Source organism: Fundulus heteroclitus, chromosome 8 (assembly GCF_011125445.2).
Source record: "Fundulus heteroclitus isolate FHET01 chromosome 8, MU-UCD_Fhet_4.1, whole genome shotgun sequence".
NCBI lineage: Eukaryota > Metazoa > Chordata > Actinopteri > Cyprinodontiformes > Fundulidae > Fundulus > Fundulus heteroclitus.
This window is the reverse complement of record NC_046368.1, coordinates 28022206-28094294: the sequence shown is the minus strand read 5'-3', so window position 1 is coordinate 28094294 and position 72089 is coordinate 28022206. Positions and strand designations below refer to the sequence as shown.

General features: G+C 39.5%; 1 protein-coding gene across 1 annotated transcript; it reads left to right on the top strand.

Moving 5' to 3' along the window:
- The first annotated feature begins 24707 nt into the window (after positions 1-24707).
- Positions 24708-46019, top strand: lhx5 (LIM homeobox 5). Its single transcript, XM_012869595.3, has 5 exons — positions 24708-25328; positions 27798-28021; positions 28824-29101; positions 32667-32832; positions 44824-46019. The coding sequence occupies exons 1-5, from the start codon at positions 25156-25158 to the stop codon at positions 45171-45173; spliced, it is 1191 nt and encodes a 396-aa protein (XP_012725049.1). The 5' UTR covers positions 24708-25155; the 3' UTR covers positions 45174-46019.
- Positions 46020-72089: the final 26070 nt, after the last annotated feature.

The window sequence follows — 72089 nt, the reverse complement described above, 5'->3', positions numbered from 1 at the left end:
TGAAAAACTATTTTCAAGTAGTGGAACCAATTAAATGACATGAAACAAAAAAAATTTTGCTGCAAAGTGCCTTCAAAAAATGCATCTTGAATGGGAGTCTATGCCACAGAAATCTGTATTTAGTTTAAAATGCACATTAAAAGATGTGAAGAAATAAATCATGAATACAATATAAAGAACACTTTTGGTAATCTTTTAATGTCTACATTAATTTTCTTCTGGCTTTGAGTTTTTTTTTTTTTTTTAGAGAGAGCTTTACTTCAAGTCATTGACATTCCAATTCATCTTATTTCCATAGCGACTCTTGTTAGACGATAGATATTTTCAGGCTGTTGTTTACAAAACCACTTAAGTCAGACCTATGACACACTTAGGGATACTAAACTCAGGGAATGAATGTCTTTCTCCTGCAGGAAGTGGCTCTTGTCTACTGCAAATAACTCACATTAAACTGGATCTTTAGGCACTTTACTACAAAAAATTCAAAACGACCATTTGTTCAAATTCAACAACTAAAGTGTCATTGTAGCACCTACAAGGTTGTCAGTGACCATACATTTGGCTTATGAAATATGACTATACAAGATACCAGGGACTTCACTAGGGCTGAAAGACCAGAGGGGCAGAGAGCATTCATATGGATCTGTTATCTGCTTCTAGTTTATGGTGCAGTCAAGACAGGTTTATAAGGTGGTGTCTATATATACTGTAAGAAACAGAGATGAAGTGTTGTGTTGAAGTGCAGTGTTTAATACATTGTGAATTAGTAAAACTAATTTGGGTCTCTAACAGTCAAAACAGGGCGCTCGAGAATCGCCCTTATCAAATTTGCAGATAAAATTGTTGACACAGTAAACATAGTGAAATAAAGAGTAATTATCACATCTCTTCTCTCATAAAATGTGTCTGGCTTTAGATTTTTCTAGCATTCCCATTCCATGTTGGGTTAATTGGGTGTTGTTTTTCTGTTCAGGCCTCCAAATCTCAATATTTCAAGGCAAGGGGCACCGGACAAAAGAGTGTCCATGTGTCTGTGTCACCTTCTGGCTTCCATGTGACTTCATGCTGGTTTCTGATAGGTTAATTAAAGATTTGCCACAGGGCGCAGCTTTCTCCACCCTTGGCCAATCAGCTGGCAGGGGTTGGTCTGTGGATTGTGGACCAAAATGCAGGAGAAAAGTAGGAACAACAGGTGGTAATTACCACAGGTGAGGAGAGTGAAGTCAATTAGGCTATAAGAGAGGGAGGGCAATGAACTGGCTGGGGCAGGAGGAGTCCAGGAAAAAATGATGAATGACAAAGGCATTAGGGGAATAACCTAAGTGAACTAACGACAGGCAGGCTGAAACTGAACATGAATAAACTACTAACATCTAGAAGAACAGAAAGCTAACAAGCGACTGAAAGAAAATCTATGGATGAACAATGCTAAAACGTGCAAAACATAAACAGAACTGCAGGGTCCCAAAGAGCCTAACACTAAATTATCAAAGTACTGGGGATGCTAACATCAGTTCTTTTTGTGTCATTCTTCATCCAATCAGATTAATTCATCATACACGTCAATCAACCCCTGCCAGTTTAGATGTCCAGGGGCAAATGTCACCCAAACGATGCAATTGGAATAGTCCGACTACAACAACGACACAGCAGACAAAGGTTGAGCAAAAGCACATTCAGTCGTTTATTTACAAAACAATAATTTCACAAGGCTTTCACAGGAGGTAACAAAGCAGATTTAGTGCAGCAGATTGAGTCAGTATTCCATAAGAATATTTCACTGATGGTACTAGCACCAAATGTGGTACAAATGAAGTATAGTACCTATTTTTAAAGAAAAGCATGTTATCCAACTGAACATCCAAGATGGCCACCAGTTTTCAAGATGAGTGTCTAGGAAAAAAATGTTTCCAGCGAAAACATGTATAAATAGAAATATGCTATTGATTCAAACAGTAAATAGAATGTATTTTGACTGGAACCTTTTATTTTTGACAATTATATTCCAAAGTAGGCACCAGTTTTCAAGATGGTGGTTATTGCATGACTTAAAATCAGTACTTTCAGAGCTGTCTTGCAAAATTATCACAGATTTGGTGCTTGTACCATCAAGTCAAAAATTCTTAAGTGAATATTGACTTCTGCAGAAGGAAGTGTGCAAAAATGCAAACTAAAAGTGCTGTCAACTAGGGATGGCAGAAAGATGGTGAGGTCTGGCAAATGCTTTTGGGCAACCCTTCCACCAATTGCAACAGTAATTGACAAAATAAGGCTGCAAGACCAAATTCTGAGGGCAATGCAAATGCTCCCACTTCAGCCTCAGGTGTACACAAATGTGTGCATGCAAATGTGAGGACTGAATGATTGACTAATCGACCAGGTAAATCAAAAGAAAAGCATTTCCTGCTCCAAATGCAATATCCTTCAGATTTTTAGCAAGATAGGAAGGTACCATCTTCCTACCTTCCAGGAATAGTCTAATTATATGTATATTGCACCAGCCTACCCTAGATCAGTAGTACCACATCTTCTTATACTGTTGAAATGCAATATGCACAGTACTACAGTAACTGTACATGTCTATATGAGACTATATGTATCATCTGCTCAAATTAAAAGCATTGTTAAGAGTGTATTGTCATGTAATTCCTATAATATCATCCTAGTTTTCTTTAATTGTGTTTTTTTTTAAATCACAATTTTCAAAAAATATATTTTGATGTGTAAAACATAGAAATGGCATCATTCCATCAAAATCTAATATAATATATTATATATAATGTATAACAAACACGATTTAAAACCACTTCAAATGGCAGCCATCTTGGAAAATCAGACCCATTTTGTTGTTCTATGTGAGCAACATATTTTTCAGGGAGAATGGGTCCCAGAGCACATATGTTCCAAATTTGGTGCTTGTACTACCAAGTGAAAGATTGTTTTGGAAATCTGCTGCGCTAAAGGAATTTGGCCAGAACCAATCAGACTCAAAAATCCCACAGCAGCCAAGTGGACAGATTTATGTTTAAGTAGAGTTTATTGTTGTGCTTATCTATTACCTCTAGTGTCCAGTGTCTAAGACGACAAAAGTACAGAATAGATTCCACACTGTCAACATCTTCTACCCCTTAATGGAGCCAACATGAAAAAAAATGGTCACAAAACTAAGCACATGTGACGTTGTATTTGTAGACGTAATAAAAAAGGGTTTAAAAACGAGTTGACATGATTAGCACAACCGCCATTTACAGTGTTCACGGTAAAATTTATAAATGCTATGGATGCAAAAGTTTTATTTTAAGTGAGAAGAAAGTAGCATGGAGGAACTGGTATGTCGGTGTGACTGTTGACACAGATGTGAGTAGTTTTGTTTAGCAGAAAGTGTAAATATAGTTATGAAACTGAAACCTGCGATATGGAGGACCAGCTCTACAATATTTTAAAATAAATACAGAAATAAAAAATGCTCAATAAATAAATAAACATACAATTAATTGCCCCCAAAAATACAATAAACAAATTAGAAATTCAATTATACAGTGAGTATATATATCACTTTTAATTAGCTTCTTTATTTATTCGCCTTTGTAATATTGACTTTATTTATTGTCCGTTATAATCTTCAACTTTATTTATTAATTACTTTTTTTAAGTATTTGTTTATGTGCATGTTAATTATTTTTGTCTGTTTTATTCTTCCTTTGTATTTTTTTACCCTATTTATTTATTCGATGCTATTTATTTCTGCCTGTCATTTTTACATTTCTGTATGCATTTCTGCCTCATTATGCAAATGAGGAGGGGCTGTGTCTTAAGGGCTCAACTTCTTCCCATTGGTTGGTTAGCATTTAACTGCATCGGTTGAATCTACATGGCTTTTCCCCGCCTTAAAGCATTGTTTAGTAATGTCAGACTCAGCAGGTAGACGTTCAGTGTCCGACCTCTTATTAGTCCGTGGGCCAGAATCTGTAGGACGTCTCCTTAAGAAGTTTCATATGAACTATCAGGGGGCAACTTTCTTGCACTTGGATCTGTTGCTACACATAGCAGTGATCTCAAAACACCAATGTTCCCACGTTTTCACTTGCACATTAATAAGTTATAGGCGATAAAAAATCTAAACTGTGGCGCTCCGGTCCAAGAGGTCACGTGATTCGTTTTTTGCTGCTCAGCCAATCAGATCGGGATCGGGGTGCCGGTGCCGATCTCCAGCTGTCAATGGGCGAGAACCAGGTTACAACCTGGAGGTCGGCAGTCCATCGCAGGGCAGAAATAGCCCAGACTTTTGCCCAATTTACTGTGGTATCACCACAGACAGACAGACAGACAGACAGACAGACAGATAGATAGATAGATAGATAGATAGATAGATAGATAGATAGATAGATAGATAGATAGATAGATAGATAGATAGATAGATAGATAGATAGATAGATAGATAGATAGATAGATAGATAGATAGATAGATAGATAGATAGATAGATAGATAGATAGATAGATAGATAGATAGATAGATAGATAGATATGGGGTAGATAAGGGACACATTTGGGCATAAAAGTATAAAAGTCAGATTCAGGCCACTTTTGCCTGCAGTGTGAAAGCAGAGAAAGCTCTTTTCTTTTCTTAACATTTATTCAGCGAATCTTACACCTGGAGGAAACTGGATACAATAAAACATGACAAAAATAACAAAGTCTGATCATGCAGAAAAAAAACATCACCAAATCTAAAATTCTTCTGAACAGTCCTGTATTGTGAGTACTTCAGACTTTTTACTGATTTATAAGAAACTGAAAAAAACTTTTAATTTAGTATTCATAGGAAGCTTCAAAACAGATGTCAAATTCAGAATTGTTAGAGTTAGAAAAAGCTCACATGTTGTTTCTCATTTTGCCTGTCACGTTTTTTTAACTAAATTCTCAAAACAATGCCACACGATTTATTTAAGACGTCCAACAAGAAGTCTTTCTCAGTCAAACTCTTAAAAATAAGAGGCTGAAACAAAAGGGGTGTTTCAACAACGGCTTTGAGAACAAATTTTATCCGGATTTCAGGCTGTTTCTGTGTGTGTTTTCACTTTGGGATCCAAAAGTGTTTGCTTAATTGAATAGCAGCCCCTGACATCAAGCGAGTGCTCTCAACGCAGGAGGGCTGCAGCGATCAGCGGACGCAGATCCACCCACTGCTACAGCAGAGTTCAGACTGTTATTAATAATAAGGCCAATACAGTACGATTCTCATATTGTTTCACAGTGGTTCTGGTTTGAATGTTATGTGGCATTGTTTAACTGCAATGGATTTTGAACTAGCTGATGATTTGAAGTGTGTGCGGGAGAAGAAAATGGGAGAGTTCTAGTTACTCCCTCAGCCTCCAGCAACAGTCTGCACTGCCATTGTTGCATTTAATTAATTTTTCTACAAAGATTAGCTGGTTTTAGTTATTTTATCTGAAAGGTAACTGTAAAAAACAGTGAAACTCATATTAGCTCCTTCACTACACATAGTCATGCTGACAGCAACTGGATTGGGAGCACTTCAAGAGACACTTCGCTTTTGAAGAAATATCATGAGGTTTTTATGTTGCAGCTCGACTATTGTTGTTCTAGTTCTAGGATATTTAGATTGCATTCATTGGCTGTAACTTTCTAGACCGTACACTCATTATTTTGTACTCTGCATGTTCACCCTCCTCCTCTTTTTTTAGTTTGATACTACATGACAGTTATACTGAAAATTAACCTTTTGTCTCAATTAAATTGACCTGTTTGAATAAAATTGAAATAAAAAAATAAGGAATTCAGTGGATAACAGATCCTGGTGCTGATCTTTGTTTTGTTAGGACCTCTGCGATCCTTTGCTGACATTAAGAACAAAGATCTTTAAGACCCTCTTCTTACCTAGTTGTAAGATGCTGTCTCAGTCAGCAGCGTCCAACCTGCATTTTCTCACAATTGTTCTTTTTTCCTGTCCATTTACTGGAAAACCACCCTCAAGCCATTGCTCAGTTCAGTATTTCTGCAAGATGGGGGAAGGGTTGGTCCTGATGGCTATGTGTGACCCCATACTCTGATTAATAGAGTAGGTGAGGGCAAAGGTGCAATGCACACCCCCATTCATTACCTTATTAGGATGGCTCACAGCTAAAGGTGATTTCTCTTATTATGTCCCAACGAAGAAGGCTGAACTCCACACACTGAGCCATCGAGTCAGGCTTTTACCCTCCACAAAATGTGGAGTCCTTTTAAAATGTTCTACATAATGTCACACCACTTTATACAGTGACTGGCAGTCAGAGAGAAATTCAACCTGATGATGAGTTACAAACAGCAACTTGTGACTCCAGCTTACCTGCTGCTGAAGAATGCTCCAATTATTTATTCACACATGCTACAACGGAGGCAGTTATGTGTATTTGTGCACATTACTGCATCCTGTTCGTATGGATGTGTTTGTTTCAACCCTGAGACACATTTAATTCTTGCAGCTTCCAAGGTGAGGCTATATGTTTAAATTAGAGCTTTATTCGAGGTAATTGAGACTGTAATATTTGTGAGTTGAGATCCCAGGTAGATTTGTGTCCCTAGGTGATATTCCAGCCTGTCTCGACTGATAATTTGAACTCTCGTTTGAGAGGTTACAAAGGTGCTTTACACGGCAGTATTCTCATTCATAACATTGGTTTAATTTCTGGGGGAAAAAAGGGCCGTGTCAATGGAAAAAGTCCAAATAGCACAATGCACTTGTAGACCAAAGAGAATTCACATATAGAATATGTAGAATACTGAATAAAAAAGGGATTAAGTAACAAACAATGAAAAACATTATTAAAAATTTAACTTGATAATTTTACATTAAATGCAAACTTATTGTGAGTTTTTATTATTTTAAGATACTGGCTCGGCTGTTTGCCTGCTCTGTCACCACCATGGCAACCAACACATTTCATGCACCTGTGGGTTCTGCCGCTGCAACGCAATCAAGTAAACAGCATGCATCTGTTTTTCGGCCTTCAAATACATCATTATAAGCCTGAGTGCTAGTAAACGTCCAGTATTCCTCACCTGCCTTGTCAAGTTCCTTCAACCCATGGATTTCCTCGTCTTGCCTCGCCTCGCCATTGCCAGACGGGGCTTTCTTTTTTTTTCTGGACATCAAGCTGGATTGTGTTCCCGACCACAATCTTAGCCAAGACTAAGAGCTCTGTTGGAGCTCAGCCAGGAAGAAGGTGAAAATGAGCATCAGACTGTATCTGATAGCCATAATATGAGACTGTAGGAGACCCTCCCTTAGTTGACCCGCACCCCCGGCAGATTTTTAGCTGGACAGGTAAGTTAAGTCCATATAACAGGGAAGTTTATTTTAGTGTTATGTTAGAAACAGGGTAGCGTAGTTCAGCAACTACTCTGTCCTCCCGACAGAGACGGCTGGTTTGTTCGTCTCCTTCTCCCCTCATCAGATGATTTCAGTTATTTTTTCTTTTGTGTGTACATAGTTCTTTAATTTCTTTAATCTTGATTTAGTTCAGTTGTTTTAGTTAAGTTTCACACACCTAGTATAGAAGAGTTGTTGATTGAAATGTATTGTAATTCAGGTAAGCAACATCCAATAACGGTGTTCTCTGGATGTTCATTTAATTCTGTTAATAAATTCTTATACTCGAAGAGGTGTTGCCACTTACTTATTCCATATAGTGCAGAGTTTGCTGTTAGAAGAATGCCAGTGCTCGACTCACTCTTTCAACTATTGTCCTAATATCAAAGTCAATTGGCTTCATATTCACTGGACAATACCTAACAGGCTGAGAGTTATTTAATAAACTTTAATTAACTTAAAAACATGCGTACTTGCACAACAGATCTGTCAGCAAGCTCTCCTCGGACCCTGGCCAGAGCCGGCAGTCATTGACTGCACCAGGGCTTGATTTATTTGTTTTAAATAAACCTTTTAAAATGCAACGCCATGTCTAGCTTGAAAATTGAATTGTTTATTCTTTCTGGATAACATATTAAGGATTTAAAAAGATCTCCTTGCATGAGATCTTATGTTAAACAGTATAATATCTGTCCATGCAAAGTGCTTTGTTGATGATGTTTTAGTGCACATTATTATCATACTAAGGTGAGTGCTATGAAATTGACACTGTATCTATATTTGAGACTTTAATTTTGAAGTAGTTCCTGAGTTATGTGGTTATGTTGTCATCAAATAATAAAAACTTAATGTTCTACTCTACTGACAACAATTGGGTATGTTGAAAAAGACTTCTCTACTTTAATAATGAGACAGACTGAAATAAGATAGAAGCAAAATGTAAGCACTGTAATAATAACATAGCAGGTTCACTTTTAGTCCATAATAATGCTAAAGTTGGTATCTGCTGTTCTGATTCTTATAAAGGCTGATCAGTTTTTATAAAACTACAAGTCTTCACCTGATGTTCAAAATCTAAATAGCTTAGGCTGATCTGATTCAACTTTATAATTATACATTAAACTATTTTATTTTCTCAATCTAAAAAAGTTATTTTAATGCTCCAGCTCTTAAAGCCAGCACCGGCTAGACGCATATAACATGCATAAGACACCCCTCAAAGCTGGCCACCTCAAACCTTAAAAACCTTTGGAATATGAAAGTTACATTGCTGTGAAAAAAAAACATGTTACCTTTATCCCGCACATTTTTTCTGTTTTTACCCTGGACAGGTCAACAAACTATCAAAGGGCCTCACAAATAAACATGACCACAAACACAATTTAGAGAGACTATTTAAGTTAACATGCATATTTTTGGACTATGGGAGGGAACCAGAATACATGGAGCAAAACCAAGAATGCAACGGGAAAAAAGCAAACTCCTGGGTGCAGAAAGACCCCAGGATGGGATATGACCGGAAGACCTTCTTGCTGCAAGGCAAGAAGGCATCCAATGGGGCAGCTGGAACCAGCTGCCCCATTGGATGACAAGGTCAGAGAAATTTTTGTTCTAAAAATTTGTCAACAAACAAAAGGTAAGGTACACTGTACATGGGCAGGTGCATCACAGGAAACATTTCACATGCAATTCAGTTCCAAAAAGGATTACATCAAGATGCTATGTCTTCTAATGCTTTGTGAAATCACTATTAAGAAGGGAATAACATCTTCCGAAAAATAGCAGTGATGCATAACTATTAGAAACTTTTTAATATACATTACATCTCCTATTTTTATACTTCAGTTGCAATTTGTTCATTCTAGACTACTGAGCTTTGAAACATTGTGGTTCACTTTAAAACAGAGATTGTCAGAAGCAGTGCCTTACCTATTATAGTGACACAAATGTATAGATTTATAAAGAAATTTCCCATTGAAAATATGTATATAACATTTTCTGAACAGGCTCAATGAAACACGTTCAAATGACCTACTTCTCAGTAAACAACCCAGTCCCATCATCAATAGTTATGTATGCCTTGGACAGATTAGAAAGAATGAGCAATAGCAGCAAACTTTTTTTAAATTACAATTTCAAATCAAGATATCTGTTGGTTGACTAGTGAAAATAGCCAAGAAGATATTGCAAGTGTTGAAAATACTATTTATTCACTCTTTAAGGGTGTGTGTGTGTGTGTGTGTGTGTGTGTGTGTGTGTGTGTGTGTGTGTGTGTGTGTGTGTGTGTGTGTGTGTGTGTGTGTGTGTGTGCGCGTGTGTGCATGCGAGGCTTCGCACTAGATACTATTGACTGAAGCTTTTGAAGGGTGTTAACACTAGCTAAGGGTGTGACAGTTACTACTGAAAGAAAGAAAGAAAGCGCTACAAATCGAAAGAGTTGACAGCTTGTACCATTCATTGGCTGCATTGTTAAAAACTTGTCAATTCAAAATTTACTTTAAGGCATATTGATGTGGCAATAAGCTATGATAGGCAAGAGTGTCTCACAGGAGTTCAACTAAAGTGTATGTTTAAAAGCAAAATATGAAAAGGGCAGATTTCTTGCAAATTTTATAGTATATAAACACACTTTGGTAAGATTTTCAGCCTTTATACTTGTTTTCATATAACACTGAGCAAAACATGATGGCTAAATTAGTATGAAAGGGAAAAGGCAGGGAAAGAGATAAAGGTTATTTTATTTCAGTCAATTTTATTTTTTTCCCCAGATAATTTTAATAAAATTTAGTGCAATTCCATTCATTTCCTCTTGGCTAATATAAGTTCAGTTGAATTATTTTTTGTTCACTTTAGTTTATTTCAATTCATTACAGTTTACCTATGTACAGGTCTACTCCGTTTAGTCAATCCAGTTTAATTCAATTCAGTTCATATCTGTTTAGTTCAGCTCAGTTCAGTTTGGTTAATTTTACTTCAGTTGAGTTTAAATAATTTCAGTTTAGTTCAGTAAGGTTTAATTGAGTTAATTTCATTTCAATTCAGTTGGTCAGTTCAGTTTGGTTCAGTTTATTTTGATTTAGTTGAGTTAAACTCAATCCAGTTAAATTTATTTTCGTTCAGCTAAATTCAGTTTGGGTTATTTCAGTTCAGTAGTTTAGTTTAATCAACTCACTTCAATTCTGTTGATATCGGTTCTGTTCAGAATTAAATCAATTCAGTTCAGTTCAAATCACTTCTATTTATTGCAGTTGAAGTTAGTTGATTTTAGTTTGTTGAGTTTGTTGAGTCCAGTTCAGTTGAGCTCCATCCAATTTAGTGCATGACAGATAAATATGTTTCAAATTTGAATTATTTTATTTCAGTTCATTTTTTAACTATTTCAGTTCAGCTGATCTGATTTTAGTGTAATTCAGTTTATTAATGTTAAATTTGTTGCATTTACATTAATTCCAAATCACAACAAGACCGACAGATAAAATTTCTTTCAGATTTTTAAAGTCTACATAATTTACCTAGATAAAAAGCCTGTTCTGCAGAGTACATTCTGAGGTACAACTTTCTATGAAACCTCCAGAAAAACCTAGTTCAGACTAAGCACACATCTGTCATGACCAGAGATGTCAAAAGTATTCACATCTATTACTCAAGTAGAAGTGTAAATTCTAGGGTTTAAAAATACTTCTGTACAAGTAGAAGTATCAACTCAAACCTTTTACTCAAGTAAAAGTATGAAAGGATCAGATATAAAACTACTTAAAGATATATAGCCACATTATATGCTTAAAAAAAGATCAAAAACCGTTTGATCATGATAAAATAAAGCTATATATACCAAGCCTCCATCTTGATAGTGTTTTGATAGTCACTTTTACTTCTAGACTTTGCACACTACATTTGCCTACGTTTTATCCAACAATATGCCTCATTTGATCCAAGTAACAATTCTTTTCTTGTTACAGGCAACCACCATGCTTCTTATTCAGGAGTAGCTATGCAGGGCCTGGAGCAAAATGCTAACTGCTAATTAGCAAAATAATCAATAAATATTCAATAAATAAGTAAAACTTCTGTCCAAATGTTTTATGTGCAAATCTATGCTTGAAGTGCAGTGCTAAATAAGGTGCTTGTTAAAGTGCTTTAATTAAGTGCCAAGGTGCTCATAAAGTGCTGTAGAAATTACCACAGTAAAAATAATACCAGTAACGAAGATCCCTTTGTTTCAATGCCTACAACTTTGAAGATGTAATTTCTTATTGTGAAGCAAGCAGCAAATAAGACCAAATAAAACTTCAGCATCTATAACAGTTCACTCCCCACAACTCAGAAATTTCCATTAGCACTGCCTTTTGTGGCAATTCCAGCTGCAAGTGGCTCTGGGTCAGTCTCTTTGACCTTGCCACATCTATACACTGGGACTTTTGCCCATTCATCAAGGCTAAACTGCTCCAGCTACTTAATATTGGATGTTTATTTTTATTGAGAACAGAGATTTTCAAGTCTAACCATAAATCGTAATTCGATTGAGGTTTGGACTTTTGACTACACCCTTCCAACACATTTAAATGTTTCCCCACTTTAGTGTTACTTTAGCAGCATGCCTTTGAGTCATTGTCCTGCTGGAATGAGAACCTCCATTCCAGCCTCAAATCACAGGAAGACTGACTCAGGTTCTGCTCCAGAATATCCCTCTAATTAGCACCATCCATCTTTCCCTCGATTCAGGCCAGTTTCCCAGTCCCTACTGTGGAAAAAACATTCTCACACCATGATGCTGTCAGCACCATGTTTCACTGGGGGGATGGTGCTCTTTGGGTGATGGAAGGGTTGGGTTTGCACCATAGTGTCTTCCTTATTGGCCAAAACGTTAAATTTTAGACACTGGCTCATCTATCTGGACAGATGGAGCATCATCCATAGGACAGATGCTCCAGTCTCTGGTGTGGAACTCTATAGCTCCTTCAGGGTTACTGTCATGATTTGTCCTAGATGAACCCGGACGGAGCACACACACACAGAACTGTCTTTGAGAATTTATTGCAAAGGGTGGATGGTGGATGACAAGAACCAGAGTCTGTTACCGGACGGAGATGTAGGATGCAGGAGCTGGCTGACAGGAACGGAGCGGAGAGAAATCCAGAGGAGCTGGGCTGCTGAAGAACCAGGACGGAACCAGAGGACAACGGAGACGAAGGAGCAGAAGCAGCGCAGCAAACAGGTACCTAAACAGACGAATCCTGACTAATTAGTATCCAATGGGTGACACTAATTAGCCCCCCAAGACTGGACTTCAGACGGCCTAAAACAAACTCAAAGTAACCTAACCTAACCAGGGTGGGTGGAAGGAGGCTCAGGATTGAGGGAAGAATCAAAACAGGGCAAACCAAAAATAGAGAACACTGGTGAACCGAAGAGCCTAGAGAACACTGGGGAATCAAAGAGCCTAGAGAACACTGGGGAACCAAAGAGCCTAGAGAAGGAAGGAGGGCGTAAGCAAACGCTAGGGGAACAGGAGAGCATATGGAAACGCTGGGGGAACAGGAGAGCGTATGGAAACGCTGGGGGACAACAAGCATACGAAAATGCTGGGGGACAACAAGCGTACAGAAACGCTAGGGGACAACAAGCATACAGAAACACTAGGGGACAACAAGCGTACAGAAACGCTAGGGGGACAACAAGCATACAGAAACGCTGGGGGACTAGAAAGCATAAGGAAATGCTGGGGACTAAAAGGACGTTAGGAAACGCCAGGGAACAAAGGAGGACGTAAGGAAACGCCGGGGTACAGGAGGGTGTGAGGAAACGCTGGTTAGCTAGAGGGCGTTAAAGAACTCAGGATGGTGGGCTAGGGTCAAAACCAAAACTAGAGAGCACTAGAACAACACCAAAACTAGAGAACGCTAGGATAACACAGAAACTACGGGAAGCTAGAACCACACAGAAACTAGGTGAAGCTAGGACCACGGAGAAACTAAGGAGCACTGAAACCACTCAAAACCAAGGAGTGATGAAACAAATTAAAACTAGGGACCACTGGGACCTAGAGAGCACCAGAATCTTATGAGTGCTGGGACTTTATGAGCGCCGGGAGAGCACATGAACCCATTGAGAGTGCAGGAATCCCTGAGAGTGCAGAAACCCTTGAGAGCACAGGAACCATAGGGCGCAGGAACCTTTAGGGCGCAGGAACCTTGTGAGTGCAGGACCTTTTGAAAGCGCAGGAACCCTTAAAGGCGGCGGAACCTTGAGAGCGCAGGAACCCATTGAGAGCACAGGAATCCCTGACAGCGCAGGAACCCTTGAGAGCACAGGAACTATAGAGCGCACGAACCTTTAGGGCGCAGGAACCTTGTGAGCGCAGGGCCTTTTGAAAGCGCAGGAACCCTTAAAGGTGGCGGAACCTTGAGAGCGCAGGACCCCTTGAGAGCACGAGAACCCTTGAGAGCACAGGAACCATAGGGCGCAGGAACCTTGTGAGCGCAGGACCTTTTGAAAGCGCAGGAATCCTTGAAGGCGCCGGAACCCTTGAGAGCACAGGAACCCTTGAGAGCGCGGGAACCCTTGAGAGCACAGGAACCCCATTGAGAGCGTAGGGACCTTTGTGAGCACGGGAACCTTTGTGAATGCGCTGGGCAGTGATGACTTTAAAAGGGCTGGGCAACGGCGACTTGATGCGCTGGGCAGCGTCTGGGGCGGGTGTCGCGGATGGCGACCCCAGCAGACAAACCAGAGGCGGGCGTCGCCAACAGAGACCTCGGGCTGAGGTGGAGCGGAACCCTCTGTGTCCTCGGACTGAGGCAGAGCAGAAGCTTCGATGGCCTCGGACTGAGGTGGAGCGGACAATCCAGCCTGCACCAAAGCATGTATGTGCTCAGGTTCATCTTTTGGCCAGCTCGTACTGTCATAATTTGTCTTACATGAACCCAGACAGGGCATGCACACACAGAGCTGTCTTTGAGAGTTTATTGCAAAGGGTGGATGGTGGATGACAAGAACCAGTCTGGTACCGGACGGAGATGTAGGATGCAGGAGCTGGCTGACAGGAACGGAGCAGAGAGAAATCCAGAGGAGCTGGGCTGTGCAGAACCAGGACGGAACCAGAGGACAACGGAGACAAAGGAGCAGAATCAGCAGCGCAGCAAACAGGTACTTCAACAGACGAGGAGCAGGATGTGACAGATGAGGACTGGAACTGACTGGCTTGATGGTAATGATGGCTGAGGACAGGAGCGAACAGACTTGACAGGCATGGTGTTGGTTTGACTGAAGACGAGCCGGCGATGAGGAACAGACTAAGGTGAGCTGTGACGTGAATCCTGACTAATTATTGTCCCACAGGTGTAACTAGTTGCTGAAGGAGCAGAGGGTGAGCTGAGAGACAGGAGAAGGAACCAAAAAACAACAGAGAAAAAGCTAGACAAAGACCAAGTCATGACAGTTATCATTAGTCTGTGTACTGCCTTTCTGATTAATGCCCTCCAGGCCTGCTTTGTAAGTTCTGGTGAGCCAGCATCTCTTGGCAGGTTGGTTGCGGTACCATGTGCTTTCCATTTGGAGAAGATAGCTTTGATGGTGCTCCAGGGGAACATTAAACATTTTTATATTTTCTATTACCCCACCCTGACATGTACTTCTCAATAACCCCCCCCCCCCCCCCCCCCCCCCCCCGACTTGTTTGAGGAGATACCTGGTCATCACAAGGTGATACCTCTTTGCTTTGTGGTGCTCCAGCCTGTAGGGCCATTCAGAAAAGCTGCATTTGACACTTAAATTGCTCATAGGTGTACACAATTTCGCTAATTATGTGACATTTGATGATAATTCTATTATTCCATTCAATTTTATTTATATAGCGGCAATTCACAACACATCTCAAGGCACTTTACAAAGTCAAATTCAATCAAATCATACGGACAGATTGGTCAAAAGGTTTCCTATCGAAGGAAACCCAGTAGTTTGCATCAAGTCTTGAGAAGCAGCATTCACTCCTCCTGAAAGAGCGCAGTGCCACAGTGCACAGTCTGCATTGTCAATGGCTTTGCAGCAATCCCTCATTCTGAGCATGCATGTGCAGCAGTGGAGAGGAAAACTCCCCTTTAACAGGGAGGAAAAACCTCCAGCAGATCCAGGCTCAGTGTGAATGGTCATCTGCTACGATCTACTGGGAGTTAGAGTCGAGACACAAAAAAGCACAGAAGCACACATTGATCCAGGAATCCTTTCTATGTTAAAGGGTAATGGTAGAGGTGGTGTCACAGCTACCCCAGACCAGGTGTACCTACTATGAAGAAAACAAAATGACAGAACATAAAAAGTTGAAATAACAAATAATGCAAATTGGAGAACAGTAAGAGAACTCAACTGAGTGAGGAAAAATATACTCTGGTGTCCTCCAACAGCCTAAACCTATAGCAGCAAAACTACAGAGATAATTCAGGATAACCTAAGCCACTCCAACTATAAGCTTTGTCAAAAAGGAAAGTTTTAAGCCTAGTCTAAAAAGTAGACATGGTGTCCACCTCATGGACCAAAACTGGGAGTTGGTTCCACAGGAGAGGAGCCTGATAACACAAAGATCTGCCTCTCATTCTACTTTTAGAGACTCTAGGAACCACCAGTAGACCTGCAGTCTGAGAGTGTGTAATGCCCAGAAATCAGAGGACCCAGAATTCAGCCAGACACAAGCATTTAGCGTTAAGAAAAGAGTTTATTACAGAAAAACACTGCTGCAGGTAGAATGTGGATGAAGACGCAATGCGTCTAGCAAATGTTCGGTGGTCGAGAAACAGGCACAGGGTCAGAACCGTGATGGCAGAATCGAGCAGGGGGATCAGAGGGGATTACCAGAGTCAGAAATCCGAGAGCCGGTTGAGAGTCAAAGCCTGGTGATCAGAAATGTAGGAACAGTCTAAATCAGAATCCAGGGCAGAGTCAGGGCAGAGATACAGGTCAGGAATCCAAGTGGCACAGATAACAAGATCCGACAGGGAAACGGCAGGCTCTGAGAATCAGGAGGCAGAAACTGGACGGGCAGGCAGGCAGGCAGGCAGGCAGGCAGGCAGGCAGGATCCAGGACGCTGGATTGGATTCACCTGTGGCTCGTAATAATCTGGCACTGGTGACTGGTCTGAGGGCTGGTTATATAGTGAGAGATGCAGGTGGATCTGATGAGAGTTGATGAGAGATGGGGAGGAGCTGAACAGGTGTGTCAGATGATAATCAGACCAGCACTAGTGCCGAGATCATGACAGAGTGAAGTGCTCTGTTAGAAACATAATCAACACAATCAGAGCTCTGATATATGATGGAGCTTGATTATTAAGGGCTTTATACATGAAAAGGATAATTCTATTCTTGATTTCACAGGAAACCAATAAGAGGAAATTAAAATAGGAGAAATGTGATCCCTCTTGTTAATTTTCATCAGAACCCTTTCTGCATCGTTTAGATCAGCTGAAGGCTTCTAACTGCATTTTGTGGATTTCCTGATAGTAAAGAATTACAATAATCCAGCCTTAACGTAACAAATACATGGACTAGTTTTTCTTATAAAAAGCTGCCCCTCGAACTCCTTAGTGGGGTGGGTGGCTTTCCATCTATCAAGCTCGACATCCCTATACCAGAGGCCGGGGAGCTTGAGGTTTCTTCATAGTATCTTAGCTGTCCCTAAGATTGCTCTCTTTTGGACTAAGATGTCTGATGTTTCTCCAGGTATCTGTTGGAGCCACTTCTAAAGTGTGCTCTGAGGACCACTGGCACTGGTGTTGTCTTCACCTTCCAGGATCTTTCTAGTTCTTTCCTGAGCCCTTCGTATTTCTCAATTGTCTCGATCACAACAGCTGTCCTCTGCTGCTTATAAATGATCACAATGTCCTGCTGGTTGGCCATTATCATTTTTTCTGTTTGTATCTGGAAGTCCCACTGGATCTTAGCTTCGTCATTCTCCACTACCTTAGGGGGTGCCTCCCATGTTTCTGTACACTATACCAGCCACTTGGTTGTGGCATTTATGTATTTCTTACCTGCTAGTATCTTACACTCTGCTGTGAGATGCTGGATGGTTTCTGGGGCTTCTTTGCATGGCCCTGATGTTCACTAGGCCTCTGCCTCCATTGCGCTTGGTGTGTGTGTGCGTATATGTATAAATGCATGCATGCATGCATGTATGTATGTATGTATGTATGTATGTATGTATGTATGTATGTATGTATGTATGTATGTATGTATGTATGTATGTATGTATGTATGTATGTATCTATCTATCTATCTATCTATCTATCTATCTATCTATCTATCTATCTATCTATCTATCTATCTATCTATCTATCTATCTATCTATCTATCTATCTATCTATCTATCTATCTATCTATCTATCTATCTATCTATCTATCTATCTATCTTCCTCTTAGGTTTTGTTATATTTTTATTCTCTTTGCACGTTTGTTGGAATGTAACAATAGGTGAAAAAAGCCAAGGGACTGTAAAGCACTGTTGCAATCAATCCCTATTCCCTTCATTTGTCTCAAACAGAGTCACTTCTGCAGCTGATGTTTGTGGTTAACATGGAGGGGGACCGTTTTGGGAAAGTTATGATTGATCACATTTAATGATACAGTCCATAGACATTAGCAGAAGGTCTGTAGTGGCAAACCAACCTTAAAAAAGGGAAAAAAGCTCTTCCACAAAGAGCCTAGTTTTGCCAGATGAATAAGATACATCCTTTTCACCAACTTGCTTCCTTTCCTAAACCAGAAAATGTACTTTTGCACTACATGCATGTATTTGTTAAGACTTATTTTCTCAAGAAAACATTCTGTTGTTGTTATTTCCAACAATAGTTAGAGGATGTATCATCATCCATATTTGATGATGCCTTTCTGTTTTAAAGAGGTGTAGCTCCGAATGTTCTTTTTGTGTCATAAAATTAATCTTAAAGTAAAAGTATGTATCTGCTTTGAATAACATCGGCCTACTGCAATTAACTTATGTTGCAGATGATCATTTATGGGATTTCTACCTCTAAAATGGGATTTTGCTCTTCATGAGCAGCCTACGGTTTTATTTCTACCTAATATTGTTGTGAGTCCCCAACAATTGCTCATTTAGAATTTCACAGATTCTGATGTTTTATCTTTCTTTGGATATTCACCGGTGTAGTGCATTCTAAGGGAAGTGTTTGTATTTTCGTGCATATACGTTTTCTATGTAGCTTTTGTTTCTACGTGTTACTGTAATCCCAGACAAGGTGGTGCTGATGCTCCTGAACTTGGGACTGCCCACTGCTCTGTGTTCTTGGATCAGAGAATTTCCCACCAACATCATCCTCTCTGGTCCCGAACATGGGACACCCAATGGATGTGTGCTCAGTTCACTCCTCTTCACTCTATTCACACCTCAAACGTGCTTGTGAAGTTCGTGCGTGACTCTGTCATGGTGGAGCTATTCACAAACAATGATGAGACTCACTACAGACAGGATATCCATTATTTGATCCAGTAGTTTTTAGACAATTGTCCTGAACACCAGAAAAACCGAGTAGGTTGTTGTAGATTTTCAGAGAGGTCTGGAAATTTGTACATAGTTCCAGGAAGACAAAACACGCCTCACTCCTGATAGACTGAGAGGCAGTGAAGCGTGTTGACAATGTCCAGTGGGCCTTCATTTCTCCTCTGATCTCTCCTGGACCAGGAACCCCTCAGTCCTGGTGAAGAAGTCTCAGAAGAGGCTCTACTTCCTCATATGGATGAAAACAGTTGGGATGTCCATCAGAGTGCTTGATAACCTTTACAGAGCCACAATAGAGAGCATCCTGTGTCTAAGGGCAAGAGTGTGTTACAGGAGCTGCACCACACAGGAAAGAAAGGATTTGGTCCGGGTGGTTAAAGCTGCTCAGGGGATTGTGAGATCTCCTCTCCCTGATCTGGGCTTCATATACAACAGACAAGTTCATATTGCACATATTATTTATATTGTTTGTCTGTGTGTATCCTAAGCCGGTGTCTGTCTCGAAAAGATTTCACCACGGTAACACGTGGTGACAATAAAAGATTCTTTATACTTGACTTCAGGAGAGAGCCAGGACCATTGTCGCTAACCCTCCCACCCTGCCCACAGCCTGTTCGTATCGCTGCCCTCAGGAAAATGGTACAGAACCATCAGAACATGGACTAAACGACTCAAAGACAGCTTTTTGCGCCAAAGTTGTCAAAGCCACCACTCCCCTTTTGACTCTCACTTTCACTGCTACATTTTGTTGCCCCAATTCCAGTCCTAAATAAATCTTTTTTTTTCTGTCTTTTATGTTGTCAGTCATGGTGCCCCAAACTATTTTGTTATGTATAGGTTGTTGTGTATGGATAATGACAATAAAGGCAATTCTGATTCTGATGAGGTACATGGTTGTGTAGCTATTATCAATTATCTTTTTTACTTATATAAAAACAAATATAAAATGATCTAAAAAGGGATATGGAAACAGCCATGTCTAAACATATTAAACCAAATATATATTGTCAGCAACAAATCTTTAGTGTGTTCTCAGTTACTTTAAGGTCATTTTCAGTGCTCTAAAACTATTTCCTGAAGGAAACTTGTTTTTTATATATTTTTACGCATTTTACAACATAGAATTGGGTGTGTTAATTTATTTAAGCACCAACAAAAAGGGGATTTCAATAAAAAGCCCTGGCTGGTGTGTGAGATTCTTGCGCACACATAGGCTCATGCTTATCTGCGTAACAGTCCACGGATGCTTGAATATTTCTCTGTTTGTGAGTTTGGGGTTGGCTGGCTGCAGAGCGATAGAAGTGTTGCTGGTGCTGAGCAGGAGACGGGAGCTGGGGAAGATAGAGGGGAAAGAGAGAGTCCCTCAGGCGTGTCCGGGCTCTGATGGCTCCCCTGACAACCTCCTCTGTAATGGTCTCCCTCTCTCTCTCTGAGTGCTGTGAAATTGCAGGCCGGCGCGCTACAGCTGAGGACTCGGAGGAGACAAACGGCCTTTTAATTCAGAGCGCAGAGAGGTGACGGAGAGGGAGGCCCTCAGGGAGGGCTACCAATCAGACATCCATCATGCTAACCTCTCCCTTGGGATGGACCCTGCCAAAGAGGGGCCCTGGAGGTGGTCTAACATGTGTGTGAGCGCATATGCGTGCGTATGTGCATGCCTTTGGGGTTGGGGGGTTGGGGGGGGGGGGCTACCGTAGTGACTGCAGGGGAAGGAGGGGGCAGAACCGGTGTGCTCAGGTGTCCAGGCTGTCACGGTGCTGAGTGGAAAAGACCCAGGCAGAGAAACTGGGGGGTGGGGAATTTGGATGTGTTAACTGATTTCTTATTTCATCCAAAGCTTTTTGCTTTCCTGGCTACCAAATATTTTCTTCACACTCATAATTACAGGAGTGAGTATTAAGTTGTTTAATTATCAAAAACATTTTCCTTTACTGTAGCAGTTTCTCTAGATTTAAAGCAAGTATTCAGAAACAATGTTGTTGATATTTTCCCTTTTCTTTGACAAGCATTACTGGGGATAAGAGCCACAGATGCTCCAACCGTTTATGAAGAACTCTTGATAAAAGAAAATAAATTCTTCTTAAACCACTTCAGATGTCGTTCCTTGGGTAAAATACACATACCAACAGGCGCACAGCACTATCAGAGTTTCTCTTCTTTGTAAACAAACTCATAAACAAGTAAATGAAAATGTTATGAAATGCTGCATCAAAATTCTTTAGTAAGTGGATTCTTTCATGGATAATCTTTTGTGAGTTTTGCTCGGCTTGAAGGATTTCAGATCTATAATTTTTTGAATGAATACAAGCCATCCTGCAGCATCCCATCCTGGCTGAAGCTTTCTTCAGAGGGGGTGTTTTTATGCAGTAAGAAAAGGCAAGATCTCATCATTGAGCTTTGAATGTGATGAAACTCAATGCGGACCCCACTGAAATGTAGTTTCACTTCAGAATTTTAAGAATTATTTTAAATTTTACTGTGACATTGTAAAAGAGTACTGATTGAAGGCTTGTTCAGCACATCATTACAAAAGATATATATGTATTTTACTATCAGCTTACTGACTGTCTTTTGTGTGTTTGAAAATAGATCACTTACAGTCGGTTTTGGTGGATTTATGGTTAGAATTCAACACAAATTCCCTTGAATACTGTATGTACAGTTTTTTACAGAATAGAACTGGAGTTCACAGAATGGAAAGAGAGTAGACGTCGCATGTGAGCATGTGAGAGGTTTGCGATGAAAAGAAGAATGCCTGTTGCTGTCCTTGGAGCTCCCTGCCTTCAGCACCATGGAGAGCTCCCTCATTCTTCTCTGCAGGTGAGGCTGCAGCGTTCGTCGTGAACAGGGGAGCACAACAAAAGCAAAAGCAAACCGGGCTTTTTATTCATTTGCAACCATGCTATGTAGTTGCATTTGTGCATGCGGCTACATACATGTGGGTCTTCTTGCTAAACTAGTCTTGGGTTGATTTAAGATAGTATAGAGGAGTTATGGGTTTGACTCAAAGTTTGAACCAAAGAAAATGTTTCAAGGTTTCAAATTTCACAACAGAGCTTCCAAGAGAGGGTTTAAAAGGACCAAATAATTTTTGGGTTAATTGCTTACTGCTTTAATTTATTTGCAATTATATAAAAATGGAATTGTGTATTTGTTGTTGAGCAGAAGCTAAATTAGGTAGAGATTGTTAATTTGAATATAACAAAAACAAAGTTTTTTGCATACAGGATTAACCACATCAAGCGCAATTAGACATAATGTTAAATTTTCCAGTCTCAGGTATTTAAACTGCTTTATTGATGCTGCTTTTGCTACTGGGGCTTTGAAACTGAATTACAGCGTAAACTTCTGTATGTTATTTCATAAGCGTGTGGTAAAAAAAAAGTAAAATCACATGTGGATGTCAGTCACACTCTGACCGCTAGATGGCGGCAAAGGACATCTAATACAGCCTTGATATAAATAAACTATGCAACAACAGGCTTTTAGACAATAAGCAATTGGAGGACTGAAAATTGATCGTTTTTTGGTTTTAGTCTAATTCTTGATTAAAAATTACCTAATGAATAAAATTATAGTAAAAAACAAACCAGCAAAAAATCAAAAACCTCATGGTCCTTTCAGAATTTGTGGAACATATTGTACAATGTATTTATAAATCTCAGATATGACTCTATAAAGAAGTATGAGGTGATTTCTAGGTCTCTTATACAAACAAGGTTGCCATTCCTCACCCATTGTTTGGTTAAAGCTAATTTCCTTGACCAACACGATAGACCCTGCAATGCAGTCAAACAAATAACCCAGAATCTTTTACAATGTATTATAATTCTTAGTACTATTGTGTGTGGAATGCTTTAATGATGCAACCACAAAGACAATGCAGAAAGGATTCCACATGCCATTAATATTTTAAAGCATGTGCACAATAAAACAGAATATAAAGTATTAATCATTTAAACGATTCACGTTTTAATCAAGCATGTCTGTTTGTATTGTTCAGTAATGTTGAAGTTGTATTAACATGACCTACTTTAAGCCTACCAAACATTTTGATACAAAGTTAACTGGACATATTTGCTCAGATAGGCGTTCTTTTCATTTGTTATGTCAAAACTGAGAACAGTAAGGTGATTGGATAATATTGATGTTTTTTAGGGACTTTAGTTCACATTAGAGAGCGTAGAGAAGCATTTAGCATAAGCTAGTGCTTGCTATGTTAAACATCTCCAACTTCAACTGCATGATCACAAAGCTAGTAGAGACTTAAAAGCTACATTTATTTATATATTTTTTTCTTTTTTTTTGGAGTTGTGTTAAATTATTATTATTATTATTATTATTATTATTATTATTATTATTATTATTATTATTATTATTATTTAGCTGTATTAATTTGTTGATTCATTTAACCTTGGAGTTTTTGTTTGTTTGTTTGTTTGTTTGTTTGTTTGTTTGTTTGTTTGTTTGTTTGTTTGTTTGTTTTACCAAAGAGGCAACGAGGTGGATACAAATTATAATTTTCTACAGTGGTATATAAAGATTGTGAACTTTGAATACACTAGATGGTCAATGAAAGACCTCACAACGGTGTTGTCTTTAAAACTAAATAAAAACATTTATTTAGGCTTAAACAATTATTATTTCGTAATTCAAATTAGAAGTAATCATTTTCAGTCCCTTCTTGTTTGCCTTATCATTAGATATCAGTCACGAAATCTCACTTTTTAATGATTTATTTACACATATAATGAGCATGAAATGTAACTTTCTGTAACTCAAGCAGCAAAAATAATTAAACTAGTGACATTTGAATATGGCTGTTGATGTGTCCATCAAAGTTTAAAGAGTTGTCTATGCTGGATCATTTCGAGTTTGTAAATCTATTCATTTATTTATGTTATCGTTCTGTTGTCAGTTTTTTTTTTCTTTTGCTCACTTATTGCCCATTTTTTAATGCCAAAATCAAATGAATATGGCTAAAAATTAGGAGACAATTATTTAGTATTGGAACAATACATCAAATCAGCTAATTTTACTTGTGAAGGCAAACTTTCAGGCAGTTTTGGACTGGAGTTTGGACTCTTTTACAACCTTTAATGTATTTAAACTAACATCTCCGTTGTATATCTCTCCCTTTTGTCTTGAATGGCCCAAATCGCGTAAAATGAGTGAAAATTCACACCTGCAGTCATGCAAATGAAGCTCCCATTAAGGCGGAGGGGTCCAGTCTCTCCTACGTCCACTAACACGAATTAGCGCTTCTGGTGTTTGCTTAACTGCAACTAACAAAACGAGCCTGTTGGTAAATATTGAAATTCCCTTCGGCTGGGGGCCACCCTGTTAAAGCACCAGGTGACCGGGCTCTCCCTATTGATAAGCTCAAGTTAATCCATCGCATTTCCCTGTAAATAGCTGCGTGCATGAGAAAAGGCCCCCGGGGCCCCTCCTCCTCCCCCTCTTGTCACAAGGCCGCTGAGGTTGCGCATCAGCGTCCATTGTTGGATTATCTCTAATGTGTTTTTTTTTTATTTTTTTTATTTTAACTGATCTTAGTGTGTTTATAGGAATTTCCAGGTCCAGTGAAATGCTCCAGAGTGCAATGAATTCAGTGGAGTCTTCATGAACCAGCGTTACACCGCGTCACCAGAAACACCCCGCGTCCACGGCCCAGGTATTTCTGGGCTGCGGGGTCCTGCTTGGAGGCTATACAGCTATGAGTGTGTAACCATGACAACCGCTCTCTGATTGGTTCTTCTGATGCGGGAATTAACAGGGGCCTCGTCCAATCTGAGCTCTGGATGCGCTGGCAAAAGAAAAAAAAAAACCTCCTGATAACCCAGGCTCAGTGATGTGAAAGTGGCAACGTGAGGTGAGCCCGGAGGAAATTACTGGACCAGAAACAAGGCAGGAGCGATGAGGGGATTATTTTAGAAAATAATAACAATAATAATAAAGAAAACGTCTGAAAGATGATGTTTTAGGTATATGCGTTTGAAAGGAGAAAAAGAGAAAATATGGTTGGTTTTTGCATAACCCAACCCTGAAATCTTTTCCCCTCTTCTTTTGGATTGTGGATTGTGACAGCATCCCGACCGGGACTCAGGACCATAACAGTTTTCCAGGGATTCACGGGAGAATCTTTCAGTTTTCGGCCGGCAGTGCCCACCAACCCGGAGCCAAGACGTTGTTCCGCGTAGAGCCGGCTTGCCCCAGTCTGAGCAGCGCAGTCCGTGCAGCGGGGAGGTCGGCACTCGGCGTCTCACGGGCCGGCAACATGATGGTCCAATGCGCCGGCTGCGAGCGGCCCATCCTGGACCGGTTCCTCCTCAACGTGCTGGACAGAGCCTGGCACGCCAAGTGCGTCCAGTGCTGCGAATGCAACTGCAACCTCACCGAGAAATGCTTCTCCCGGGACGGAAAGCTCTATTGTAAAATGGACTTTTTCAGGTAACACGAAGAGACTGGAAGCAATTAGCGAATTATGACCAGATTTTAGAGCAAAAAAACAAAACAAAACAAAACAACAACAAAAAAAAAAAAAAACTGCGAAGCTTTACGCACAAGAAGATAAATTCCTGACCTAAAAGTTTATCTTCTCGGTCAAGACACTGATTGGACAAAAGCAGACCAATTTAACTAAAAAAGTTAATTGTCTTATATAAAATAATTAACATTTAAAATACATCAGCGCAAAGCCAATTTTATTAAGTCAAATGTAACATTTTGTAAAAATGTCGGTAAAATATAAAAGGCTCTCTGGCCTTTTAATTAAGTTCGGCTGGCTTTTTTTTTTTTTAAATAGAACATATTTCCAAAGACAAACAGGTCCAGTTCAAATATATATTTATATTCGAACTAATCCAATATAATTATATGGAGAAGTTTAATTCAAAACGCATACAGTCTAAATTTGATTCTGGTTATAATGCAGTGCAGTCAAGTTCAGTTTAGAATGCCAATTGGTAAAATAGCTTTCATAATAAAATAAATAGGATGGTCAAAATTTTTCTATTTAAGAGGAAACTGCTTTGTATTTTTGAAAGTCCATTCCCAGCTGCTGGTGCCACTTCCCAAACACCCATTAGGCCATTAACTGGTTCGCAATTCTCCAAAAAGTGTTCCAGGTAATTGGGTGATACAATATAAGTGAAGCCCTTGTTTGTCCCTCTCTTCGCATCATTTTCATTTTCAATCTGAGTGTCCTACTCTCCCAAATTGTCTAATGACATGTAAGGCGCGCCAGCCCCCCTGTTTTTGTCGGGGCCGGGGATGTTATTGGCCCCTCGCACGGCCTTGGCCATCACATTACTGCGGGTCCCCATCAAGCGCTGGATTTAAATGGGCCAGCCATTAGCCCGGCGAAACAGTAATCACCCTAATGTGTCCATTTGTTGTGTAAGTAGAGTTGTGCTCCCTTTTCTCCCCCTTTTGCTCGCTTTGGAGTGAGGGGAGGCTTGGCCATGCATGTGAAAGGCGCACGGTGAAGCGATCCCCCTGCAAATGGGAAAACAAGCTTAGATCGGTGTAAAACAACAAAACAATGCTCCGCAATAAAGGACGCTTGCTCTCACCCGAAAGGTTTAAGGGGGCCTTTACAGACTGAAAATCAAGGTGCAGAAGAGTTGTAACAGCTGGTTTAAAAAACTATTTTCAATCAAATCATATTATTATTAATAATGAAAGACAGTCAAATGCACCTCTTGCTCCTTCTCCATCCGATTAACTAAAATTAATTCACCCCTGCTATATTTAGAGGCTCAAATTCCACAAAATATATTTGGGCTATATATATATATATTTGTGCATCAAATTGATAAGTCTCCCCCCTATTTAGGCGGCTGAATATGGATTAAAGGAAGATTTTCACGCTAAAATGCTCCCCACTCTGCTTAATCCCCTAATATATCCGGGGCTACAATGTGTTGATTGTCACTAATACTTTTTGCGTGGGGTTATTGTCAGAGTGCCTCCATCAAAATGGGTGTCTTTCTTATTATTAGGGCTATTATTTCTCCCAGCGAGAATTAATGTAGTCATTTCAACATCAAAATAAAACCTGTATTTGATTTATTTAGAAAACTGTTTTTATGCTAGATATTTTTGTTTTATTTCACGGTATGGCCATGTGTTTGGTTATTCGACTTAAAATGGCGTATAATAAGCTTTTATTATGGGATCATATTCAACATAAAAATATAAAAACGCACAAAATATATTGAAATAAAAGCTGGGAGCAGTGTGGTTCTCTGCCGAATTACATACTTTACCCTCAAAACTGACAGACGTCTATCGCTCTTTAAGGGTGGCACGTCTTTCTCTTTATTTGGCCCAGAGTATATATATATTTTTAAATATGATTTGTTTTTATTATTTATTTTTAATTTTTTGGCCCAAATTCGTCCCAGCCAAATTTACCCTAAATAAATACATTGAATGTCAGGCTTGGGCGGCCCCTTAAATAAACCATAACAACAGTTAAGCACGTTTTTAGATGTTGTTGTTTTTTCCACCTTTCCCCCCACTTACCAGATGTTCACATTTAGACTGAAAACAATGACGTTTTTATATCAATTGATAAACAAAGAAACTGACATTAAATCCACGTTTAGACGCCCGCAGATGTCTTTACGCAGACGTCCCCTCAACTTTCTGAATTTAACTGAATTTGCGTTCACGTTGCTTTGATGCAAGGAAATGTCCTTGATGTACTTTACTACAAATGTGAAAGTAAGGCTTGGTTAGCCCATCTTACAAGCCCAAACCACTTTTCAACCACATTTAGACGTGGTTAGTCTCCATCATTTGACGATGGTCCGAAAGACGCACTAAAACTAGTGTTATCAATAATAATAAATGGGGGGATTTTATGATAAAATAATTCGACGATATGTTGCAATTTTCTTTTTCTCTGTGCAGGCGCTTTGGAACAAAATGCGCGGGGTGCCTGCAGGGAATCTCGCCGAACGACTTGGTGCGCAAAGCCCGCAGCAAGGTGTTCCACCTGAACTGCTTCACCTGCATGGTGTGTAACAAGCAGCTGTCCACGGGAGAGGAGCTCTACGTGATAGACGAAAACAAGTTCGTGTGCAAAGAAGATTACCTGAGCTCCGGGGCCATTAAGGAAGTCAACCTGAACTCAGGTGAGCAGTGCGCAAACAGCTGAGTGGACCCAAACAAACACAGAATATTTCTCTGACTGGCAACAAAATGTTGATAGTTATGAACTAAATCATTACAAGCATGCGCATTAAACTACCGGCCTTCTGATTGGGAATAAATAAATAAAAACAGGGATGAAGGCTTTATTAAACGTTGTATGTTTTTCTTCTGCTTCTATCAAGCCCGTGGAGAGCGTTTCCCAACAACCTTGTGGGATGAATAGTTTCAATATTTACCTCCACAGAACAATAGCTTTCTGGTTTTGTGCTCAGGGTCCGCAGGGGGGGATGAGGATGTTTGTGTGGCGTGTGTTGCTGCGTGCTCCTCTTCTTGTCTTTCCAATCCTTAAAACGCACGCACACGCGCACGCACACACTGGCACATGCGCGCACACAGGAGGGCAGCAGCCACGCTTGCACACCCTGCTCGCTCATGTTGCTTCAATATTTTTAGGTTTATTCACCCAGAATAACTATTCATTTGTTGTGTATTTGGTGATAAATTAAAAGGTTTCCCTTGGAAAATTAAAAAAAAAGATCGCATGACGCAAAATTATCCAAAAGAGCATGATCTAAATTCATTTTGACAAAATTCAATTCAGATGAGTTTCTACTTTTTAACCACTGGGCTAATTAAAATGAAACCACCCCTCCCCTCCCTTTCTCTGCCTCCCTTCTTGACATTTCGGATCGTGACCTTCCTCCCTGTTTGTTTGCCCCCCCCCCCCCCCCCCCCCCCCCCCCCCCCCCCTGCCCCCCCAACACCCACCTTGGGTCCCCGCAGTCTCGTCGTGCACAGATAGGAGTTTATCGCCGGATCTCCAGGACCCGATACAGGACGACATAAAGGAGACGGACAATTCCACGTCCTCTGATAAGGAAACGAACAATATTGAGAACGAGGAGCAGAACTCCGGGGCCAAACGGCGGGGGCCCCGGACCACCATCAAGGCCAAGCAGCTGGAGACGTTAAAGGCGGCGTTCGTGGCCACGCCGAAGCCGACGCGGCACATCCGGGAGCAGCTGGCGCAGGAGACGGGGCTGAACATGCGAGTCATCCAGGTAAACTCAGATTTCTACCCATAGAAATGCCTTTATTATTTCTGGGATTTCGCTGTCTTTATGGAGAGCGCGTTGAGATGCCGAAACATATACTAACCTTCAACCACTGGACTCAGCCGACGGCTTTTCAACGACTATTTAAAGTCGGCCTTGTCCTTATTTAGAAAAATTCGTTAAAACTGGAGTTGATTAGCTTAAGATGCTGCAAGTCAGCCCTTTTGATCAACCCCAACAATGTCTTATCATCATTTAAACGGCTGTTTCACCCTTTGGACACGTTTTCACGTTGTTCAGACACAAGGCAACATCATCCTTGGCCTTTTCCTGAACAAAGATCCAGAGCGTCAGGCTTAGTAAGCTCATGCGTCAACCCCAAACACCTTTCTGTTGGATGTCCTTTCCACGTAGACCCGTTTCATCATTGAGTTATCAACCAAAAATTTGCAATGATGCCATTTTGACTTCTATTCAATGAAAACCTGCAAGGAAGGTTGATTCTGTGCCGCAGGGGCGTCTCAAGAAAATTTACAAAGGGGTGGTCAGGGGCCACTGTGTTGGCTGCCCCAAACATCAAAGGTATACCCGGATTTCCGTTTTGTTCTTGTTATAATGTCATATATAGATTATAAAAAAAAAAATAAAAAATAAAAAAAAAACACTGTTATTAAAGAGTAAGGGAATTACCTTCTGACGTCGACTTTGCCTTTTCGTTTACTAAATCCTATTACTACTAAAACTACATTTCAAGCTTCGCAAAATCCCCAACTAACTAACCGACTGAACAAATGAATATGTAGACAAATGCAATTGTTTTTAAAGCTCACCCTCCCTTAAATATATAGTCATAAAATGAAGATGCATATAGGACCAGGAGAGGGAGGGTGAGGGAGGTTGGGCTCCCCCTTGGTGGCGCCACTGTCTGTGCTGGACCATTGTAAGTGCAAAGACTCACCAAGACAAAGACAAATTAGAGACAAATGACGGATTATAAATCAGTAAAATTACCTTTTAATTTTCCCGAAGTGTGCGGGACGTTTAATTGAAAGGCTCATTATCTGTAAGAGAAATGTCAAAACATGATGTGGACCATTAGCAGGGTTACAGATCCAAATTTGCCGGCTGCACACCATGTGAAATGTTTCTTTTAGGTCTATACATTATGGACCTATTTGGGTAATAATGATAAAATGATAATAATGGTGGCAGCGACAGCCTGTTTATATTTTTAATCATACCCAGGCATGGTAGAGTAGCATAAAACGCTAAAAATATATGGAAGCGTCGCGAAAATGCTTTGTTTACAATATCCTAACCATGTAACCATTGCATATCAGTTTAATACGTACAAATTGTCAAATATGCACATTATGTAACTTTTATTTGTATTATATTGTCTGTTAGATTCGTGATCAAGAAATGTGTTATTATTATTGTAGCTTTTAATATTGTTTCATTATTTAGTGGATTTGATCAAATTTGGTATTTCTAATGATTTTTTTATATATATCTTAGATTAAGATATAAGGTAAAACAATGTTTTTAAAAAAATCTCAAGATTCACTTTAAATAAAAAATAATTTCTTTACATAAAATGTTAATTTAATATTGAAATTTAAAACAATCCAAACATTTGTTGCCCTGGAAAAGACTGCGATTACACTAGAGGCGGCAGTTTATTTGGAAATAATACGTGTTTCACAGCCATGAAATGAGAAAAAGGTTAGGCTCGCTGCTTGCCAATGCTAAGAGGAACCCCAGACACTAACATGTTGTGCAACGTAACACAAGCTCACACACTGCATTCTGCTTTCTTTTATCCTCCATGACTCACACACACACACACACACACACACACACACAAGCGCGCGCACAAGTTGGGTGTCTGGGTGCAGACTGTGTCAGGATGATTAGCACCATCTCTGCCAACTGTGATGTGGCTTTTTGTGCACTCACTGTAATTATCGCTGATTTCACAGATTTACATACCACCCTCCCCTTTTCCCACCTCTCCGCTCTCACTCACTTGCAGCCTGTTTCCTCTGCATCTCCACGGCCTCATCTATATCATACACTGCGGGCAATTTTGTTTGTGTGTGCCTGTGCGTGAGCTCAATCATTCAGTCAATCACCTAACCAGTCAATAAGTCAGTCAGTGAGTCAGCTGCACCAACACTCCACCTCCACCCTAAGCCATTGTGTGTGTGTGTGTGTGTGTGTGTGTGTGTATTGCTTGGAGCCAAAATGGAGGCTGCGTTTCGTCATCTCCCTCCTCGTTCGGTGTGTGTTAAATACCACGGCTCTCAACGCGGGGAGCCCTGTGAGCCACGCTGCTTCTCCAGCATGTGGATGTAATCCCTAAGCAAGGCTCTCTCAAGGGAAGCGAGAGCATTTCCATAAAAATGTACCCTACAGTTAGACGATTGTTCTCAATAAGCAGGTGTTGCCTCTGCCGCTGGAGCACAGAGAGCACACCCTAAGTGGTTTTTGGCTGTTTCTGCGCGCGTGTGTGTGTGTGTGTTTTTTGTTAATCTGTAGCACAGTGGGATTCTGCCTCTGGTGTAGCCTAGCATGGTGTGAACATACATCATTATGCAGCAGTGATGCAAAGGCGAAACGCAACGTGTTATGTACTTGTAATGCAAAGACATTCCTCCATATGGCGCGTGCAGCTTTGCAAATTTCAAATCCCCCTTTGTTAGTTTTCAAAGAAAGTTTATTTAATCATAGTCTGAGTTGCGGCTTCGGCCGATTGTTTGAGCTTGAAGCGCGGGCCGTTGGGGCTTGCGCGGCGTGCGCCAATAATGTGCTTCTTTGGGATTCATCTTAAATAGTGCAACATAAAAACTGAACAACCTAAACATGTAACAAAAGCTGCTTTATCTGCTGGCTTTTTTTTTGTCATTTCTGTGTCTGATTTCACTTCTTTGTGCTCTCCAATTCCGACTCCAATCGCTTTGACAAAAAATGACTCAAGTTGTTAACATTAGCGGCGAAGAAACACAGACTTGATCCTAATAATGTAAACCTTTTATCGTAATTAAAGTAGGGTTTCATTTCATTGGGTTATTGCTGTTTTTACTTCCAATCTCAAGTGCTTTAAAAGTTTGAATTTGTTGAACTGTTTTAATGCGTAGACCAAAGAACTTAAGCATCACAAAAAAATCACAACCACTTGTGCAAACGGGGGCAGAGGTGTCTTAATAGGGAATCAAAACAGGTCAGAAATTAGTCTTTCTGGATTTTTTTAAAAGCACTTCTTTACAGTTTTCATACACAAGGCTTTTAAAGGAAGGAATAAACGTGACTGAAAGTCAAGGCTGATGGGAATGACGGCCCTCAGTGCAAACTCTGTAAAAGAGAGCTTAAAATGTGATGAATCAGTACAACCAAGAATAAGGAATGAAAATTAAGAACTGAGTTGGTTGTGCATCGACTACTTTTCTGTTGACGATATGACAAGGTTTGTATTACAAGTGTGTTCGGGTTTGAAGAACCAAATCCAAACAAAAAGCTAAAAACTGATGAAGAACACCCAATGCTCAGCTTTAGTATTCTTTGTTTTTAGGTTTGGTTCCAGAACAGAAGATCCAAAGAGCGGCGAATGAAGCAGCTGAGCGCTCTGGGTGCCCGACGTCACGCCTTCTTCAGGGGCCCCAGGAGGATGAGGCCTCTAGGGGGCAGGCTGGAGGATCCCGATATTTTGGGACCTGGGCCTTACGGTTACTATGGAGGTAGGGACAAGTTTTCTTTGGAAAACCTTTTTTTTAAATTTATTTTAATTTACATGTAAGAATGCTAGCATCCTGCCTCAGAGTATATGCAATATGTTGAGTTCTGCAAATTGAACAGCGACCATGATCCATAACCAATTTGCACATTTAAATAAAAACTTGACATCATGTTGGTAAATCATTACATAATCAGTGTCAATAAAAGGACTGTAAAGCAGTTATAACCATTTCTAAATACCATAAATGGTTTGATGTGCCATGTGCTGTGAATGTAATCCAATGGGAGGATATATTTTTTGTATGTATAAGGCTGTACAGATTAGTTTCTGATAGAAATAACGCAGAAGCCAATACCTTAGTTTGACACAGGCATAGTCTAGTCAGGTTGTAAGTAATTTTGGATAAAATGAGGCATTTGTTGATCTATTTTGTCGCAGCGTCAACTAATCAGTTTCAATCAGGTGCTTAGTTAAGAAAAGTAAGTTACAGTGGATAATTACCAAAACCACAAATTGTATCAAAAAATATTTCAGCCCTTTTATTTTGGATAAATTGGAAAAAATGCAGTTCTGACAATCAGTACTTAAAGGATGTTGTTCTTGTAGCAGTTTTCTTTGGTAAAAGACAGGAGTAAATGACACGTCACCGAAAGCGTTGTTTCCTGCTGCCAAGGTTTTTCTCCTCTAAACATAAACAGGTCATGAGAAAAGTGTTTAACCAAAAGAGGATGCGCGGGGATCCATAAAGGCATGGTTTTAATCCAAGTTAGGAAGACTGCTATAAGAAATATCAGATCTCTTGTGTTTGAAAAGCTGGTTCCTGGGAAGACCTGGTTAAACCCACTAATAACTAAATAAATCAATAAATATGAGCGATAAGTGCTCTGTTAAGAAAATGTATTTAAAATGCGTTCAAAATGATTTTGTATTATTTGATCAGTACAGATGGTTTGAAATACACATTACACAAATGTTGATGTTTTGCTTAGTTGCTGACCAGGACAATAAAGCTTAAAAAATTATCTTCCCTATTTAAACGTTTGACCAAATAAAATGGGAGCATTCCAGGTCATTTTTGGAGCTGATCTGGAATCACTTCTTTTCTCTTCGCTTAAGTCAGACTAGGGCTGGGCGATAAATTTATTTAATCGATAAATTCAAATTTACAATCTTTTAAGATTTAAGTTTTGGAAAATCTGGATTTTTATTTTGCCAATGCACTCATTGTGCTTTTATGAAGAGAACAGCATGCAATGCTGAATATATGTTTAGGAAAATGTATTGTCTAGATATTGTAAAAGGAAATGTTTTTACCATAATAAAAGGCACTTTAAGTTAGTTTGAAGTTAAACAGGTGAAGTGAAGCCTGTTTTTAGCTCATTGTGTAATACCACTAGCAGCAAACGTTTTGTTATATTTTAATTGTTTGCTACGGCAGGGCCGCCATCTTGTTTTACAAGCATGTTTCACAGCTTGCATTTGGTTGCACTTTTAATTCAGGTCAACTCCTAGACGAAATGCTTGACATAGAAGCAAGTTTTTTAAAATAATTTATTTTTGTGAAACGAAAAATTAACCTGATTTGATATAACAAAATCAGAGATTTTATTCTTCAGCCAAATCGCCCAGCCCTCTGTCAGACTTGATTTTAGAACAGACAAAAACGTTTGAAGTACGACCAACCTCTGTGGCGGGCAAGTAAATGACACAACGTCCGTTAGAACAGAAGACGAGGACAAAATGGATTTTTATTTGCGAGGAAATTCCACAATACAGGCCCAAAGCCGACACCAGGAAAGGGAAGTTTGCGCAGACACCCTATTCACACACATCGCTGCTTGTTACAGATAACATGTGGATTAAATATTTGCTCAACATATCAGCAGTGTTCACATATAGATCCTACAATCTCAAAGATGCCAAGAACACCTCACAGACCATCTGTGAGATGTTATTGGCAGATTGGACAGCAGTCAAATAGGTCTTGTGAATGTGTTGTGAGATTTCTTCCAACTAAGAGTTACTCCTAAGATTACTCCCTATTTGAATTTTTTTAATGCCCGAAAAGAGTAATTAAGGCTTAATTACATCACAACTGGACCGCTGTGTTGCTCTGTATTTTGGTCTGGTCATCTCTACGGACGGTACAGAACGCTGCGGCTCATCTTTTACCTGCCACTGATGAACACTTCACTGCAGTCGTGGCTTCTCTTCACTGGCTTCACGTCCACTCCCAAATTGATTTTGAAATGATACCACTTACTTTTAAAGTTGTTAATGTTTTTTTTTTCTTCCATCATATTTAAATGATATCTGCAACATGCACACACCAGAGAGAGAACTCAGGTCTTGCAGCCAGTTTCTCTTTGGTGATACAAGATCTATACTGGAATAATAGGGTGACCGGGCTTCCACAGTGCATTATGAAATGTATGTATCTGTAGATGCTCTCAAAGTGCATCTGCCCTTTTTTTATTAGCTTATTTGTGCTTGCATAGGAATTGGGCATGAGCCAGCTACTGCTATCAAGCTGCATCAATGTTTTTCAAAGTCTCAGGTTCAAAACTGCTCAGTTTTTCCATCAGCTTATTCTAGTCCTTTAAAGGAGATGTCAGTGATAGAGTGGCTGGAGTTTTCTCCAGCGTTTTGAATCATAGCGGCATGTAGCGCTGCCCCTCCCCCACCAGTTGCTGTGCTTTGTCGCTCAGCTGGCTCCTAAACATTTTCTTTCCCTACAATAAAGTCAAATTTGGCTGTTCAGAAATATCTATGTTAAAACAAAACATAGAAAGTCATGGTGTGAAAACTAAAGCACCGCTACCAAGTAGTTATTTTAGAGATTTATGTTTAAAACTATGGTTTAAATATATGGATAACTTGCTGATTTTACTCAAGGTTATCCAGCTGTGATTTGTGCTTTGTAACAATCATACAGGCAAATATAGTAGATATAAACAGTACTGTGGAAAATCTTATGGCAGTAAACCAACTTTGTTTACTCCTTTGTGAATAGCGATGCCAAGGGTCAGAAACTTTCCAGCATCTTTCCATATGAAGTGAAGCTGGGTAATTTAGAACAATTCAAAACTGGACACTTTTTATAAAAATTAACTGTAAATGTGGGTTTAGTTAAACAAACTACCCAGACATAAATATTAAAAAGTTGTCACTAGCAGATAGCCAGGCGATGTTTACCAGTAGCCATGCTTTCATCCAACTGTCAGTCGAATTTTAAGCAAACCTTATAAATGTCCCAAAAAGAAAATGCAAATTGGGCGTGTTTCTATCTTCTTGTTTGGATCAAAGCAACCAGACTACGCAAAGCGTCATTTCGACAGAAGTTGACGTTACTCATGGCTGAAATAAACAGGAAGTAGAGGTTGCAAACTAGAATGGACCACACATCTAAGGAAAAAGGGGGTTTTCAGGAATGTGTTGCAAGTTGTAATTGTTCTGTCATGTTAACTAGTATTAGCGATGTTACATGCTGTCCAGAGACGTAGGGAAATAAATGCTTTTCTACGGGCATCTATGGGAATATCAGGGAAGACGGCGACAGCGGAAACAGCTGATCAGACATGTGAGGTAAATCTGCGCTACATCCGAACTTATTCGCCAAATGTATTTCCATCTCCCCTTTTGCCCTTTAACTCTTTCAGAAAAGCCAAAACCCGCCTCAAAGGAAACGAGTGTAGAAAACCTTTTTGCGAAACCGAGAAATTTATTTAGAATTTTGACATTTTCATCAACCTATTCTAATGTGATATTTCAAAATCAATATAAAAAAACACATTGATGGAAACACGGCTAGTTAAACATTAATTGGATACATCAAATATATTTAGCTGTATCATCAAAACTTGTTAGACTTTATCAAGTTGATGTCCTGAAATGTACGGCCTCAATAGTCTCATAGTATAGCGTCACAAATTCTGCATCAGTTGTCCAGGTTCTTCAAGTCATCTGTGATGGAGGAATTCAGTGCCTCCTGTAAGCGGTGTGCTATGTGCGTGTGATTGAGGAAGATAGTGCACTTGCATAAAAGCTGGTGGTTGTTGTTGTTGTGAAAATTATGAGAAAATATACATTTTCCCTAGCTATATTTAAAATCTCTGTTACAGGCAAATCTCTGGTATTTTAGAGTTCCCATTTGGGCTCATAAATTCCTGTAAATTCCCACTAATATCCATGGAAAGTGTCGAACTTTAAAAATTACCCTGATTTTGCAATCACAGTTTTGAGTTCTTGCATAGCTGGTGACAGGTGCAAACAGTGTGGATGAGATTCCATGTTTGCTTCTCAAAACATAGCGTTTACGTGATTTCGTAGTTTTACTTAAAGGACACAAAAAGTCACTACATCCAACAAAAATTTAGAGAGCTTTTGTAATTTGGAAGAAGACACCTCTGCTGGAGATATAGTGCCAAAATTGGCATGTTGTTCTGGACATTCATAAAATTTGCATTTGTAAAACAATAGTTTGTCAAACAAGCATTTATAAAACAAAACAAAAAAAGTGTACTTTTCAATTCAAATCCTCACAAATATTTCTTTGTTAAGCCCTTAAAGGGCTTGCTATCCACGCTTTTTATACCGAACATTAGCCGTGATTGGTTTGTTTCTCTTCATATGTGAGGGTAGAGTACAGACATAATCACACACTGTTTTCCCCACACATTTGTATTTTTCTAATCGTGTTTGCTCAGATAAAATCACTGCTTGCTGGATTAGTACCTTAAAGCGAATCCTTGAAAAAAAAAAAAGAAGAAAATTCAGCCTACAGCAGGCAAGCAAAAAAAGATAAGAACACCAGACCAACCTAACTACGGCAGCTCTGCACTGCACTAAGCTGGAGGAATAAAGAAGATGCACCTGTCATGTTTATGAGCAGTGTTGTTTTGATGGACAGTCTGAGTGCCGTGGTGTCCATACAGCCGCACATCTACCTGAGGGGCCTTGGCATCGAGGATACAATAAAGTGGAGCCGCCAAGGCTGCGAGGAACCGAGCAGGAGGAGGGGTGAAACAGAGGACAAAACCTCTATAGCCCTCTCTCTCTCTCTCTCTCTCTCTCTCTCTCTCTCTCATCTCTCACGCCTGTCTCCGCGCGTCGCTTTTCTCACCCTTTTGTGCTGCGGCGGCACAGGCAGGACCGTTTGCCTTTATCTGAGCCGACGCCTCCCCGCGTCCCTCCGCCGCTGTTCACAAGGAGGGATGCCTGTGTGTGGCATGATGCTTCTGCATGTGTGAGTGTAATTATAGTCTGCCGTTTCCAACACTCCCCTCAACGCGCTCGCTTCGTCTCGCTCTACATCTCACGTCGGCGCGCTCCAAGACAAGCTTGTTGCCTATTCCCAAGGTTGGCCAAACTAGCACGGGCCTGTTGGTTAAATCGTATAATTAGCGTGTTTGGGAAAGCAACGTCACCCATCGTCGTTTTTTTTTTGTCAGATAAACACCAAAAGGCCCGCGTTCTGGAATCGGAATCAGGTGGCAGATTTCTGCATGCCTCACCTGTTAGTTCCCTCCATGCCCCCCCCCAGCTCGAACTGCATGGCAGTGTGAGGAACATATGGTGGGAGTGGAGAAATGCGAGTGCAACATCTGGGGCAACGGGATAAAGTCTGCCATCGATCTCGGCTCAAGGTGCTGCAGAGACAAAATGGCTTTAGTTTAACTGTAGAACAGGAAGGCAGTGAGAAGCAAAAGGCAGATGGCGGTTTGTAACCGTTAATGGATCTAAAGCAGCAGCGTACATGCGGCGGGCTTTAATCCTTTTTAAATAGTTCAGGCTATGTTTCTTCTAATGATTCTAAACTCCTGGAGTAGGGGTTCAGAAATATTGTTTTTAGCAGGAAAACATACAACTGAGACTATTTCAGTAATATAACAAAGCCCTAAACAGTGGACATGTTTTGAATTCAGAATGACCATTTTCGCTTTTATTACAAAAGTTAAGCATATAAAAAGCTCCAATCTATCTTTTTAAACTTCCTAATGACATATTCATTCAAAAGCCCTAAATACAAAATTTAAAAAGACTATTCGCATCCCAAACAGGATGCTCTCCCTTTTGGTGTTTTTCGCAAAATAGTTTGTCATTTCTTTTCTTTAAGAAATGCAAACACACACACACACACACACACACACACACACACACACACACACACAAAACCTGGTCTAAATGTTTTTAAGCTTAGAATTCAAAATTAATCCGAACCATGTTTTTAAATCATGCAAAAATACCAGAGAAGTTAAATAATGTTAATGTATAAAAAAATCTCCCCTTTTTCAGTTTATATGTGAAATTAAGAGAGTAGTGGTAATCATGACTACATACAAATTTATGTTTGGCTGCTGCAGTGTTAAACATTCAGGGTGTACACGCTGTTTTCTTACAAGACACTTTCTTGATATCATAGATAAAATTCTGTTTGCCGTCTTTAAAGAAAATTGCCAATTGCTCAGCATGAATTGTAATTTCCAGCTAGAACGGCTAGAGTTCTGTGGCAGCACCACTGTGACCAAACTGCTTGCAACACGGAGATGACGCAGAGGTGACAGAATGTTTTCGAGACAGATAAAGAATGGATTTTCATTTAATTTGGAAAAAAAAAAGTCATTAATATCAAAGCAGCGAAAATAAAACCATGACTGGTGCACATGAAAAGTCCTTGACTTATCTATTTGTTGTGCACAAAGAGGTTTTGTGATAAATATGTTGTGTGCGTAATCGGGGGAAAAAAAGAATAATGCTACTCAATATCAGTCAAACCAAATTTACCGCTAGACCTCTAACAACCAAAAAAACATTTTAAGTCTAGTGACATTGATGACCTTTGTTAATTTGTAGCTTGACAAACAGGGCAGGACACGCAATAAATGTTGGAATCAAAGGAAGCGAAGCCAGGACGGCAGTGACGAGGACTATAGCTTCCATATATGGTGTGCTTACTCCGCCACTGATCTACACGCAAAAAACGAATTGTACATGCATGAAAAACGTTTGAGTCATGACATCTACGAACCATTAAGACATTCTTTGACCACATTTGCAACAAAGAAATGCTCTCTGGGTTTATATTAAACTGCTACTGTTGATGGTGCAATGCTGAACAAAACCTAAAAAAAAAAATGCAACTGTGCTGAAGTAAGCACTGCGGAGAAAGCCATATAGGTGATTTGTAGCAATCAATGTTGAGATCCTTTATGAGTCTTTAACACGACAGCTTTCACACAATTGCTCATTTTGCAAAGATTGACAGCACAGGTTTCATTGCCAAAGGAACTTCTGTAATGTTGGCCAAAGATAGCTGATATTAATGCAACATCCTCAGTGACACTAATTATTGTAGCAGAAAAAAAGTAAAAAAAAAAAACAATAAAAAAGTATCCACCTTAGTTGTAGAGCACTACTTCATAAGAATTTCAAACTTCTACTTTTCTAACTTCCTGCAGCGACAAGCTGTGCTGCAGTGCAATGCTTGCTCATATGTAAACAAGACGATTCAGGCGCTGTTCTAGTGTTTTGTTAGAGTTACCAATATGGGTGTTGGCAAATTCACCTGGAAAAACATGATGTTCTCGTATATTGCTATAGTTTTATGTAGAAATTGCATTTCCTTATTTGTCACCCCAGCCACCCACCCTGACCATTCATGTGCCAATGAATAATATATAGTGTTTTATTTTCAGGTAATTCTTAAATGAAAATGTATTACAAAACATTTCTGTTATTTAATCACTGTGCATATATATATATATACATATATATATATATATATATATATATATATATATATATATATATATATATATATATATATATATATATATGGTGTCTTATGTACAAATATGTGTTTCGAGTTAATGCTTTTGAAAATGACTTACAGACTGAACATCAGCATGGGACACGCACAAATTGGACCTGAGAATTATCTCATTCTTTATAGAAGGTAGTGTTCAAAGAAAGGGTTGCAGGTCCAGATTTTTAAAGATTGGCCAATGTTTACCGACTGATTAAATATTTCAGCAAAAACACGTGTTCAGGTAGTGTAGAGTTGTGCTAAAAGACTGAAAAAATACCTTAGATGGCTTCCACTGTATCTAATTATAGGACTATGGTGAGAGGGGAAAACAGAAAACTGATTTTGATGTAACAGAAAGGAGACTTTAGAATTTATAAGCCTTTTTGTGGTTTTTAGTCTAGAATTATCCATGTTTTGCCCCATAGCATACTTCCTTATTACTGAAAGTTGCAGTTGGAATCTCTTCAGATCAGCTAACGAGATTTTCATTTCTTGTTATACCAAATGGTTTTGGATTTGTATATGCCCAGGAGTCGAAGACAACAAAATATAAAAAGCTTATGTACTCGATGTCTCATTTATAGTGGAACTGGCAATTATCCTTCTGAAAGGACAAAACTTGAGGAACAAAATCTAAGCAGATGAAAAAGTGCTGGAAAAGTTCTGGTAGTTGCTTATGCTGTGTTTTCTCGACCTTTAAAGTCAGGACTTGGATCTGTGAGTGATATCTTTTAAATTTAAATTTACTTTAAAAAGTACTAATAAAAAAAAAAAAAAAGATGATCTGCTTACATAGTGATCAGGATTGCACCAATAAGGTAGCTGTCTTGGATTTAGGACTTGGTTATGGTGAGAAACCTCAAATTTTCCCATTTGCAATTATTCACCTGATAAGTCGAAATTTGAATACGTAAACAAATTGAATTGTTAAGCACATCACTCAATTTCATTTAATAATTTTTTTTTTTACTTTTTTATGTCACAGCAAACTAGAAAAATCCAAGTTGTTTATATTACATTATAAATAATAATAAAAACACCAACTTTTGACTTTGCTTTTGAGTAAGATTTTACAAGAAGGAATATTTAAAGATTTGCTTTAAAATTAGCATTTGTAAAACAATAATTTGTAAAACAAACATTTATGAAACAACAGAAAAATGTGTACTAATCAGAATAAAAATATTACTGGCTCTGTCCAGTCCTTATGAGCAATATCAGGTTACATCAGCTGTGAATTTGAAGCAATTAGACAAATGTTGTGATGCTCAGGTGGTGTTTGCTTGGTTTTTATGTGTTGATCATGCACAGGTGGGAAGCCGTGATTGATACAATTTACCTGCAATACTTTGTGGCTCTAGTAGCTAAGGTTTAAAGTCTCTGTCGGCTAATTTATGGAGCAGATTCAATTTTAATCTATGTGCTAATTACACAATAAAATTCAGCTGCAGCATAATGCCGTTTGAGAAACAGATCCCTTGCTTCTCTACATCTACCAAATATCCAGCAAATAACCCATTACAGACCAGTTAAAGGGACCTTTAATTATGAAGGCAACTCATTTGGGGATGTGTGTTATTGCTAATAGTATTAGTTTTAGTGCTCTGGCCATCAGAAACAGATCATAGTGACATCAAACCGTAGCAGCAGAGTCAAAACAAAAGCTAAAGCCTCTCAGAGGCATAAACACGCCAGTCAGTGTCACGGGTTAGACACCAAACGTGCTAATCCAAGAGTGGAATCCACTCGCAAAAGAATGGATTCTCGTATTAAGGTGTCACTTTCTCTCAAGTTCCACGCAGCAAGTAAAAGGAGCAAGCTGAACGCTGACAAATTTTAACAGGACTGGGAAGAAAGTCATTAATCAGAGCTGACGGAGGCACTGCATGGAAAAATGCTGCAAGAGGCGTTGTTTACCCTCATAATTTGATAGATGATAAACTTCCCAGTGAATGTGAGTCTGTGCAGCTGACAGAAACTCTAAAACTGTTCAGTGTTGAGTTGCATGTTATATGGACATGCACTCCAGATCCTGCTGGCTTTTCCTTAAAATACAAACCAACTATATTTTTGCTAGATAAAACGTACAACGCATAAACTGGATTACCGGACAGTTTCCCTGCATATTAGTCGTAACATCTATTGAGGTGCTCCTCTTTTTATGTTGGGATGTTGCACAGTCAACACTGCTGAAAAAGATAAGAATAGTAATATTTAATTTACAAGTATGTTTGTCTAAAAAGGACCTACTCCTCAGAGTGGTGTATGGCTAAAAGTTAGTCAATTTAAAAGACAGTCAAACCAAAAAATCTGCATATCTGGGGGACAGAATTTAATTTCTTTAGCCTACCTGCCACAAGCTCCTATTATTTATTAAGATTAGAGGTAACATCACGCTGCTCTTTGCTCAAAAACCAGGTTTTATTAGTTTAAAACAAAGGAACAAGGATTTTTGGATGGAAGAAAATCTGCAATATTGCAGCTAATTATTAAATTATTAGCAACTGACATGGCTACCCTTACAAAAGTAGCATTACCTATATGTATTTACTGGTGAATGTTCTTGCTAACCCATAGTTTGAGATTAGCAATATACTTCAAAAATCAAGCATATTCTATAACTCTGTCTAGTCATATTGATATCTGCTTTAAGTCTTGCTCCCTCTCACTATTTTGTAACCTGAAAGATCAGTAGAAATGTCTCATGAATGTAGAAAATGCTATTTTCTGGTAAATAGCTTGCTAACTCTCTGTCCTTATAATTGCTTCATAAAAAAAAAAAAAAAACTGCAACTCAAGCTCCTGATTTTTAGTATTCTTCTTTCAGTAACATCGTCCACATCAAAGAGCGTTGTTGTTTACATGACCCAGTGGCAATTATCACTAATCAGAAAAAAGATCCTGCGACAGACTGGCGACGTTTTTCATTACACTTTATACACAAGACCGCTTTTTTTATTTCTCAGCTGAACAATGTCTGTGTTAAAACTTAGTTACCTCGGTTGAGGCTGTCAGCTGTATCTATGTGTCTCATCAGCGGTGAATCGTCTGCCCTCCCCAACTCCCCCCCCCCCACAGTGTTGTAAACGTCTGGGTTTCCTGATGGGGCTGTCATTTCGAAGATGGTGCGCTCTTGTCCTTTTCCAGGTCTGTCAGTGGTTTAGAAATGGTCCCGGCGGACTAATGACCAGCTGATCGGGCAGCAACCTCCTTCGGCGTAGCTTCGCATTGTGACATGGACAGTATTCAAAGGGGCAAACGGCTGTAAACATAAAAGTGTGTTTTGAAAAAGTGGAATAATACCAGCACTATATCCAGCTGACAAAAAGTGTTATTGGCTTTAGTCGTTTTAAATAGCTCAAATCAGCTGGGATGGGGCCCATCTCACTAGCTGTTGGTCTTCCACATCTCTGAGACTTTATTCACTTTTCCACAAACTCTCTCTGACACTCGAAGGTAAGGTAAGGAAAATACAACTGATAACTTCACTTCAACAAATCCAAACTACTATGCTCTTACCATCATCAGAAGACCATACAGATGCTCCATGATTGAAAATCAGGCGCTGACGTATGGCGAAATTCTTGCTCAAAAACGTCAGTTTACACGCTGTTGGTTAGACACACGTGATGGAAATACACAAGGCAGGGTAATTAGAAAATAACATATAGATTAACCAATAAGAAGAAGTAATTCAAAGCTTAGCTGTGAGCTGAAAATAGAGTGCAGTTTTGGAAATAAGCACAGCTTAGCGAAGCAGAGCCGAGGGACGGTGCCTAAAGCTCTATCAGACGTGACAGAGCGATGCAGTCGACGGGAGCTGGCAGATCTACCGGGGAGACTGGAATCTCATTTTGGAATTTCTAATCTAGACCCAGAAGTTTCAGCGGGGGAATCCATCGAGGGCGCACGCATGGCTGCGAGCTGAATGAGAGGGGGAGATGAATGCACTGTGGAAGAGGCGAGAGAACTGAGGTGGAGAGGTGTGGAGTTGTTTATACACTCAAATGAGGCTGTTGGAGACCGGTTGGTTGGAAATTGGACATGATCAATTTCCCCACTTAGGTAGGGGTGGAGCTGTGTGTAAAACTGCACATACTGCTTCGGGAAGTTGTGAATGTTTTATGGGTTTAAAGTCTAAGAAAAAAAACATGAACCCTTTGTTCCTTTTCTGCATCTTCACAGAATACCAAGGAGACTATTATGGACCAGGGAGTAACTACGACTTCTTTCCCCACGGCCCTCCATCCTCACAGGCTCAGTCCCCGGCCGAGTCCCCCTACATCCTGGGCTCTGGGCCCGGAGCCATAGAGGGATCGGGCCACCACCCATCAGACGACCAAAGGTACACGGACATGATCTCTCACGCGGAAACCCCCAGTCCCGAACCGGGCTTACCGAGCTCCCTGCAACCGGTCCCAGGGGATGCATATGGGGGCGGACCCAGTCCCCCTTTCTCCTTGGCCAGTAACTCCAGCTACAGTGCTCCGATGTCCCACCAGGGCCAGGAGATGGGGGAAACAGCTGCCTGGTGAAAGGACAAAGACAAAAAAACAGGGACCAACCACGGGCTGAATGTCTGCCCAGCTAATTCAGGAGACGTATCAACAACATTGTCAGAAGGGGGAAAGTACGGCGAAAATTTCTACAGAGAACCTTTTAAAATTATAGACTAATCTTAACAACCAGGGGGGAGAAGAAATGACGGAAAGAATGAAAAACAGAGCTGGAAAGAGTAATTTTGCTGCGCGGCAGACGCTCCAAAGCATATCCCTTGTTGGGTTCTGGACTGAATAAGAGATTCCATCCGGCAGAAATGCTTCTCGCCTTCCCCTTATCTTCTAACGCTCTAGGAACACATTAGCGGAGAAACACCAAAGGGGACATGTCTAGGTTTCTTAATTTCACACTGCGTTTAAAAAAATAAAATAGCATTGCTCCAAAGCAATTTCACTTCTTACTTTATCTCAACGTTGCCACTTAGCAAAGATTTTAGACCTCGACGTTCATACACAAATGCATCCGTTGCAGTCGAGGCAGTGTATGTTTAATCACATTTTAAACATTTTTTTTTTTTTTCTTGTGTAAGACAATACAAATCAACGGCTGCTGCTCGACAGACACGCACTGACTTTCCCTCACACATCCTGGCTTAGAGTCCCTTAATGCACAAAAAGTGTTCTTGATCATTGCTTGAAAGAAGGATGTCTACACTATTATTCAAAACACGAACACAATTATAGACACTTGTACCCTCCTACACACACACACACACACACACACACACACACACACACATGCTGCACACCCATCGAGGCGGCCCTGATAGTTCTGCTCTGCTCACTGCTTCACCTGACCTTCCTTTTGTTACTGTCCCTTTTAAAAAAACATGTTTTAATGGAAATGATTTTCAAAAGAACATTGAACCCATAATGGAGAATGTCCTTCAGCAGCTGAGGTCTCCTTCCTCTAAAGGCGGAAAACAAAAGAGGGGGCAGACAACATCTGTGACATTTCGGCTGCCTCCTCTGAGGCGCGCGTTGCCATCTAGTGGCCGCCTTTTCCAAGCACATGGGGTCTCGATTTGAGGCCGTCCGATTTGTGCACCAGGGGACAACCCTCTTTTATTTTCATTTTCTTTCACTTAATCTCTTTGGTAAAAGTTCAGGACCAAGCCTCATCAGGGCCACTGTTTCTTTTAAAAAAAAAACGGAAAATGAAACTCAGCTCCCAACTTCAGCTCCGTCTTTCCCCCATAGCGCTGCCTCAGGCACACAGAGGACGTCTTACACACTGAGTTAGCTGTACTGTTGTTTTCCGATCATTTGTGTTTTCCTTTGGACATTGTATAAGATCTAGAAAGAATGTGTCTTATCTCCAGAAATTCTTGGATACAAGCGTGCGAGTTGGCGTGCATGTGTTGGGTGCCTGTGTGAGTGTGTGTTGCTTTAAAGGGGGGGTGGGTGGAAGGGACAAGGCTGTATTATTTCTATGTAAATAGCACTGATAATAAAACCTCTCTTAAAACGTGAAAGTCTGTTTTCTTTCCATTGGGTCCTTTGTTTTTGAAATGAACTCCTCACTCTTCACTGGCAGATGTTAAAATTCGCTAGACTAGAATTTGATACTGACTATAATCTATCTAATGTTTAGTTTGGCTATTAAGAGCTTAAGAAGAAACATGATAAGCTTGAATAATGTGATAAAATGCCGTAAAGCTAGCCACCCCCATGTTATGCAAAGCAGTTTAAATTAACCTATCCCCATCAGCTGTGATGAATAAATGCAGGGTAACACGCTTGAATTAGGCAAATTTCCTTGAAGGTCCATTGGCTGCAATGTCCATTTTAGCTAAAACTACGTAGATCAAATGTTAAAGCTTTCAAAGACAGAATAACTTTTGACACAAGCTGAAAGAACTTTTATAGATCTACAAGAACTGTGGCGTTAAAACAGATATGACTTATTTTGCCAAACCAGTTGTCCTCCAAGGAGCCCTGACTTGATAAATTGATTAATCGGTTTATGGATTTCATCCAGCAAACTGAATTAAGGTTAAATTGGGTAAAGTTATTGTGCTGATAAGCCGTTTAAACCATCTTAATGAAAATGTGTAAATCAACCTTATAATATATACCAGAATCTGAAGGTGGAATCAACAGTTACTCTTCAAAGCATTAGACAAGATTTCAACTTTTTTTTCCCAGGGTACAAAAATCTGCATGAAAGAATTGGCACTAAGGTCACTGAGGAGAAATCCAGTCTACCATGAATGAAAAACCAAAAATTGAGTGAATGAATCAGTTAATGTCTGCTTGCTTCTAACTGACTAAAATTAAAGAAAATAAAACACTGACTTAATCTATGGGCTACTAATCAAAATAAGGGTAACAGCAACAGAGTGCTCAAGCAATGGCAATTAAAACTGATTAGGAACCTAAAGGTCATCAAACGATGAGTTTCTCAGAAGCCAAAAGGAAAGTTATTTTATGTTATAATTAAGTTTTTTTCAATCTTGCTTTAGGAAGGAGGAGTAAAAAAAAAGGAGAACAAAGAAGAGTAAGAGGAGCCCACCTGTATAATCTGTCAGCTTGTGGTATCACAGCACCAGCAACATAACCAATGAAAGACTCCTTACATTTGGTCCATCGAGTGTTGTTTACTTTCTCCGCTTGTGTCTCCAAATGTACGGTTCCACATCTACCAATGACGCTTTAATCACTCCTGGAACAGGCAGCTGCCTGAGTGGCCAGAAGGCTGCCTGTGTGGCTTTTTCTTTAGCACCGGGGTTTTGGGTGTCCAGACGCTCCTTACTTTGGACTTGGAATTGAGTGACTGAAAACAACAAACAAAGGTTAAAACGATAATCTGACGTCTCACAGTACAAAAGGTCCATCCTTGTTCACACGTGTTCAAACACATTTTAAACAACATATATTTTCCAGTTCTAAACTTTGTTTTTGTCTACCCTTCAGTTTGCCTGTTACACTTAAGGTTCAGGGTGGGTTTTTTTTTAAACTAATCTACTTTTATGTTTTGGAAGAAGTTTTTTTTCCATTTATTTATTAATGCCATTTAAATTGTTACAGAAAAGTGTTTTTATTTTCATTCTCACTAAACTTTTGCCATCATAGAATTGAAATGATCCGGTAACACAAAGCCATATTTAAAGATTTAAAATGTGTGAAAAATTCATTTGTAGCTCAAAACTTTATTGCTCTTTATTTCTGCCCTAATTATGAACCCCTTCTGGTGCCAACCCGACACAACAATTAATAGTTGCCCAGTCTACCAAAATCAGTTTATTCCAATGGATGGATGGATGGATGGATGGATGGATGGATGGATGGATGGATGGATGGATGGATAGATGGATGGATGGATGGATGGATGGATAGATGGATGGATGGATGGATTTGCCCTCAGCCATCTCAATGTGTAGTTGGCGGCCCTGTTTATAAACAGGCCTATAAAGTAGCTCAATTTGCAGCAGCCCTCACAGCAAAACGCTGCACACTTGCAAGCATTTCTAATCAGGAATTTATGTCAGCAACCCAAACTGGTAGTTTTACTTATGCTTCACACATTACAGAGGAGAGAGTAAAATAAAATCGAGAGCCATCCCTTTAACCGTGACAACAGTGATGGAGTTCCCATATAGCCATTAGGCACACACAGGAAATCCTAGCTTGACTTGAGACCCGTACCTCGGGCAGTTTGGTCCCTTTCCAGATCCCTTGACCGCTCCTCCCTCCCCTCCTTTCCCCACACCACCTCCCCCTCATCCCCTTATCCCCTCTCTTTATCCCGTCCCCTGGCTGCACGTCCAGCCCTCTCTCTGTGGGGCCAGGTGGGCAGACGGTGGCCCAGGTCTGCAGTAATTTTCCTCCTGACTGGTTTTAATGTAAAGGGTAATGTGAGAGGAGACAGGCGTGCAATGTTTTAGCGTATATATTCTCTCTCACACACACACTCACACGACACATGTGCACACACACACAAAAGCTGGATGTGTTCACCATCATCCAGCAGTCCATTACCAAGAGGCTCTACATCCTCTTTATTTATTTCTTCTTTGCTCCCTCTGTTTACTCTCTGGAGTATTTTCCTCAATTCTGGGTTTTATCACTCCATCTCCTCGCCTGCGTATCTCCAGCAGAGCAAGGACCAAAAGCACGCATGCACGCACACACGCACACACACATACACACATCCTTGTTCAAACTACTTACTGAGGACCTTGCTTTGACTTCAATTCATTTCTATGACCTCACCCTAAACCTAACCTCTACCAGTACACACCTAACCCTAAACCTAACTGACACCTTAGTTGTATCCCAGGAAATACTAAGGACCAAAAAAACAGTCCCCACATCACATTTAAGTCCTCGCTTTGGTGATAAAATATTAAATATGTGTTCTCACTCACTCTGCAAGTACACACTTACAGGAATAGAACAAAATGAAAAAAAAAATTATTTTAAATTAGCCTTCTCTGCAAAAACCCAAAACAAATCTGCGCACCAACACAAGGAAGCAGAAAACTTGTGCTCCAGTAAACCTCCAGTTACCCCTGGTAACCTTCACCTCCTTTTCACCCAGAAGCAGCTGGTTATCTCTCTCTCTCTCTCTCTCTCTCTCTCTCTCTCTCTCTCTCTCTCTCTCTACTCTCTTCTCTCTCTCTCTCTCTCTCTCTCTCTCTCTCTCTCTCTCTCTCTCTCTCTCTCTCTCTCAAACACACACACACACACACACACACACAAGCAGACATGCCTGTGTACAAGCTTGCACGCACACAGCCGTCCCATTAACATCAGTGCTTTCGTAATGGATGTGTTTGTGGTGCTGCTGTGGGAGAAAGGAGAGACCTGAAGTAGCTGTTATAAATCACTCGCTTGTTCCCCCCCCCTCCCCATCCCCCTCCCCTATCACACACTCGCACACACACGAGATGCCTATTGGTATCACTACACAGGGCTCCCATTCACAGACTGTGCAGCAAGCACACACTCTTTCCCTTTTCTCTCGCATACGTATGTGCAGAGCCATTCCCCCCCACACCCCACTCCCTCTACCGCCTAGGGTGTCTAAATCCTATTACCCTATGAAGAGGAGGAACACATCATTAATTACACTCAGATACTCTTTTATACACACAAACATTTATTTTTTGCTAAACTTGAGTGCAACACGCCAATCACTGGAAATCCACGCCGGCACCAAACTCCAAAATGAGCCGTATCACGCCACAAGATTCCCGTACGCTTCTCTCTTATAGCTGCATCTTGACAGGTGACATTAGAGCAGAGGTCCTCTATCTGATGCTGTGCACACACACACACACACACACTCACACACACTTCCCAGGCCTCTGCTTCAGCGAGGAATATGTCAGGATGCGTGAGAGAGCAAAAAATATGATCACCAAGAGAGATTTCAGGCAACACGGAGAAGCAGATCAGGGACTGTCAGAGCGTCACCCTCAGATTTATTTGGCGTCTCAACAGCCTTTTCAAGGTTTGCCAGATAGATGGGTGCCATAAAGTGATATACGCGCGCTATAAAATAAATAGAGCGGAGGCAAGCTATGCAGAGCCGGGTCCGTCGGACCAAATGTTTATGTACCCAGGTGGGCACCTTTAGGACACATTAAGTCACATCTGTCTGGGTAAAATTAGGAGAAACATCACTTTGATTTAGAGGACATGCAGATGCAGATTTTTTGAATATCCTCCTTCTTGTACAGGTTAGAATTTTACTCCGGTCCACAATTTAAAAAATACAAAAATATCTCACTACACTTGCATGGTCAATTCTCCAACCTTATGAAAAAAATCCAACTGAAAATCTATTTCATATCTATTTTTTATAAGCTGGAAAATAGATATGTGTGCTCATTGTTCATGTTTTGTCATGTTAAAGCCACAAGGTTTGATATATTTTAATGGGACTTTATGTTACAGACCATCATAAAGTAGTGCATAATTGTGAAGCGAAATGAATAAACAAATTTAAGAAGTTGGATGTGTATTAGCATTTAGCCACCCCTCCTTTCTGATAATAATAATAATTGAACTTTATTGATCTCACAATGGAGAATTTCACTTCTGCATCTTTACCCATCCCCTTGGGGAGCAGTGGGCTGCTACTGTGCAGCGCCTGGGGAGCAATTGGGGGTTAAGGGTCTTGCTCAGGGACCCAGAATGGCAGCTTGTGGGAGTTGAACTCAGAACCTCTGGGACCGAAGCTCTGCGCTCTAACCACTAGGCCAACACTCCCCCTATACCGCTAAATAAAACCTAAGGCGACTAATTCCCTCCCCTGGTTAGTAAATAGAGTTCATCTGTGTACGTCTTCATCGCAGTATTGGTGTTGTGTGTTTTGAGGGGGGAAAGTTGTGATGGTATCATGGTTTTGGAGTGTGTTGTGTTGAGTGTGCTTGTGTTCTCTTTTTTTTCAAAACTCTCTTTATTGAATGTTTTACACATTCTTATTTCTACGTAGTCCAACCAAGGTAATACGAAGAGTATGTGTGACTTGGCAAAGCTTCCATATCACAAGAGATTACGATAGCCTGCTGTGGATTGGACTTAAAAATTAGAATACATATTCATATTCATGTACAGAAGTACCAAAAAATAACTTAAATAACCATGCATTTTAAACAGACAAAGAATTAAAAAAAATTGTATTTTGTATCCTTTCAAATTTTTAGCCTCTTCATTCAACCTATAGAAAGATGACCACACCTTCCTAAATTTGTCTTCTCGTCCTTGGAAAGAGTCTTTAATATTTTCTAGCTTCAAGTGCATCATAACATCTTTAAACCAGTTACCAGTTCAATAAAATCAACCGTCACAGGAGCAAACATATGAATAATATAACTTTATGCTCCGATTTTCTTTTCACTACATTTTGATCTATTATTCCAAGAACCGCTTTAAGAGGAAAGCCTTCGATAATGTTTAGAAAATGTTTTACCAAAATACTGGCAGTCCAGGGCAACCCCAAAACATGTGTGATAGTGAAGCAACTGCCTGTTTGTAACATATACACATAGGGTCCACCTCTGGGAACACTTTGCTTAATTGGAGTTTGGACCAGTGGAACCTATGTGCTGTCTTAAATTGGATTAAACCTTGATGGGTACAAATTGAGGCAGAATGTGTGCAGATGAGGGACGGCTCCCATTGTTCCACTGAAATATTAGTTCTTCCTCCCATGCTTGTCTTAAATTCTGTAAAGTATTGGAAGTTGTGACAGTTTATTATACATTAATGAGATACTCACTTTAACAGCTAGGTTATTCAGGAAAAGTGAATCAACAGGTAGCTCCACTGGAACCCTTGCAAGGTTTACATTATTGTGTTTGACAAAAAATTCGAACTTGTAAGTACTTTTAAAAATTTTAGTTGTGAAGATTAAATTTCTATCTAAGATGTAGAAAAGAAGAAAATATATCATCAATAAACAGGTCCATCAAATTGTTAAGACACATCCTTTACCCAAAAGCAAAGGTATTGTTGCCCATTGAAGATGCAAACATGTGATTCTTTAAGATTGGTCCCTTTAATGGATTGTAATGAAAACCAAAATGTTTTACAAGCTGTTTCCAAAATTAGGGAGAATTAGAGACCACAGTGTTGGCTGCAATGTTTGAAGGTGTTGAATTAATATCTGAAAAGATCAATGCCCTGAGAAAAGATAGAGCACAACAATCCTGTTCTATCTTCATATAGTAAGGATTTTCTTTTTTTGGATCCAATATGACATATTTTTCAGATTGCAAGCCCAATAATATAATTGAAAGTGTGGCAAACCTATTAGAGATTGAGACCTCTGTACAAATTCTTTCCTAATTCTTTCAACCTTTCTGTTCCAGATAAATTCCAAAAATAGTCTTATCTAATTTTTTAAATGACTTGTTCAAATTAAAAAGAAATACACTAAAACTAAAACTTAGGCAAAACTGTAATTTTGATTATGCTAACACAACCTGCCAATGATTAAGAAAGGAATGACAATGTTTTAGTCTTCTACCGTTTGCTCAACTAGCAACCAGAGATCTTGAAAGGAAAACAATAACTTTGTACCACATCTTGTAAAACATTAACTGGGAATAATGTACTTTTATCAATATTTAACTTATAATCAGATATAAAGCCGAATTGCTTGATTTTGTTCATTATTGCCAGAACAGTTGTCAAAGGGTTTGAAATATATAATAAATATATAATAACCTATCATCAGCATAAAGTGAGACTGTGTGTTCACCCTGAGCTCTTCTTATCCCTGTATATTCATGCAATGTACACCATGAGATTTCAGGTGGTTCAATTGCGACTGGATAGAGCGTGAGTGACAGGGTACATCTCTTCCTGGTTGATCTGGAAAGGGACATAATTCTGACCTATAGTTGTTTGCTGGTACAGAGGCAATCAGTGAAGGATACAGTAGTTTTAGCCAAAAAATAAAGACACCACCAAAGCCAAAGTTCAACAGGGTGGAGAAGAGGTAAGTCTACTCTACACTCTCAAAGGCCTTCTCCGCATTTAGATCTTGAACCCTGTGTATAAACAATAATAAAATAGGTGTATTAGGTTATTTTACAGCTGTCTATTGGCAACCTCGCTTCTGTCAGTCTGCCCCAGGGCAGCTGTAGCTACTAACGTAGCTCACCACCGTCAGGGTGTGAATGTGTGTGTGAATGGGTGAAGCGCTTTGGAGGTGGTCAAGACTAGTTAAAGCACTATACAAGTACAAGCCATTTACCATTTATTTACCATTTAAAATATTTTGAGACTCAAGAATAATTATTGTCACAATATATTGCTGTTATTTTTGCAAATTATTTGCATCTTCATTTAGAATGCTAATAGGTATGTATGCAGGCAAACGTTTAGGAGCTTTATCTTTTTTGTGGATCAAAAAATATTGTTGCTTGATCAAAGGTTGGGGGAAGTTTGCCCAAAATAAATTATTCATTTTAGACTTGTAAAAGAGCAGGAACCAATACATTTATGAAAGATTTAGGAACATTTAGTTGTGTAACCATCAGAACTTTTTAATGCTTGTTTGACCTCTTCCAAAGAAATTGATTTTTTAAGGTTATATTTGCTTGTCTGACTAATTGTAAGAATATGTAGAAAATAATCTTATTATGAAGAACTTTGTTAGTCTGAGGTAAGAGAGGATTCTGATCTTATAGATAGTTATTGTATATTTTTGAATTCATTATTTATTTCCTTTTGATCTAATATCAGTTTACCTGATATCGTAATTGTTTCAGCACTCTAAATCCTTTCTTCCATTACTTTAACCTGTTGGGCTAGAAGTCTGCCAGGCTTTTCACCATGTTCATAAAGACTTTGTTTAGCATTTTGTTTGGCATTTCTTTGGCTGTGGATAGGAGATTGGACTCAGACTGCAGTGAGACACGTTTAGCTACTTTCTCAGCGTCTGGATTCATAGCATGCTGCTGATCTAAATCTAATATCTGTTGCATAATTTAATGTTTTCCCTGCTTTTCATTTTTACTTTTTTATTCACTGTAAGATATAATTCGAGCACGAACAATGCTTTCATTGCTTCCCATATGCCCCGTCTAGATAGCTCATGGGAATCATTTGTGTCAAGGTAAAATAGTATTTGAGATTTTATGTATTGTTTGAATGACATGAAACCGGTTGTCTACTCTCCAAGTCCTTGAATAACAGGCTACAGGGAACACGAGGTGCAATGAAAGTGGTCTGTGGTCTGAAAGAACCACAGCCTTACACTACTACACACTGCCTCATACTACATACTACTTTCTTTATTATCTGTAATAGCTTCTAAAGGTCTACTAAAAACTCTATTCTGGAATATGAATTACGACAAGGATAGAAACATTTATATTCCCTCCCAGTGAGATTCATATACTTCAAAAACATTTGTAGTTTAAAAAAAATTATTAATTACTTTAGCAGATTTTGACAGGTTCTGTTGCTTGGTGGAAGGTCAATCGCGTAAAGATTCCAGCACAAAGTTAACGTCGCCACCCATTATTAAATTATGACTACCGGTATATAAATTCTATGGACTCTGTTTATCACCACTGAAGAGCCAAAGATGTCGCTGCCCAGTACATCGCGAAGAAACACAGGGATAAATGTAAGCATGTTGCTTTTCTCAGAATCTTCAGCTACTCCCACTATTCTCACGTTCCTTGACACTTTTCATAGAGATATTTACATTTCTTGGTAAGATCTTATTGATTTCTCTCCACATTCGCCACTCAATTCATCGTATCACTCTGGTCAGAGCTTGGTTCGCTCCACTGTTAGCTCCTCATGAGGGGCTTTCATGTATGCTTTAGTCTCAATGCGCAGTGTTGCGATTTCTCCTTTGAACTTGTGACAAGAGAAGCTAATTTCAGCTTTCATTTCATCCCTATGCGCCTGAAGATCACGTCGAAGGGCTTGTAGCATAAACGCATTGGTGGTATTAGCTTCTTAAGTGCTGTCTGCCATTTTAGGATCGCTTACGGCAAAAGGAGTTTGAGATTTCTGTTCTTGTCGCCATCTTCCTCTGCAGGAGCTAAGACTTGGCTCGCTTCATCATCCTGAAGTAGTTCCAGGTGTGCTTGTGTTTTTTTATCCAGAAGCTGCAGGACTAGTGTCTGGGGGTGTGGTCTTGGCTCAGCACTGTAGCACCTGACTGCCATCAACCTAAGAACACTGAAGGAGCTTTCTGGCAATCCTTCATAGCCTGATGGAGAGCCATCACTGGTAGCAAATCAAGCCAATCACTAAGATCTTTCATTGAGACGTTTTTAAAAAAAAAAATCTTTGTCTTGGTTTTTCATGGTTTTGCCCTTTCACTCTGACAGAACACACCTGAGAAACAATCAGCCTATGAAGATCCTCAAGTGGAGACATGTTCAAATCAATCCCTCTCCTTCCCATAAGCTCCCACAGAACATCCATCTGTCTCCACTATAGTTAGACACAGCTCTTTTCATCTGCTGCTTTCAGCCTGCCTGCTCTTCAACTGACCACCTGCACTTGCTGGAACCCTCATCCTCTGGATAAGGCCTAATACATCATCCATCCAGACTGAACCCTTTTCTCCTCAGACCATACATATATTTTGTAATGTTCCTATTAACAGGGAAGAAGATAACCAAACCTGACACGGTTTTGTGCTTTAAAAGGTTTATTAACAAATAAGGCTTTGGTACAGTCTGGCAAAACCTCTGCAGGAGTCTGATAAAAAGCTGACAGCTCACCGCAGGAGGTAACAGGCAGGTAGGCAGATACAGACAGGCAAATTAGTGGGCTAGGCAACGCCTTTGGTCAGGAGACAGTCCAGGTCAGTGTCCAGAAAAGCAGAAACCAATGAGGTGTCCAAACAAGGGCAAGACAATGACTTCCTGGATCAGAGCCCCACAGAATGCTTTACGTATCGTACGTTTGTTGTCAATAAACCATTTAAACATTCCTTAGTTCTTCGTAGTTGTTGCCAACATGACATATTCATGTTATTCAAAATGTCAAGCTTTGAACATCTCATTGAGCATTGAATCTAGTATGCTACAAATACAACCCAATCAAGACCTGACCAATTAGCTAAATGGACAAGGAGAGCATTAATCAGAGAAGCAATTAAAAGGACTATCGGTGACTTCAGAGGAGCTACAAAGTTTAAATAAATGATTAAGCTAGAGTGCATTTTTGCAATGTACAAGGATGTGTCGTTTACTCCATAAATTGTGCCCTTAAAAGAAGGGTGGCAAGAAGGAAGTTTATGTTCTAAAAGCTTAAGATCTATTTAAAGTTTGCCACAAGCCTTGAAGGGGACACTACAACATGGGAAAAAGACTCACAAGATCTATGCAACCTTATTATCGCAAAACAGACTGGCCGGTTTCAGATATACTTCGATACTTCATAACGTTAACTAGGGATCATAATCCAGGAGTACAAAAGTACTTAATCTCACCATAATGCAATCAAGACTAGGTGCCCTTCTCACAAGATTGAGAAGAGCTGTCTGACAGCCAAGCACCGCTTGCAAGATCCGTCAGAAAGACCTGGAATTAAAAAGTACAGTTGTTCCCATTACTAATAACAATAAGTAATATCATCTTGGTGTGTGAATGTGAGTTTGAGTGTGAGATATCTCCAGAACAGAGGATCTCTGCAGTAGGGAATAAAATTTAGAAACATTTAAATTAAATAAAACAATGGAAAATGGAAATTAAAAGCAAATACTAATGATTGTAAAAACAGCTGGACTACAAACTTAAACTAATGATGTTTCAGTAAGCAGTTTAAGTAGAACAGTTAAGGGCAATCCTGAACACAAGCGTTTTTAATCTTGAATTAAAAGAACGCATGTTTTCAGGATAAATAGAGACACTTAATAAGACCCTCTTTACAAGGATTTGAAAAAGAAATGAGGGTGGATTTTTTTTTTCGGGCAGACAATCTGAAATATAGTCAATGGAATTCTCAATCGGCTTTGGAAAAATAAAGCTGCCAATTTAGGGCCCACTAAGTAAACCGACTTAAATTTGGGTGAAAATCTTTGGAAAGCAGTAAAACTTAGAGAACACTAAGGGGCGACAGTGGTGCAGAGGTTAGGGATCTTGTCCTGCAACTGGTGGGTTGCTGGTTCAACCCTGCACTGACACAATGACTGTCCCAGTCATTTTGTCCTTGGGCAAGACACTTTACCTGAATTGCAGTGGTCAGAGAGCCCAGTGGCTCTGGTGTATGGCAGGCAGCCTTCTCTCAGTCAGTCTGCCCCAGGACATACCTCACCACCGTCAGGGGGTGAATGACTAACTATAGGGTCTTTTTTTTTTTACACTTTTATTCGCCGTGTTTATTACTTATCATTATTTTTTATTACATAATATTTCTGGGGTTGATTTCCTGGCATTTGTGAATCACTGTGGTTAGGTTGTTACCAGCATCAGATACTTTTGTTGATTAATTTTGTTGTCAGTAGAGCTGAGTAGAGCTGTTATAATATATGTTATAATATATTAACTCAGAATAATGTTCACCTGTGTATCTCTTATTTTCCCTCCTATACTGATTTAAATGTAACCAAAAAGCAACAGCATTATCTAACCATATTTGTCCCAGATTGAATTATTCCTTGTATTTTACCAAATATTTCATAATCAGCGGGATAATCTTTTTCATTTTCTGTCAGTCTTGCCATGTTGACATCATAATTTAACTCTTTTTTTTTTCTAACATGAATCAAGTGCTAGTGAATGCTACCTTTCAATGTGTTTGTCCTTCTCTGTACAGCCACAGCACCACCAAGTGGATCCCAAACAGTGCTGCATATAATATGTATATATAAATGCTTGGAGCTTTGGATACAGAGTGGGTAAAAAAGAAAAGATGGTGAGAGCCACAGTTTGAAATGATTGAAGGGGGCATTTTTAATCCCTTATTCATTTTAGGCCAAACAATATACTATACATGTATACTATTATATACATGTAAAATGTCCATATGAAACCAGAGAATTGATTTCTCAAGAATGCCCCCATTCTGGTATCAAGGTCAAAAATAACAATTTGCTTTCTCATTAAAGCATTAAAGAGGTCAAATCATTTTAATCTTTTGAAGTGTGATAAAATATAAGAGATGGAAATCATTGAGAAATTAATTTAAACCCAAATTTAAAAAAAAATAGTCTTTTTTGTTTTATTTTCTTATAATTTAGCTGTATATGGAATACACTATTTTCCATTTTTCAACAAACAGGCAACCCTCCTTTCTGGTTCAATAGTCTTTATAAAACAGCGGCTGCAGTAACACAAATATCCTCTCTAAACATCAGCAATAAACTCCTATAGATATGTTCTGGCATTTGCAAAAAAAAAAAAAAAAAAAAATACAGAAAAGGTGTGAATTGTGTTTAAAGGAGCTACTAGTGTTTGTACTTCTGGAAACTGTTTTAACAAACTACTTTTCATTACATAATAGTGTAAACATTAACTCAGAGAAGACCCTAGCCATCACTTGCAAAAAACATGCAATAACGTATCTTGGAGGATGTCTGGTCATTTTTCTTTTACCTTTGTTGCAGAAAAGCAACAGCCTGATTGAACACAGCCGCTCACAATCATCTCCTCCTGTGTGCATTTAATCAGTCTGTTCCCTTCCTTCCATGCCAGTTAATCTTTGTTTCTACCAGCAAGCGTTCAAGCCTTTTTTCCCCAAACTTTCTTGCCTCTAGTGACCAAGTGTTTTTGGATACATCTGCCCTCTCAACTCATTCCCTGTGTACCGACCTTTGAATTGCTACTAAACCACAGAATTTTTTGGAAACTGTCTAAGTTGTCATTTGAGTCCTGCATGCCCAGTTTCTTGTCACAATTACTACAGTCAGGATTATGGTCTCAAAGACTTTCCAGGTTGACAATTTGCACACATGATTTGGACACTTTAGAAACTTTTACAACATTTGTGAGAGGCACCCTATTGCAGACACAGGGCTGGGCCATTATTACAATAAATGTCAGAAGTTCACAGCGGAAATTTTGGACAGTATAATATGCAGAGACAGAGAGAAAAGTAAGGAAACCTAAGGTCAGTGGATTTTACACAAATTCGTTAACTTCCAACTGGACTTAAATAAAGTCCTGTTCCTGTTGTAACCCTAAACCCACCCTAACCCTACACCTAATTTAAAACCTGTGGTTTATCCCATCCCCTGAATGTTAACCCTAACATTGGTGGATGAAAAACTTAAGCTTAAGGTCAGTGGCTTTAATACAACTTCATTAACATCCTGTTGGGACCAACTTCCAATTGGAACTGACTTCCAGCAGTTGAGGCTGTAATGCCATTATGACGTGACAAACTGCAACTCCCAGCATGCAACACAGTTGGAACTCCCCCTGATGAAAACCGCTTATCTCCTGTCGCCATGGGGATAGGGACTGGCCAGAGATAAAAGCACATTGGACAAGAGGTCTTCTTCTGTGCAGCGCTGCTCTGTTGAGAAGACAAGTGTTCGGTGATTTGGACTCCTGGGCTGGCTCCGAGTTGATCCATTACTATTTCCCCTGTATCACCAGGGAGGTCTTGACTTTAAAATTAATGTTAATTCATTTTTGATCCAACTGGAAGATTATCATTATCTTCCAGGGACCGACAAGATCGACTCATTTTGTTTTGGCCAAATTGTCGGAGGAGCGCCCAGAGGGTCGAACTTTGCCAATCCCACGCCAGACTCCGGCTGAGATCGACGGACGCTGGGCAGTGCAGCATCAATCTCCTTTGTTGGAGCAACATCACGTAAAGGATTTCCCTTTTTGCCTTTTTCCACTCATAAGGTGGTATTTTGTGCCTGGGCAGAACATATCAGGAATAGGTTAATGCTTAAGTACTCCAAAGGGAGTTTGTTTGAACTGTGCTGAATGTTTCCAATGGGTGCATATTTTTCCACTCTATGTTCCACACCTCCCAACCACCACTCACCTCTGTGATCAGATCCACCTGCTGCCACTAATTACCTCCAAGTCATTCCACCCGTTTCCCTGCCTTTATATACCAGCCTCACTCACAGCTCCCTGCCAGAACGTCTCGTCTTGTCTCGCTGCATGCATGTTGGTTCCCGGTGTCTTCTTGTCGCTCTGCAAGTTTGATCCTTGGGACCTGTCTTCGCCCCGCCCCACTAGTTTTGTTTTTTGTTTGCTTATGTGCACTGCCTGGTAATAGTTCTCCTGGGATTTCTGTGTCTCGCTTCGCCCTCTCTGGGAACACGTCAAAGGCTTCTAGTTAAATCTGGTTACGTCCGCAACATCGCCTGCATATCCTAGTCAGTTCTGGTTCTGTCAGCAACTTCTGGTCAAGGGTAGAAACGTGTGATTGTATCTGCGTGCCTGTGACTGTGTGCTTGTTTCTTTGCCAGGTTGGGTTTTGGGGTGCCCCCTCTCGAGGAACATTTCAGGTCCCCACTAATTGTGGGGCCCATCCCCCTTATCAGGCTACAGGTGCTTGGATCCAGGTGCTTACATACTCGCATCTATACAGAAAAGCCCTATAGTTAGCTTTGGCTGTCACTAAATACATTTTGTATTAAATAATACTGTGTATTTTTAAGTAATGTTGTCATAGGTGTTGGTTGTTTGTAACTGTGATACATCTGTTGGTTTTGTTCTTTCTATCTCTCTTTCTGCAGGTGTAGAAGTGTTTTAGTGTTATTTGTGTCCAAGCCAAAAATTGTAACTCTATAGAGCTCCAGCCCAGGCTGTGCATCTTTATGTGCCACAATCCTTTCACAGCCAACAGTTTCTACATGCTTAGTCTGAATGTAACTCAAGCAAGGCATGGTGCCTTCCTCTAGTGACTGAGGAGTCATCAGAGGACTCTTCAGGTGACAGTAGCTCCACTTTGACGTCAGATGAAACAGAAGACACACCGTAAAACTCAGGATAAGAAGACTGGAGTTTTCCTTTGTTCCAGGGTTGCCATAAAACAAACATTTACAGAAGAACAGTACTCCTGAACGAAGGGCTATACAGTGGGCCGAAGTAAGGAGGGAGCTCAGCTTTGAAAACAAATGGAAAACAAAGTGGTCCCTCTCGCATTATTAGAGGCACAAAGCAGGAAAAAAGTCCCAGCATGAATGTACACAAGACAAAAAGAGGATATGAGACACATCCAGTCTGACCAATAGAACCTGATAAACCAGGAAGCACCAGCCTGGGTTTGTACTTAGACAAGAAAAGCATAAAAAACTTATTGACCGGGTGAGTGAAACAGACCCGAGGAAAAAAGGGAGCTCCAGGCTGGTCTGGTACTTACACAAAAGGAGTATGAGACACATCCAGCCTGAGCGACAGATTTACCCAGGCAGCTGGGTGAGAGATGTAGACTTGGGGTAAGCAGGTCAGGCCTGAAGAGATGGGTAGAGCATGGCCCTCTTATCCTTGTCCAGGGGTTTTTGTTTTTTAACAAAGTTTACCCCGGTCTCAAGCATCTTTTTCTGAGTAAAACCAGCGTCCAGCTCCCTCTGGATAGCTGGTTTAGGAGCAGAGGATTTTAGATAGTTTAAGCGAGTTCTAAGCATCCCTTCCGGGGCAAAGAAGGTCAAGAACTCCGCCTGGTTCTGGAACTGAGTGACTGCAACATGTGGGGACAGAAAAAAGAGCATTCCAAGGGGTTGTGGAATATCGGCATCTGTAAACCGTTTCTGACACACGACAAACATGATGTGTGTCAGAAAAATTATAAGACGGAATCTCTAGGCCCTATGAAGTCAAGTTAAGGTGTGCCTGGCATCCAGGATTGAATTGAGCTGTATTCATTAGTTTGTCCTCGTTGTTATTATTGCTAGATCTTGTCTTATCAGCTTATTCCTTGTGCGTAGAGTTATGTTTCCATATTTAGGTTGTGCTTCAACCATACAAATCATGACAACTTACCAGGGAAATATAATGCTGTTATGACAGTATCATATTTGAACAGATTTTAATCAGTGTTGAACAAAACAATAAAAAGCAATAACAACGCTAGAATTAAAATTGAGAAATTAAACAATGGAAATAAATATAGTTAAAAAAAGCAACAAAATAACGATCAAAGTAAAGATAAATAAAATGGTTACAATACCTAGAAAAACAATGAAATAGAAAAAAGTGACTCATTTGCACTAAGAACATGGCAGAGAGGGAAATGCTTAAATTGCAAACGTTCACCATGTTAACCAAAAAAGGTTTTTAGTTCTTACAATACATTTTTGCAAGACCATTTACAGTTTTGCATGTTATACACAAGACCAAAGATTCTGCTTGTAGGCTCTATTGGAGGGTATACTAGCACCTGTCAAAACCCAAACAGCAGCATTTTGTATCACTGAAATGCATAGAAACTGCTGCATACAATTTTTTTTTTTAGGTAAATCTATCAAAATACCTTTACAAGCTTGCAGTGTAGTTATTTCAGACCCTTGTTGAAAAACTAAACACTTCTACAGCTGTGAGGAAATATTAAAATATCCATGACCTAAAGGTTTCCTGTTCAAAGCAAACAATAGTCGAACTAACACAGACCCTTGTGGGACCCCATTGCTAATAGGAAGAGATTCAGATAAAATGTGTTCTTAAACTAACAACACTGAGATCTTTCAAGGATGAACTACATTAACCAGTGGAACCCCTGTCGTCTGATGCCATAATAACTCTGAAGTCTTCTGAAGTCACAACTAAATTCTATGTCAAGGGCTAATCCCTTGATATAAAACAGATGCTGAGTCTGGTACTGTAACCATTAATAAATCATTCACCACCTGTGTAAATGATGATAACCTCTTTTAGAGGGTGGACAAATAACTGTCAATATGACAAAATTCAGCTCTGTAATAATGTCAATGTTAGCAGACTGGTTAATGATATTGGTTCAAATTGAAAAACAGTTAAAGAAATTGTTTAAGATAACTGTATCCTTTTATCTGCTAAGTAGTGAGTGTATAGTGTAATGTTCAAAATGATCATTATATTCATAGACAGACAATATTCAACACAGAGTTAAATGCCTAGTCTTTTTCCCTCAGTCTTATTAGCCTGTGAGGCACACAATGTTGTTGTCCTTAATTTTTCTGTCATTTATAAACAGCATGGTGTCCTAGGTTCTAACCTCTGCTGTCTTACAGGAAAACTTTCAGTGTCTGAACACATCTTGGTGTGTAATTTGCATGTTTTCTCCTCCTCCTGACAGACAGAGATTGTATTTCACATTTTTACTTTCAGATTCATTCTTCATCACCGAAGCATGCTATAAAAAACATCCCTTTTATTAAATCGATGGCAAATAGATCCCAACAAACTCCATAAGTGTATATTTCCCTTTTATTTTCCCATTTTTTGAAAATAGTGTTTTGATGGTTTTTATCCACAAATATACAGGCACATTTTGTGAATTTTTAAAAAAAATCACCCTATTCATTTTCCGTTTCTTTAATGGGGACATATCATGCTTGTTATGCCTTCCTTTTCACATTGAAATCATTTCGTTGTGGTCTATACAAAGTGGAATTGCAATGCTTTGGTCTGAATTTCCTGCTATTCTTGCCCCACAGCCCCTCTTTTGCTCCTATTCTGAGGTGTGTCTGAGAGCAACTCGTTTTGATGTGGTGTCTTTAAATGCAAAGGATGCACTTCTCACCGCTCTGCTATGTGGGTTAATACACCCAACCGAACAACTTTAGTTATCCACTTGTAGCTTCAGCGTCCTTCAGCTTGGACTGCAAATCATCCCAGAAAAAAAATCAAAAATGGTGGATTCGTGAAATAGGTAAGCCGGATGCCCATGACCTTATATAGCAGTTCCTCAGAAATAACTGTGACATAATTGTTCAAAAAACATAATTGAGATTAGGGAAAACTGAATGGCTTAAAGAAATGACCCAAACAGAGTATAAAGATATCTTGAACAGACTAAATTAAAATTTTCTGCAATCTAAAGTGCACTACAAAATGTCTTTAAGGGCTAGAAAAGTGTATAATGCATCATCTGTCCCTTTTTAATCAGAGTATGCTATTTTAATAATTGTACAGGGAATTTTTCCTATGTTGTAAATCTGCCTTTATTTTACAGTTGTTTTCATATTTTTTGCCCTTGTGTGTATCTGCATACTTCCATTTGCCTGTCACGTTGCTGCCGATACACATGGATTTCCACACTGAGGGACAACAAAGGCTATTTCTATTCTTCTATTCCTGATAAAATGACTATATTTATGTTTGTCTTCCAAATTGTTTTGTGATATGTAAATCCAAGGTCTCATAATGACCTTCAGATATAACATTTAGTCTAAGAATTAAATTAGCTTTTTCTGTTTTCCTTTGCCTAATTTGGAGAAACTTTCATTTAGGTATGTTCTTGTTGATATTCATGTTGCCCCAACAAAAGAAAGGAGGAGCTAAATTGTTTTATTTTTTATGTTTTTTGTTGTTTTTCTTTTAAAGAGTAGGTAAATTGAAAGATGAAATAAGTTTAAAATACGTTGAATGAAGCAAAGTGGGAGGCCTTTATGTTTGAACATATTTCTTCTTCCTCCTTGCAATAAAAAAAACTCTTCTAACTGTCAGAGCGGCATGTAACAGCACAGAGCGAGCAGCAGCAAAACTTCAGAAAAACAAACAGGACACACAATGAAACCCGAAATTACCAGATTACAGCAGGAAAAAACTTTCTTTTGGCCACTAAAGATATTTCTTCCCACAAACTTATTTCTTCCTCATCATAGCCTTGGGGATGTTTTTGGTCATGGGAATTTTAATTATGTCATACTTTCCTTAAAGCTCTTTTTTTCCTCACAAAAAGTAGCTGATTATTTTAATACCACAGGTCATTCTCTGAATACCAAAATATATTGAATCATATTTTCCTTTCTTCACAGAGGTCACCCCTGAAACTCTATTAAAGCACAACACATTCACCCTGAAAACCCTCAAGGATTGTTCTAATAAAATTTTCTTAATCTTTTCTTTGCCTCAGAGAATATCGCAGACGTATTCTTTGAAATACTCCTTTAATATAATGGAGCAATAAATTCTAGAAATAGTTTGCTTTCTCTTTGTTATTCACTGACCATCACACAAAAAAATTTGCCATTTTTTTATTTTACCAATTCTTTCTTTGGAGTAAACGCAAAGCAAAAAGGAATTATAAAGCGTCCTTGCAAATCAACTTTTGAAACCACTGTCCCTACAACACGAAGAAGTAGATAAGATGCAGAATCTGTAATTAGAGGGAAAAAAATCTGACATCAAAATAAATGCTTGGACTTTAAAACGGATTATATAAATTGTCTGTTTGTTTGTTCAAATCTCCTTATTTATGCACCCTAAATATATGAAGCAAATTGAGAATTTTAAGAATTTTCCTATTAAAAAGAAACCCTTAAGTAAATGCTTAGTTTGCTTTTTACTTTCAGTTTTAACTGATTCAGCCTTCAATTTTAGAGAAAGAAAAGTTTTTTGGTTGGTGTTGTTTTTACACATTTTACTGTATCAACAAGGCATAATATTGCAGATTATGGTTCAGTTTGCCTCCTTTGTTTCTTTTTTTTTGTTTGTTTCTTAAAAAACAATTTCAGAATAAATACATTTTTTATTTAATGAAACATTTGGCATTTATTTAGTTTGTTCTCAATTTGGAGAATCTATAAGTTTACAGCCTGTAATAAAATTTTACGCTGTGTCCCTTTTCCGTGATTAGGATTAGGTGGGGAAAAATGAGTTTATTTAGTGAGACGTCCTTACACTTTGAATGGTGAAAAAAAGGGAGACAGAAAAGGAGACGAAATCTGTAGGGGTATACATGCTTTTTGACACAGCTTTGTTAAAAAAAAAAGACTTGAGAATTTGTGGAGGAAAAACACAACAACCTTCCCTTTAAAGCTCTTCTAAAGTTCTGACAAACTAAAAGATCGGACTGATTGCCACACATCAGTTGCACAGCCTAAATGGGGACAATAAACCAGTTCAGCCTGTATGAATCTGACTCAGTCTTGCTTTTGGTGAATTTGCTTAAACTGCTGAAGAAACTTAAGGAGTTAAGGTCATTTTCTAAGTGACATTTGGTCCAAATATGGCAGAAGCACCACAGCAAAGACCCAGAGAACATCTTTTATAAAGTCTTCATATCTTTCCGATGCCGAGGCAATCAGAACCAGCTGCCACAGATTGATGGTTTTTCAAAAAGAACCTACTTACAAAAACCCAAGAAAGGACGTCCACAAAATAAGAATCATCTGCTTTTATCAGAGGTGCCTTCTTTTGAAATGCTTCCTCGTCCTTTCTATCATTAATTATTCCTCAGTTTTACATTAAAGTACTTCACAGTCTTTGTTTCTATGAGGATGCAAAAGTGTAACCGAGTGAAAACATTTTTAATTGGATTGATTCACAGCCATGAAGTGAATGAGGAACGACAGCTTACCCTGCCCTTGTACTCAGAACGTGATCAAATGCTCAACATCAGCGGATCAAATCTTCAAAACACCCCATCTATTGCTTCATTCATGGAGGGGGAAAAAAATAACATCTGTAAACAGGTGTCTGGTTTGGAGCTCTGCTTGGAGACAGAGTAAGTAGACCTGAAAAGTATCGCATTTACGCCGCAGACATTTGATTATAACCTCCAACTACTGTAAGAAAAACTAAATTCAGGCAATTATGAAACTCCTAAACAGCATACGGTAAGGATGTGAATTTTGTATGACAGAGTTTAGGTAAATGAAGCAAGGTGTTCGTCTTTTCTGACGCCTGGTAAACATGGAAGCTGAGAGCAAAACAGTTACTTCAGTCTTTGCCTTTAATCACCTCTGTGTTGTTGTGCACTGGATATGACCGCTCACAGACCGCGGTGGTAAATACACCTTCACAGTTGCTCGTTAACACGAGTAAGCCGAGAACAATGCAGCAACTCAATGCTTTTAAACATCTCTTTGTGATAAAGAAGATCTGTTGATGTTCAAACTGAAACTCAAAATAAAAGATAGAAAGGAGGGAGTAAATAACTTTTAAAGTGCCTCTTTTTTTTGCCAGAAGGGTTGATCTGGGTATTTCAGAAAACTGCTGATGCACCTGGATTTTCACACACGACCATCTCTCTGGTTTAGAGAGAACGGCTGGAAACAGAGAAAATGTCCTGTAAGCTGCAGCTGTGTGGAAGAAAATCCCTTGTTTACATTGTTAGTCAAAGAAACATGGGTCGACGTATCTCCGATTATGGGTAGCAGCAGCAAAAATAACCATTAGTTCCAACCATGAGATTCAGAATACCATCTCTGAATCCACAAGCCGTTGAACCTTGAAGCAGGTGGGCTACAGCAGCAGAAGACCCCACCAAGAGCAGACCAAAACAAAAAATGTCTAGAGGGACAATTTCTATGATTAGGTCTGCTACCTGTGTTTCTAAATTACTCCAAAAACACTTTCCCAAATAGCTATATTCCTCTTCTTAGACCCTGTTGAAGTTTCTCAGATTTGCCCATTGTTCTGAGGAGGAGTCATTCTAATGAGTAAAGTCAAGGAAATGATTTGTCAGCCAGCAACAAAAAACCACCAGCAGCAATTAATCATCATCCCTGGACTCGTCTATAACATACTAAGACATTAACGTATTTATGTTTTAAAGCTGTCTGTGATGTTGATGCATTTGGATAAAATAATACAAACTTGTGCATTTTTATGCAACTGCAGTTTGGATATTTTAAGTAAGAGTGCAATTATTTAATTTCAATTGCATATTTAATTTAAATAATTAAAAGCAAAATAATATGACATATATGCTCATATAGGGAGTGTGAGAAAACTGAATAAACAAAAAAAAAATTGACAAGTTAGACTGAAAGTGTCTTAGAACACCGTTGCCACTAGGTGGCAGCGTCACTCACCAAAGAACCAAAACTTGACACTCACCAGGACTGAGCTATCTTTCAGTTTGCATTCGGGTACAGTGTTGGATTGTGTAAATATGGCCGCAGTTGCAAACTATAATCTCATAAATCAAATCTAAAGTTAATGCAATAACAAAATGTATGTCTTTTAAATTAGTGGTGTTTTTTCTACTTTTTCCATAAGAAATAGGGATACTTTGGCATTAAAATCCTTTAACATATAAACCCCCAACAGGTAAATTGAATAAGATGGCTCATTTTGCTGAAAAAAAATCTGTGTGCATGAACTTTCCAGACCGCAGACAGCCCCGCCTCTGTAGCAACAGCTCCTACCAACGGCAGCAGCTTCTCCGACATGAACAATGCTCCAGTGTTGGGAAAAGTTTGCCTTTGGGGCCTTCTGGCAGAAAGCCTTCTGGAAAGTTATGAGATAGGATGATGTAACAAACTTGCAACGGAGTGCTGTAAAATGCACCAGAAAGAAGGGGAAACCACTACTAAGCAGTGAATTAGAATCACTGAGTTGGCATGGCCTTAGAATTGAGTCCAGACCCCTACTTTCTGTTTGAACCACACATCACTCTCTTGGCATAGAACTAAGGACAAATGTGTGGAAATCTCCCTCATACCCATTGTTAAGTACGGCAGAGGATCCATGCTGCTGTGGGCCTGATTCTCATCTAAAGGCTTCAAGAATTTAGCTAAAAGTGCCATAGATTATTTGGGGGGAAAAAACACAAGATTTTTGATAGACCCTGCCACAATCTGCACATAACATTTTAAGCAAGGTGTTGTCCCAAAGCAAGGTGTTGCTTTGGGTCAACACAAATATTTGACCTGTGAGGTAATGCTGCTGCAAGGAAAGACATTTATATGAAGGCAATAAATCAGCCCACGTTTGTGTGCAACCGAGAAGTTACAGATTAAGCCAACGACATCGCTAATAAAGCACAATGTTATCTGCCAACCTGACAAACTGGATGAAAAACCCCATAACTTCCTCCTTCCGCTGAGCTTGCTCGTAATTTCTCAATGTAAGACGGATGAGTACAGATGATAACTAGCAGCCCACAAGTCAGCCCATGGCCCACTGGCAGTCGATAGCTCTCAGAACACCCTAAAAGCTCTAAGGCTCATATCTCAACAAGCCTGGGCTGTTTAGTCCTACAGAAGGCTTTAATGCGGCTAATGGGTCAGAACATACGACAATTTTACTAATTCCCACAACTGTCTCTGCACTGTTTTTTTTAACTGAACAAAGGATGGTGGGGTGAACTTGAGTTAATCCTATACATTTAAATCAAGTTTACTTAATGGTAGAGCTTAAAAAATAAACACTTAAACCTAAAACTGTGCATACTGTATATCTATGAATATGTAATCTATGGTTCTCTGGTTTTGTGTGGATCAAAGCTGACCCAAAAGTAATTTTTCTACGTGGGAACTTGCAGTCTCCTTTGGTCCGCGCCTTTTGAACAAGTTTGGATTTTGTTCAAAGTATTCAGTGAGAAAGAGCCAAGACAGCTGAAGTTGGAAGTAAGAAGGAGGATTTTTTTTTTCCTTTTTAAATGAGATTGTTGATCAGGCCAAGCTGTAAAAATAAAGGAAAATAAATACATGAAACAGAAAGCAATATTTAATCAGTGTAGTCTTACACACAACTGAAATATTAGTTGACTGTATCAAGTTTTGTATGTAAATTTAGTCTGCAATTGCTGACTGTAGCGCGTTCGTTCCTGCTGGTGTCCGCCTGACGGAACAGTGAGTGAAAAATGTCTGCGGTGGGGAAGGCTGGCAAATCCTGTATTGCAGCTAAACTGCAAAAGCAAAAAAAAAAAAACCTGTTCAAAAGGAATGTAATGTAATCTAATAAAGGGTCATGCATAAGTGTTAAGAAGTACCACATCTCTCAACTAATGCTTCGCTGAAGCCTCTATTAAATCAATTTCAACAGTCTACTTCAGTAGGGACTAATCAACCTGACTTGTAAATGTTTTATTTATTTTTTTCTACCTTCTCCAGATTTTTTAGATCATGACGACATCTCTTAGTCTACAACCTTCCTCAGGAGACACCTCAGATTTTCTGGCTGTTCCAGTTCTGGAGCCGTTGTTTTGACGGGAAAGTCTGTACTCACTGTGGTAGTCAATCCACACTGAACCACCAGAACTGGCTGGTTTACATACCTGTCCTTCCGCAAGGTCAAGCACTGGAACATGGCAGGGGTTTTTCTGCAGACATTGGTGCTTTTCTGTTTGAATCTCACTGCAGCGCTCTGTCTCACATATTTTGATGTTTATTTTTTGTTTTGTTTTTTTTTGTAAGGTGTACTTAAAGATTCAGAACTTCAGTAATATCTTGTGAGCAGTTATCACCTCCTTGTACTGTTTGTTTCGACATGCACCGCAAAGCATAGAGATAAGCAGTTTTTATCATTAACATAAGATCTTATCCAGTTTTCCTCTGGGTGTAGTGCTGCATTTGAAATGTTTTGCAAATTTTCTGGACCAATTCATTCCACGGGACTTACTTTGTGAGCCTTTCTCTTTTAAAAACAACCATTGCTAAAAAAAACCAAACAGGTTTTAAAAGAATGAACGGGGTGGTGCAGTTTCATAGCGACACCTAACTCTGCAGCCGTTATCTGTCATACTGGATCTGTGTTACCTACCAGCACAATGCCCATCACTATCACTCAGAGTACTCAGGGCCAAGCAATGCAGTCTGGGTAGAAACTTAATACCTCTGAGACATGTGGTTAGTGAGGGGCCAAAAAGTGCTGCTTAAAGCTTCAGCCTTTTCCTGCTCTCTGTTGTGTGGCTATGCAGAAACCTCAATGCAGCTTGTTTGTGCAAGTTTCACTTTGATTGTCAGATAAACACCTTTTTTACCACACTGTTCCTTCTAAATGACTCACAAAACCTGCTCACAAAAAGCTGTCCCAGATTAGGTTTCCCACCTGTAAAGAGGCAAGGCAAGGCAAGGCAAATTTATTTGTATAGCACATTTCAGCACAAAGACAATGCAAAGTGCTTTGCACGATTAAAATACAGGAAAACAAAGCAGAATAAAATCAAGTAGGAATAAAATGTAGCCATAAAACAAATTGGTGTCCGTCTTTTGTCTTTTGCTTATACACAATCAGGTCGCAAAAGGTCAAAGGTCGAAGAGGAAACCCCAGTGACACTGTCCAGGTCATTCTGGGTGATCATAAAGTGTTTACAGACTGAAAAGGAAATGTCCGTACAGTTACCACCAATCGATTAAACCATCTCATCACACTTTTGTGTATTGGACTTCTAGTTTAGTGGTGTAGGACGACACAATGCAATAGCAAGAGAACACAGATGAGACTCCAGTCTGTTCCAACACCTCTGAGGTGGTTCAGTGGGCAGAGTAGGTTCAATTCCAGCTTCCCTTGTCACGTGTAAATGGGCCCTGGGCATGGCACTTAAACTCCAACTAGTCTGCGCGTTAGTGAGTGCGATTGGGTGAATGCGGCTATGGTGTAAAGCGCTTTGACTGGT

Coding starts and splice junctions, on each gene's coding strand:
- lhx5 (XM_012869595.3), top strand. CDS start 25,156: ATGATGGTCCAATGCGCCGGCTGCGAGCGGCCCATCCTGGACCGGTTC. Junction 25,329..27,797: donor TGTAAAATGGACTTTTTCAG/GTAACACGAAGA, acceptor TTCTCTGTGCAG/GCGCTTTGGAACAAAATGCG. Junction 32,833..44,823: donor GCCTTACGGTTACTATGGAG/GTAGGGACAAGT, acceptor GCATCTTCACAG/AATACCAAGGAGACTATTAT.